The 72,089-nt window shown below is 37.7% G+C and overlaps 1 long non-coding RNA gene across 1 annotated transcript; it reads right to left on the reverse strand.

The window, feature by feature from the left end:
- Nucleotides 1-21,984: 21,984 nt before the first annotated feature.
- Nucleotides 21,985-31,966, reverse strand: LOC111096134. The gene is made up of 3 exons (XR_005358961.1): nucleotides 31,874-31,966; nucleotides 24,468-24,553; nucleotides 21,985-22,231 (listed from the first exon to the last, which is right to left on the reverse strand). It is a non-coding gene; the product is annotated as an uncharacterized LOC111096134 (long non-coding RNA).
- Between the last annotated feature and the right edge of the window lie 40,123 nt (nucleotides 31,967-72,089).

A 72,089-nucleotide genomic window follows, 5' to 3' on the forward strand; every position in this document is an offset into this window, starting at 1 on the left:
ATATTAATGTTCACCATCACCTCATAAGAAAGGCAGTATATCCCCCCATTTTATGGTTGAGTAAAAACCATGGTCATAAACATAGTAAGTGGTGGTTCTGAGCTCCAAAATCACATACTCCAGGACGCTCCAGAGCTTATGTTCTTAAGAACTAAACTCTATTATCTGAGTAAGAATGTTTTTAAGGGAAAAAGAAACAATAGGGATTGACAAGACTGAAGAGAGGTTTAAAGAATGGCAGAGCAGGAATTGTAGTTTTGTAATGAAAACTTACGAAAGAGATAACAGAGAACTAACCAGGGGCTTTGAGAATTATGAGATGTAGCAGCTGAGAAGTTGAGACAATGGCTATTTAATTCCATTAGAATATTGTCATCTATCATGTGAACTAATTTATGAATTTCTCCAATATTTACTTAACAACTGTTACATTAGAGATGGTGAAAAACAGAGTTATTGCCCCTTGGAAGTTAAACACTGGTAGGAAAAGGAAAGGAATTAAAAAATATATACACAGAGACATGCATATATAGGCATGAAGATGGATTAAAGACACAGATTTAGATGCAGAGACAGACAGCTGTACACACACAGGACGACGCCTCATATTGATAAGTGCCTTGAAGAAAGTAAAACGATGATAGAGTGGGGCTTGAGAGGGAAGGGTTTCTAAAGGAGAAAAGTGCCCCTCCCCAGCCTCACTGAGCTTGTGCTTCGAATGACCCTCACCTGTGACCCTCTTCAGACACCTGATTTGGAACTAATGGAACTGCTTTGCCTGCATTCTAAGAAAGCAGAGCTGCCTGGAAATATATTTCTCCTCCTTTCATCCCCAGACCTATCAGCCATTCATGGACAGGTACGTGATTATGAAAGCCCAAATCCCTTGATTCTATTGGAAAAAAAATGGGAACCTAATTGAAATTCCATGTTCCCATGTGGGATTTGTTTTAAGCTTTCTCCAACCGACTTTGCTTAACATCTCCTTTACTCTCTTGCTTCTCCCACACCCTTCCCAGAAACTCTTGGGGAGCATTGCCCTTATATATCTATGGTAACTCACTATCCTACGTTGCCCAGTTCTGTGGGGGTTCCCTGGGCCTGGAATGTTTTCAGCGGGTAGAACTGTAAGTACAAGCGTTGAGATAGTTGTGGGCCAACCAAGATGGTTGGTTAACCTACAAGGTGGCTTCTGAGAAGCCTGACCTAAGACATCAAGGAAGCCTTCTCTGAAAAGATGATGTTTATGCTGAGAAGGAGTCAGCCATTCGTAGAGGTAGCAGCAGTACAGAAAAGAAACAGCAAAGAAAACAGCAAGTGCTAAGGGCAGAAAAGATCCCATATTCAGGAAAATAGAGGGTGGCTGGAGCAAGCTGAGTAGGAACACATGTGTGAACAGCTGAAGCTATAGAGGTTAAAGAGGTAAACAACTTGAGGGAATTTGGAAGAAAAGGTAAGGAGAAATTCATTATTATATTGCATTATCACATGAGCTTTGGACACACTGTGTGGAATATTTAAGTATGGGCCTGTTTGTGTGCTTTATTCCTGTTGAAATTATACTCTTCAGAAGGACAACAATTTTGAGAGGGTAGTCTTTCAATCTAAATGCAAGCCTGGAGGGGTCCCTGGGTGGTTCAGTTGGTTACGTATCTGACTCTTGATCTCAACTCAGGTCTTGATCTCAGGATCCTGGCTTCAGGCCCCACTTTGGGATCCACACTGGGCATGGAGCCTACTTAAAAAAAAAAAAAAAATTGCAAGCCTAGATATTTGGAAGCTTCCTTCTAGATACATTTGTAGTTTTGAGAGTGTGAACTCAACTGAGAACCGCAATCACAAAGACATACAGGACCCTGGTGCTTGAATTAACAGACGCAAAAGAGAACAGAAAGTGTTTATAGCTTCTAGAATGAAACTGTGATTCTGGGTGTTTAGATTTTTTTGTTCATATATTCCGATACCTCTGCATCAAAACTTCAGCTTTAGCTTCCCGGAGACACATCGTGATTGAATTCTGAAGGGCTTTGAAAATTTAATAATTTTGGTTAGAATTTTGGCTGTGCCATTTCTTCAACCTTGTTTTTTTTTTTTCTCTTGAAGTCATAGAACCCCAGTTTCTTCATGTGTCCAGAAATACATGTGAGTGTTGGTCTGAGGGATAGATTGTTCGGTGCAAACCACGTAGTCCCAGGGAAGCAGTCACTGATAGGTAGTTATGATTTTGATAAAGCCTTTCTTTAGAACACTAATCCCTTTCAGGCACAGGGTGTTGTAAAATGGGTGCCAGGAGATAAAACAGAAGAGTTGTGTGGAGGGCAAAAATCTAAAACAGACTGAGTTTCAAGAAAGAAAAAGAATGCCTGAAGGATCCTCTGAGCTTCAGAATATTTTCCCAAGGGCACTTTTCCCAGTATTTGTAAGTTTTAAATAAAAAGGTTTACTTGAGAAAGCCCCTAGGGCTGAGAGGAAGGGAGGGGAACAGAAATCACTCTCCATTGTTCAAAGAGCAAGTCAGGGAATCTAATAGGTATTCTCTGTTTGCCAGCTTTAATGCTTTTATTGTAATTGGAATACACAAAATGGAGTCTTACACTTGAGGAAAGATGGAGTCAAATTATATTATTGATGCATTCATGTAGCCTCCATTATCGTGACTAATCGTATATTCATGGGAAATTAACCCCTTGCATGCTCATAAAGAATAATCTTCCTATAATTTTCCGAAAACTTGCATCTTATATCACCTACTCATCTTCCTGAGGGCAAATAAACTTTTTGAGAGCAAATAAACTTAATTTAAATGTTCCTTTGCTAAACAAAAACAAACCCTCTATGTTAAAATATCCAAAAACACATGTATAATGCCTGTATATTATACATATAGATATTAAAATAACTAAGTACATATTATTTGAAGAATATTAACATGATTTGTGTTGTAGATGGCTTAATTGAGCTGATACCAAATCCATTTATAAAATAAGAAATGATACTATGTAGGCAGATAATTCTATTTTATATGAAGAAATTAGCCAGAATAACTTTTAAGCATGGCCAGTTGGAAAGGTCAGTAACTGCCCCGATTAGACATAGAAAACACCAACAGTGTCATTTTCTAACCTCTGTTCACTGACAAATTTATTTGGGCATTGATTGCTGGCGTAATTAGATAATTTTACTTTCAAAGTAGAGGTTAGTAAGCTAATTAACTCACTTCATAAAGAAGGGTTTTATTAGGGGAAAAGAAGTCATTATATGAAGATGGTAGGAGGGATTTTAAAATCCGGTCAACTTTTGGTTTCTTCCTTCTTTTTTTTTTTCATATGCCTAATATATGGTTGAATAAATACATACATGAATGAACAAATACCTGATAGGTGGCACCTGGCTAAATTCCCAGAGTCAGATATACAGGTCCAGGGAGACATGTACTTTAGTCCTGTGAGTTCAGAATGGGGAACATTTCACTAACAATAGAGACGTCCATTTTCCCTGAGAAGATAATGAACCTAGGATCTTGAAAGATATGCTACCGAATTATATGTCATATGGCCTCAGAAATGATGTTGTATTCTTTTCTCTTCAGACATAAGGGTTCAGGACTGAATTAATTAAAGACAATTTTAGGAAAATTATACCCACATAACCTCGACAGAATTAAAGATCATGAGTATGTGGATATTGGCTTCCATTACTGTTTGTGTTGAAAATTGTGTGTGGCAATTATTATCTGTAGAAATATTTGGTGGGATGAAGAAAAAACTTAATTCAGTGACCTTGATTTTTCAGATTTCCTTGCGAATGTAGCTTCAAGGGCAATATCCTCCATCAATCCCCACACCCCCCTTGTAACAGAATGCCATTCGGATGTTTCCTCCCACATGGATATTCTTAACACTGCCCTTGGCTGGGCAGCCTATTCTTAGATAGCTTTAGGGGCTCTCAGGCCACAGGATTTGCCGTCTCGTATGGGGTCCACCGTCCCAAGGCTTGCCACTTTTCACCTGGATGATTCAAGGATGCCGCCCTCTTTCTGCTGCCCTCTGGTAGAAATATTGGTAGAAATTTTTTTTTTTTTTTTTTTTTTTTGGTAGAAAAGTGATCCTGGAGCTGAAACCTGAATAATAAGTAGCAACTAATCAGGTGAAAAATCATATCTATCTGGTGCCTGTGTGTGTTTCATTTAGAATAACATACAGAATGTGCAATTTTGTTGTTGTTTTATATTCAGGACAAGAGCGATTTTCTTTTTTAATAAGAAAGAATAGTACCTGTTTATTAGGAGGCATCCAAGTTCATGATTAACTTGCATACGGATTTAATGGAATGGCTCTAAGATCAATACTCTTTCTATTCCACGTATATGTGTTTAGCAAGAGACACTCAAGGTTGCTGTCTACTCCAACAAGATACAGTAGTAGCTAAATCTGCAGAAGCAAAAGGAAAGCATTTTTTTAAATGCAAGATAGAAACAGAATGTGATGTATATTGATGTGTATTACCTCCCGAGATAACATTCTGACTTCTACAACGATAATAGAGTCAGAAGGCAGTATACTCCTTAATAAAAAGCAACTTCTGAACAATAGGAGCACCCCAAATGTCTGTATTTACATATAGGAGTCAGCCTCATTTTTACAAATCATTTGGAAATTTCTTAACACTTAACAAAAAGATCAAAACTCTTAGTCGCAGAGTACAGAGCCAAGTGTACAGACCCTTGCAATCAGCCATGGCGAAAGTCTTTCTTGAAATCAATACACAAATTACTTATTGGGGGGAAAACAGATCGTTGTTAAAAAGGGAGCATGTAAGACCTTACCTCTCATCAGGCTAGATAGTTAGGTGAAGAGCATATCTTTATTGTGCGCAAGGATAGGTAGCAAAGGGTCTGAGGAAACCCTGTGAGACCAGCGGGTATAAGCAAAAATGTATTCATTCATACATACTTAAGATAAACATCCTTATGAAGGGAGCATATTTCCTAAAATGCCTGAATATTAATCTTAAGAAGTCTGTAGTCTAGGTGAAGACAAAGGAAATGATTTTAAGTGGAAGCTATTGCTGTATATTTGTGTTTGAAGGGAAAATTCATATCTTAAAATACTTGTCTCCAAAATAGAGCCAATCACATAAATGACATCTGAATAAGACACTTATATTTGGTAAGCATAAATTCACACTGAAATACCATTTCCCTAATAACCACTTTAGTTGTTATCCTTGTTTGCCCTAGAAATACTAATGCTGCGATAAGAAAGCGCACTTATATTTTCCACTAAATTTAGAATTTTAGTAATTGAAACACAGATGCAGCGGCTTTGACAGGAAATTAATTTGGTGTTAAGTACCCTGCTAGTGTTAGATATGCATAGTTACTCAGCATGGACATATTGCTTGTACCAATGATAGTATAACACAGTATAATGCACACACATGCACACACACGCATACACACACACATAAACAAACCCAGAAATAAAACTGAAAACCCAAGATAACTGTGAGTGGATAAAACTGGAAGTATTTTGAATTATATAGACTATGAAATCATAAGTATATTTTACTACCTATTAGTACAGTCGCCTTTGATTTTTTCTATACTTTTCAATAATTCTGTAATATTTACCTTGGTAGCAAATATCAAATAAACATACTATACGTCTTTTTTTTTTTTTACCAATATTCCTTTACTGACTAAAATTTTCTTCTTACTATGGATGAAGGAAGAAGAAAACATGGGTTGAAATCTGTTATTCTTTATCTTAGAGAACTTTAGATGTTGCTTGCTCTCTTATCTAGCTTCCTCCTTCCCTCCCTTCCTTCTACCATCTTCCTTCAAAACATACTTAATTGGAATTTCTTATAATGTAGGCACTACACCATGTATTGGAAAGTCAAATAAATGTCTAATGAGATGGATTTGTACCCTCATAAGAGTTTATAGACTAATAGTAAAACAAATGTTAACAGATTATCTCACTGGAGTAATTGTTTTCAAGAAAAATAGAAATGACCCAGAATTGAGAGAAGTCATGGCATAGGCCGATAGGTTCAATATTTCGGAGAGGACCTTCCTCAGAAGGGCATAGATCTGAGGGGAAAGTCCATATAGAATGCATATTAATCAGGATCAGCTGACAATTACAATCAAACTCCTTAATCTCATTGGCTTAACAATTTTGTTGATTTTTTTTGTTTTGTTTTAAAATGTGCATATGTGTTTTATCTCACATACATTAGGCAGTATAGACGAGCGAAGTGCTCAGCTCCATTTAGGTTCTGAGAGAGCTAGACTGTTGATGGCTCTCCCATCTTGTAACTCGGGAGCGATTTCCGCACAAGGAGATATTGGACAGTGTCAGACTGTACATTTTGTCATAACCGGAGCGAATGATGCTGCAGCTAATAAGTATAGGCTAGGGATACTGCTAAACATCCTGAAAAGCACAGGATAGACCTCTGTCCCCCACACTCACAATTACCTGGTTCAAAATGTCCATAGTATTAAAGCTGAGAACCACCCCCCCAACACACACACACACATACACACACACACACTCTGTTTGGAGCTACATTCTTGATCTCACAGAAGTAAAAAAGACACTGCTCTTCAGTGCTTCATCCCAGAAGTAATACACATCCCTTTGTCCACAGAAGGACATAAGTATGGCAGCCATAAGGATGTCTCACGTCTCTGATTAAGCACAGGGAGGTCAGGAAATGTGGTGACGTAGATGACACATTTCATAAGCACCGCTGCTACTGCCATGGTCTTTATAAAGCAGGATCATGCTGTAAATATCTTGAGCCGGTGGCGTCGCATCTAAGTCCTAGAACAGTGGGCGATAGGGATGAGGATGGCTGACATGGGATCCCGGTGTGGGAGGATAAATGTGAGACTGCCGCCAAGTTCAGAGTGAAATCTGCTTTCGTCTTTGAGGTATTCACTGAAACCCAGCAAAAGGCAATATATTAACTTTCCAATGTAATTTTCTCAGATATGTGTGAAAATGGAATTCATTATACTTGAGAATTGAATATTAAGGGTAATTAATGAATTTGGCAGCTCTTTTATTCTCAGCATTAGTTGGGAAAATTCCAAGTATTCAACAAATGAAGCAAGTTTTCTAGCTTCCAAGCCATTTCTTCAAGTGAAACAGGTGACTGGGAAATTATCTGCCTTTTTTTTTTTTTTTAATTCCAGAAGATTCTTTTTAACTTCTAAAATAAGAAAATAAAATAATTTTGGAACACATCGGAATGGAATAAAATTCATCATTCAAGTATCTTCTTTTTCTAAGCAGACATTTCCTCTAAATTAATATCTTAATAATTACAGGGCATGTCAACTTTTCTTTTAAATACTAGTATAAGTTCTGAAGAGAACCAGTTTTAAAGCTGCTGGCCTAGAGTTCTGGCTCTGCATGTCCCTTGGCCTTACTCTCCTTATCTGTAAAATAGACTACCCATTTCAAAGGAGAAATTTAAAGATGATTTATTTCATAATGGATCTTGGCATATCCTTCACATGTAATAAACACTCACTGCAGGCTATTACCATTATTAATATAATTATTGTTATTTATTTTAATTTCAGGTTAAACTCATTCATCTCTTGGCTCATGACAGAATATGAAGGATTGCTTCATTTAAACCTTAGATATGCTGCCTGGAAATTTTTGGTCAAAGGTAAGAGATTCACGACCTATTTTTCATTTGTTGTTCTTGTTGATTATTGCATGGAGTGCGTGGATCAATCAGAGTCCAAAAAGGAGATAAAAACCACAACTGTAATTCAAGTGGTATGATGGAGCAATGAATTCACTAGGTGACTTGCTATTGAAGTTAAAGAAGGAGCTTAAATGGTCCAGAAATTACAAATGCAGAAAGCAGCGAATATTGTAGGCTGATGAAAGTGACCAAGGGCAAACCATGAGAGACACCTAACTCTGAGAAACGAGCAAGGGGTAGTGGAAAGGGAGGTGGGCGGGGAGTTGAGGTGACTGGGTGATGGGCACTGAGGGGGGGCACTTGGCAGGATGAGCATTGAGTGTTATGGTAAATGTTGGCAAATTGAACTCCAATAAAAATAAAAATAAAAATAAATAAATTAAAAAAAAAAGAAAAGAACGTGACCAAGGGAAGAACTAAGGCTGAGATGTAATTCTTGCTGAAGACAATGCGGCTGCCATGGAAACACAGACTGCCCACAGGACGAAATGCCCCCAAGTGGATGGGCCAGAGCTAGTTCACAGGAACCACTCGCCAACTGTCTGGGAAACTTTCTATCGTGGCTTTTTATCTTTTCCTTCATAATCCATTGGCTGCTTTGCTGGAGGAGAGGGCAGCAGAGCCACGGATGAAGATCTGGGCCTGCCCTGTCTTCCAGTATCTCTCCTGTGGCCTCCTAGCAGAATGCCTCACAGCGCCAACTGGTGCAGGAGAAGTGGTCATAGGATGCAGTTCCAGGCTCATGAAGAGGGAGCTGCAAGTTAGTGGCATCACCTGGCACAGCCAGCGATGTGCTGCAGGTGGCTCCAGCAGCATATGTGCAGGTGACTGCCTGCCTCTCCACCTCGGGGGCTGCAGTAGGTAGCCCGAGCCTGGCCACAGTGGGAGCATCTACAAAACCAAATACAGGGACCGGTCAGTTCAGTGCCGGCCGTTGCCATCCTTACTGGAGAGCCAGCTTATCCGTTACTACCAGACACAGCCTCTCTACAGACAACGGGCACACTATAAGAGACAGAATTCAATTTTTAAAAACTGATTGAAATGCATAAATAAACAATATAGTTCATTTTCAGAAACGATCAGCTCTGCAGTCTGGCAACATTGATTTCATTCCCTACCATTTCGTATCTGGGTGACAAGGGGTATAATCTCTCTAAACTAAGGACCCTCATTGGCAAAATGGAAAAAACAGTAAGACCTCTCAGGATTGTTCTGAAAATTGAGCAAGATAAACTGGATAGAGACAGATGCAGAGTGAGCCCTAAGTGTGAGTGATGATGAGAATTAACACCACGTAACATCCCAAGGAAATTTGCTCACTGTTTTAATATTAAAACTCAGCTAAATGTATCATGCATAGACTGACAGAGATACTAATTACAGACTTTGAAAAGTTTGCATTGCAATTCATTAAAATATGTTTAAAATAGTCTAAAAAGGCTATTAATCATTGGAAAGTTAATTTTCATAGACTAAAAATCTTTTAAAATATTTATGTTACTTAAGCCAATAGCTCAATTTCTGAAAAGTATCATTTAAAGGACCCTCCAAAACATGGAGGAAAACATTTTATGTCCAAATATATTTAGCATATTGTCTAATGGTAAAAACTCACAAAGTAGGGGATTGGATAAGTAAATCATGGAATAGTAGGAAATATTTGAATGTTCTGCGGTGCTTTGAATAATGTTTATTAAGCACTGGTATTAATATAGAAAATGTAATTAATAATACAAAGAAAGAAAAATATATATATATATCATGACTACAACTGTGGGAAATATGACTTTTAAATACTTAAGGAAATTGCTTTTTGAAATGATGGTGATAAATGCATCTTGCAGAATGAAATAAGAAAAATTATATTCATTTTATGCTAATAAAATCCTGCTTCCAAAACTAGTAGTAGGTACTAAGTAGACTCAGAAGCAAAGGTCTGGGAAAATAAGTTTGTATATGGATATCCGGACTATCTATGTTTGTTTGTTTGTTTCTCTCTCTCTGCTTCTCTCCTTCCTTCCCCTTTTTCCTTTTGCTTATTTTTTCTTCCTTTTCTTTCTTACAAGCAGCAAAAGCCTATATTTATGTTACATGGATTTCTTTCTGTTTGAAGAAACGCCATAGGGAAAATGGGAATAAAATTATCTTGAGATTCTTTCCTATGTATGTGACATTAAGTTTTCACAAAATAAACACACTGTGGGTTAAGAATTTAGTAATCTATCAGTCCCAGCTTTGAGTCATGCCCTTCATTAATATATCCAGTGACATTGAACTCATTGCTCATAGAAAATCCATCCCATTCTGCATTTTCTTTTTCGTGGAAGCTGTTTGTAGAAGTGTTATTCTCTTCTCCAATCTAGACCAAGTACCTCCATTCTTTGAAAAATCCCACACTCGGCATGGATTTCATATCTATTATATATTTTGATAGTTTCCTCTAATTTACACTTCAAGTTGCCAGTGTTTGTTGTACAATTTGTTAGCAAGCACTAAACTCAGAACTCTAGCAGTGAAGTGTAGGCATGGTTACCTATCTAGTGTTGGCAAGGAGAAACACATTCTAGCTCAGCTGTTTCAACTATGTGAATGTTCACATCCAACTCCATTCATATTTCTCCCCGATACTACAAGCTTTCAAGGCATGAGATAAGGTAAGAAAAAATTGATACAGGTAGGAAGATTTCTCTTGGACCTTGGATGGTGTTGACAAGATGCTTCCCCAGAACATATTAAGATATGTGCTTATTGATAATTAAATAATGGGATACATTTAGTAATATCTCAAAATGACCCTGGTAAATCTTTTAACTATTTGCTTTTATGTAATGTTCATTGTCATTTTTATATCTCTAGGAGATAAGGCCAATGGACTAAACTGTTTGTGTTTTTGTTTATTTTAGTGTTTAACATTTATACCTATTAGGAGCACTGCCCTCTTATGATTTCAGAACCTTTTCTATCCCAGTACCCAAGTGCAAGGGAAATATGTACACTCAAAAAGCATTGATTAAATGCAAGATGAATTAATTCTGACATTTTAATATAGTCACAGAAATAAGGATGTGGATTTGCTTAATATATGCTAGTCTCTTCTCAACCTTTAGTGCCTCTTTACCATGACTTCTGCATGATCTAAATACTAGCTACCCTTAGAAAATATTCTTTCTACAATTTTTCTTTGTTCATTTTGATTAGCTGTACTGGATTTCCACTGTTCTTTGACTACACCATGCATACCCCTTCTTGGTTCTCAATGTCACCTGTTCAATGACCTCTCCAACCATGAACATCACTTCTGATTTCCTTGCTCTCTTTGCTATTTCATAATGCTCTTACTAATATTTTAGTATATGTCTATAAGTCTGTTTTACTCATCAGAATGGTATGCAAATATGTATATATTTAATCACCATACCCACAGTGCCTGGAACATAATAGGTTCTGGGTAAACTTTAAATGAGTAAGTGAATAAATAAATGAATAGACAATGCAGGGAGGTGGGTATTAACACCAACATTTCAGAATTACAGACCTTGGCCTAAAATGGTTAAATATTTTCTAAACTTAACAGAACTAGAAAGTGGATGATCTAATTTATTAGGATTGTTAGTTGTTCAAGATGCACCACTGTGACCCATTCTTGATGTACCTTAAAGGTTGACTTTTAGGACAAAATCACGAGGTTCAAGTTGGGGGAATGTTTGAAATTTTCTGGAGTGAAAACCAGAGTCCAAATTCCTCTAATGTTGATAATTTGAAAATCTCTCTGTCATTTCTTAGATTGCTTCCCACCTAAATCAGGTAGAAATTTCAATCTCCTTATACAAAGTCACAGTAAATGTGATGACCTCAAGGAGAATTGGTTTGGTTTTGCCTGGGTTTCTTTTCTTTTGTTTTACCTCATTCACAAACATTCAGATTCCATTTGAATTGCATCAAGACTGATCACCTTTTTTTTTTTTTTTTCAGAATTCTTATTAACATTTTAAGTTCATTAATAGTTTCTGATAAGTATAAGTCCCTGTTCTTCCTTTCTAGGCCTACATTTATTTTAATTTTTTCTGGTCAAATGATTTTTTTATAAATTATTTTCCCTCTCACATGTTCTGGATAATGGTACTTCAATTTATTTATAAAACTGTACAATCTATCAAATTGATCCTTTTCTGCACCAAAATAATCCTTTATTGTAGTGTGCTAATAGGAAGGAGAATTCTTCTACCATTCCTTCCACTTGTGCCCTCAATTGCTCAAGATGAGTAGTTTCTTTGTAGAAAGGAAATGGTGGCAGGATAGGAGGATCCTAGGTTCCTCTTATCCCATTAATACAACTGGATAACTATCAAATCATCCTAATATCCCCAGAAATTGACCTGAAGACTGACAGAACAAACTCCACCACTAAAGGGATAAAAGAAGCTAAATCAAAGAAGGTAGGAAGTGTGGAAATGTGATTTAGGAATAAATAGATCACAAGTGCTATGGGAGGGAGGTAGCTGTGGTCATGGAGAAGAAGAAAGAGAGTGAGAGAGGGAGAGAAAGGGAGGAACATAGAGAAAAACACAGGGGAATGTGAAAGGAGAATATTTCCTCAAAGCTATTGGCTTGGACAGTGAGAGGGGCTGGATTTCGTGAGTTCTTAATACCAGGGGAGCTTAAAACCTTGAATTTTAAAGGTCAGTGCGCTTAGTTGGAATAAAGACTGGAGGGCACTGCACTGCTTCTGGAGGGAATACAGACAAAAACAGGGTACAGAGAGTGTGGAAACAGCAATCTGAAGAACATCTAGTACACACAGGTGGAAGATTATTCACTGTTGTCAGAGCTCATCCCTGAGAGGCAGCATTTATGGATATGCCTAAGAACAAAGAAGGTGGCTATTGCCACTTCCCTCCCCTGCCCCTCAGCATAAACACAGAGCCAACTGCAAGAATCAGTGCAGAACTGACACTGGCTGCCTAACTTGCTTATACCAAGCCCTACTCACTCCCTAATGCTCTGACTACCCTCTCAATCAAGCTTGTCTCAGTTCCAGTATGGAAGGCCCCTCCCCAGAAAACCAGCAGAAACCCCTGCCCACAACATGTCTCCCAGCCAGAAGGTTCTGTGAGGCCTCAGTTCTGGTGGAAGTGGTATTAGGTCTTATTTCACAAGCAAACCAGACCACATCTAGTTCAAACCTGCCACACTCAGACTATGTCAAAACACTCCCATGGCAGGGAAGTAGAATCTCTGCAGATGACTGGCTTCAAGGATAGAGCAACCAAAATGCAACAGTACACACTGGAAAGACTCCCCAAAATGCAGACCTTAGGCACTATATGACCTCTCCTTCATAAGGCCATTACATTCAGTGGCAGGAGACATAGCTGGCTTTTCTAACACAGAGAAGAAGGCAGAGATGTAACCAAAATACCAAGAGAGAGGAAATTATCTCAAATGAAAGAAAAAAATAAGACTATGTACACAGATCTAAGCAAAATGGTTATAAATAACAAGGCTGATAGAGAATTTAAGACAATAATCATAAGGATACTTACTGACTTGAGAAAAAAATAAATGACACCAGTGAAACCCTTACCACAGAGATAAAAGAGTTAAAAAAGAATCAGAGATGAAGAATGTAACAAAGTAGATTGAAAACAGGCTTCATGCAATGAACAGCAAGCTGGAAGAAGCCAAGGGAAGAATTAGTGACCTAGAAGACAAAATAATAGAAAATAATGGAAAGAAAGAAAGAAAGAAAGAAAGAAAGAAAGAAAGAAAGAAAGAAAGAAAGAAAGAAAGAGAAAAGAAAGAAGGAAGGGGAAGGAGGAGAAGGAGAAGGAAAGAAGAAAATTATGCAACATGAGAATAGGCTTAGGAAACTCAGTGACTCTCTCAAACATAATAATATTTGTATTAAGAGAGTGCCAGAAGAAGGGGGGGTGGCAGAGAAAATTTATATGAAGAAATAACAGCTGAAACTTTCCCTAATCTGGGGAAGGAAACGGACATCCAGATCCAAGAGACACAGAGAGCTCTCATCAAAATCAACAAAATCAGGTCGATATCAAGACATATTGTAGTTATATTTGTAAAATATAGTGATAAATATAAAATCTTGGGATCCCTGGGTGGCGCAGCGGTTTAGCGCCTGCCTTTGGCCCAGGGCGTGATCCTGGCGACCCGGGATCGAATCCCACGTCAGGCTCCCGGTGCATGGAGCCTGCTTCTCCCTCTGCCTATGTCTCTGCCTCTCTCTCTCTCTCTCTATGACTCATAAATTTTAAAAAAAATTAAAAAAAATCTTAAAAGCAACCAGACAAAATCAGTCCTTAATTTAAAAGGGAAAACCTGTAAGTCTAGATAGAGATTTCTCAACAGAAACTTGACAAAGCAGAAGAAAGTGGCATGACATACTCAAAGGGAGAAATGAGAATGGGAAAAATCTACAAACAAGACCCTCTATCTAGCAAGGCTGCCATTCAGAACAGGAGAGATAGAGTTTCTTAAATAAACAAAAACTTCATGACCACTAAACCAGCCTTGCAAGAAATATTAACTCTTTCAATGCAAAGGAGAGAACAAAACTGACAAAGGTAAGGATGGATCAGAGGAAATCTCCAGAAACAATGACAAAACAAGTAATGGCAATAATACATATCTATCAATAATTACTTTGAATGTAAATGATCTAAATGATCTAATCAAAAGACATAAGATATCAGAATGGATTAAAAAACAAAACCAGGCAGCCCGGGTGGCTTAGCGGTTTAGCACCGCCTTTAGTCTGGGGTGTGATCCTGGAGACCTGGGATCGAGTCCCACGTCGGGCTGCCTGCATGGAGCCTGCTTCCCCCTTTGCCTGTGTCTCTGCCTCCCTCTCTCCCTCTCTCTCTGTCTCTCATGAATAAATAAATAAGATTTAAAAAATAATAAAAATTAAAAATTAAAAAAAAAAACAAAACCCATCTATACTCTGCACAAGAGATTAATTTCATACCTAAAGACACATGCAAGTTGAAACTGAGGGAATGGAGAAATATCATGCAAATGGATGTCCAAAGAAAGCCAGAGTAGCAGGACTTATAATGCTTTAAACTATGGCTTTATTTTTTTTTAAGATTTTATTTATTTATTCATGAGAGAGACAGAGAGAGAGAGAGAGAGAGAGGCAGAGACACAGGCAGAGGGAAAAGCAGGCTCCATGAAGGGAGCCTGATGTGGGAGTCAATCTGGGGTCTCCAGGATCACGCCTTGCGCTAAAGGTGGTGCTAAACTGCTGAGCCACCCGGGCTGCCCTAAACTAGGGCTTTAAACTATGCTTTAAAACAAATATAGCAACAGGAGAAAAAGAAGAGCAGTATATCATAAGAAAGGGAATATCCAATAAGAAGATGTAACAATTATAATTCTGCACCCAAATATAAGAGCAGTCAAATACATAAAACAATTACTAACAGACATAAAGGAACTCATTGTTAATAATCCAGTAATAATGGAGACTTTAACATCCCACTTACATCACTCTAAGCAGATCATCTAACCAGAAAATCAACAGAAACAATGGCTTTGAATGACATACTGGACCAGATGGACTTAACAGATAAATTCTTAACATTCCATCATAAAACAGCAGAATACACATTCTTTTAGGTGCTGAGAAGATATTCTTCAGGATAGATCACATATTAGATCACAAATCAGGCCTTAACAAATACAAAAGCACTGAAGTCATTCCATGCATCTTTTCTGACCACAGAGCTATGCAACGAGAAAGAAGTCAGACACAAGAAAACATTTGGTCTTTGGAGGTTAAACAACATGCCACTAAACAATTAATAAGTCAACCAGGAACTCAAAGAAGGAATTTAAAAAGTACACAGAAACAAATGAAAATGAAAACACAGTAGTCCAAAACCTTGGTGATGCAGCAAAAGTGGCCCTAAGAGGAATGTTTATAATAATACAGGCCTACCTTAAGAAGCAAGAACAATCTCAAATAAGCAACCTGATCTTATACCTAAAGGAGTTAGAAAAGAACAAAGCCAGCAGAATGAAGGGAATAAAGATAAAAACAGAAATAAGTGATATTGAAATTTAAAAAAAAAAAAAAAAACAATAGAAGAGATCAATGAAACCAGGAGCTGGTTCTTTGAAAAAAAAATTAATAAAATTGATACACCTCTAGCTAGACATCAAAAATAAAAGAGAAATGACTCAAATAAAATCATAAATGAAAGGGGAAGTAACAACAAGCAATGCAAAAATACAAATAATTACAAGAGACCATTATGAAAAACTACATGCCAATGAATTGGACAACCTGAAAGAAATAGATAAATTCCTAGAAACATATAAATTACCAAAACTGAAACAGGAAGAAAAAAAGACAACTTGATCAGAATGATAACCAGAAAAGAAGTTAAATTAGTAATGAAGACATCTCCAACAAACAGAAATACAGGGCCAGATGGCTTCACAGGTGAATTCTACTAAACATTTAAAGAGTTAATACCCATTCTTCTCAATCTATTAAAAAAAAAATAGATTTCCTTTTGGAAAGGAAACTTCCAAAATCATTTGATGAGACCAAAACTGCCCTGACACCAAAACCAGACAAAGACTCCACTAAGAAAGAGAACTGCAGGCCAATATCCCTGATGAACACAGATATAAGAATTCTCAATAATACGCTAGCAAACCAAATCCAGCAATACATTAAAAAAATCATTCACCATGATCAAGAAGGACTTATTCCTTCTTGCTGTAAGGAAGCTGTAAGGGTGGCTCAATGTTTAAATTCAATCAGCATGATTTGTCACATTAATAAAAGAAAGGAGAAGAACTATATGATCCTTTCAATAGATGCAGAAAAAACATTTGACCAAGCACAACATCCATTCTCGATAAAAACCTTTAACAAAGTAGGTTTGGAGGGAACATACTTCAACATAATAAAGGCTATATAGGAAAAACCCACACCTATTATCATCCTAAAAGAGGAAAAACTGAGAGCTTTTAGGTCAGGAGCAAGACAGGGGTGTCCATTCTCACCACCAACATGTAACATAATATGGGAAGTCTAGCCTCAGCATTCAGACCACAAAAAGAAATAAAAGGCATCAAATTGGCAGGGAAGAAGTAAAATTTTTCACTATTTGCTGATGACATGATACACTATATGGAAAACCCAAGAGATTCCACCAAAAATCTCCTGGAACTGACACATGAATTCACTAAGGTTGCAGGATACAAAACCAATGTACAGAAATGTTTCCTTTCTATACACCAAATAATGAAGCAGTAGAAAGAGAAATTAAGGAATTGGTCTCATTTACAATTGGGCCAAAAACAATAAGCTACTTAGGAATAAACCTAGCCATGGAGATGAAATATCTGTACTCTGAAAACTTTAAAACATTGATGAAAGAAACTGAAGATGATGACCCAAAAGAAGGGAGAGACATTTCATGCACATGGATTGGAAGAACAAATACCGTTAACATGTTATGCCACCCAAAGCAATCTAGACATTTAATACGATCCCTGTCAAAACATCAGTAGCATTTTTCAGAGCTACAACAAACAATTCTAAAATTTGTATAGAACCACAAAAGATCTTGAATAAGCAACCTTGACAAAGGAAAGCAAAGCTGGAAGCATCGTAATTCTGGGCTTTAATGTTACAAAGCTGTAGTGATCAAAACAGTATGGTACTGACATAAAACTAGACATATAGGTCAATGAAAAAGAATAGAAAACCCAGAAATGAACCCACAACTATATAGGCAATTAATATAAAAAAAAACAGAAATGAATATCCAATGGGAGAAAGATGGTCTCTTTAACAAATGATGTTGGGAAAACCGAACTATTTTCTTACACCCTACACAAATTTTAAATGGATTAAAGACCTAAATCTGGGGGCACTTGGGTGGCTCAGTCAGTTAAGCGTCTGCTTTTGGCTCAGATCATGATCCCAGCCAGGGTCCTGGGATCAAACCCTGCATCAGGCTCCCTGCTCAGCAGAGAGCCTCCCTCTCCCTCTCCCTCTGCTGCTCTCCCTGCTAGTTCATTCTCTCCTCTCTCTCTCTCTCTCTCTCTCTCTCTCTCTCTCTCTAATGGATAAATAAAATCTTAAACACACACACACACACAAAAGAAAAAACCTAAATATGAGACCTGAAATCATAAAAATCCTAGAGGAGAACACAGGCAGTAACCTCTTTGACTTCAGCTGTAGCACCTTCTTTCTAGATAGATCTCCTGAGACAAGGGAAACAAAAACAAAAATAAACTATTGGGATTTCATCAAAATAAAAAGTTTCTGCACATCAAGGGAAATAATAAAAGGCAACCTAGAGAAGGGGATAAGATATTTGCAAATGATAGATCTGATAAATCCATAAAGAACCTATAAAACTAAACACTCAAAAACAATTAATGCCATTAAAAATGGGAAGAAGACATGAATAGACATTTTTCCAAGGAAGATATCCAGATGGCTGATAAACACATGAAAAAAATACTCAGCATCACTCTTCGTCAGGGAAACAGAAGTGAAAACTACAGTGAGATACTACCTCATGCCTGTCAAAATGGCTAAACTCAACAACACAAGAAACAGCAGGTATTGGCAAGGGTATGAAGAAAGGGGAGCCCTCATTAACTGCTGGTGGGCATGCAAACTTGTGCAGCCACTTGAAAACAGTATGGAGTTTCCTCAGAAAGCCAAAAATAGAGCTACTCTACAATCTAGCAATTCCACTATTAGGTATCTACCCAAAGAATACAAAAGGAATACATGCACCCCGATACTACGGCAGCATTACTTACAATAGCCAAATATGGAAAGAGCTAAGTGTCCATCGGCTGATGAATAGATGAAGAAGAAGTGGGGTGTGTGTGTGTGTGTGTGTGTGTGTGTGTGTGTGTGTGTGTAATGGGATATTACTCAGCCGGTCGTTCATTCTTTTTTGAATGAAATCCTTGCCATTTGCAGTGACATGGGCAGAGCTAGAGTATTATGCTAAGCGAAACAAGTCAGTCAGAAAAAGACAAATGCCATTTTATTTCATTCATATGTGAAATTTAAGAAACAAAATAAAGGGGCAAAGGGAAAAGAACGAGAGTGAGAGGCAACCCAAGAATCACTCCTAACTATAGAGAACAAGCAACGGTTTCCAGGGGCGATGGAGGTGATGGTATAAGTGAAATGGGTGATAGGCATTAAGGAATGTGCTTGTGATGGGCACTGGGTGTTGTATGAAAGTGTTGAATCACTATATTGTACACCTGAAACTAATATTATACTGTACGGTAACTGGAATTGTGATAAAAACTTTAAAAAAAATGAGTTTCTTAAAGTCAAATAAAAAAAGGTATGCTCAATCACTATTAAAATGAGGTAATTTCATTATTTAAAAAAAGCATCTTAAATATTTAAATTAGAAAGACTCTATTAGAATTTTCCAGATTGTTTTATTAATGCCAACTCCCTTTACAATAGGTCAAAACATGTTAAAATAGAACATTTACCTTGGAAAACTGAACTGTGGTTTTATTTCCATTCTGGGGATGAAATGCTTAAAATTTCTCATCCTCAGGCTCCATATTGTAAGAGAATAGAAATATTCATCTCAAAAATTTTTATGCAGCTTCTATGACATGAAGTAAACAACAGTGCCTGGCAGGCGTGTTTTATGAACATTAACTGAATTTTGCGTTAATGTGTCCCCATCCAGAAATCTGGCTTACTTGTTCCACTTCCAGTCTATTGCTTTATTTTTCCTCTACTTTATAACATTAGCATTGATCATAATAAAAGATTCTATGGCCTATTTCTTGCATACTTTGGAGGAGAAAGATACAACAGATAGCTATTAAATAATGGATAAATATCACCTTTCAAGTGTAAATGTATAACAATGCCACAGTCTTCTGCATGCAAGTATCAAATTGATACCAGTAAAGCACAAGTTGGCAAAATCAATATTATTAATGAGACAGTCAGAGTTGAAAGAGCGAAAGAACAAAGAGTGAATCTATAACTAAAAAAAAATAATGTCTATATATTTTATTAATAATTCCCATGAAGACTGCATTTTTTCTTATGTATTTGAAATTGTCTTAATGGAACCAGGTTTTATAGAACATTTTTGCATCAAACAGCAAAAATAAAATAAGATGAACATCCGAGATGTTAATTGCCTCTATAGTAATTGAAAGTTTTGAAATATGATCATCGTTAGGCCAAAATTTGACTTCACTTGTTTTCTAAACCTCTGACTTTTCATTAGAATGTAAGGGGCTAGAAGTCAGAGGTCCTATCCTGCTCATTATTGTATCAAATGCACTTAACACACATACTGACATATTTTAAGTGTCAACCGTGCGGCTAAGCAATTCTTGGCTGTACTAAGGATCACTTCAGACACCATTGCTCTGCGATTCTAAACCACTGTTTTGTGTTATTTATTCACCAACTTTGAAATAGATTTGCAAATAAATGGTTATGCAATATTCACAATATTTTACGCTATATTAAGTGCCTTAACTACAAATTAAGTACATCTGATGTTTCTTCTAAGGGTTCTGGAAAAATTTTCAAATATTAATTAACCAACAAAGAAGGACGCTGTTTTATAAGGTGTGCAGGAAAGGGGCAATCCATGAACCATGTGGAAATGGATTCATTTTCTTGTGACAGAATTTGTTCAGACATAAAAAGGCCAGAGGAATATGTACTTGGGTTATTCAGTTACTGAAAACCATTATTGGCTGACTATTACAGAAATGATCATTTATCACCTTTTGCAAATTACAAATCTGTCTCACATCTATTGCCTATTCAGTCCTTACTGCTATCCAGAATTGTTTGGAGGGTGGACATATTTTACTGATTTTAAAATTGCTCAGAGTGGATATTAAATGTTTGCTTGTTCAGTATCTTCACTTAGACAAGAGCCAAAATGATGTCTCCCCTCACTTCTTTGTGACTTCCTCTGTACTAAGCCCCTATTACTGGAACAACCTGATAGAATCGTGGCATCTTTGATTTTAGCAGTAGATGGATTGGGAATATTTCACAAATAAATTCCACAATAGTTGGCTTTTCCTTCAAAGCTATAGCAAATGAGAGCATTTTTTAAAAGATCTTATTTATTTACTTGACAGAAAAAGAGCGAGACAGCACTAGCAGGGGGAAGGGGTAGAGGAAGAAGCAGGCTCCCCACTGAGCAGGGAGCCCCACGTGGGGCTCTATTCCAGGATCCTAGGTTCATGACCCAAGCCAAAGTCCGATGTCTAACCAACTGAGCCACCCAGGAGCCCCAAATTAGAGCATTTTAAATGTGATTTCTGGTTTTATCATAAAACTCTAATCAGCACAATTGGAAAACCATCACAGTAGGAACACATTAAGTGTAGGAGGAAAATTGCAGTAACTGACATGGGGCTGTGGATCCAACTAATCAACTATGTCTACTGGATCCTGCAAATTCCCCCAAATGTTTGCTTTATTTTGTGCTACATTAAAGGAACTCCGAATCATTTGGAAGAAAGGAAAATGCATATTTATTCACAAAGTGTGCTACAGTCTGGGCCTACTAGAAACCATCCTATTTATGATGGCAATTATGACATTGATGAAAATAATAAGGAAACATACATCCCAATAATAACACACATTTGCATCCATGTGAGGAGTCCATCAGTGTTCAAATCATGCATATATATTGACAGGGTTTGGTGGGAGGAAACTAACTGTAGAATGCTTACATTTGTTAGAGTGATGAGATTAGCAGCCTGTGCTCTCCCAGTAAGATCATTTGACAGACTTTCTTGGTTTCGAAGTATATACTTTGTGAATAAATATGCATTGTCCCTTCTTCCAAATGATTCAGAGTTCCTTTAATGGTTTTCCAATTTTGCTGATTAGAGTTTTATGATAAAACCAGAAATCACATTTAAGATGCTCCAATTTGTGGCTCCTAGGTGGCTCAGTTGGTTAGGCGTCGGCCTTTGGCTTGGGTTGTGAACCTAGGATCCTGGAATAGAGCCCCACGTGGGGCTCCCTGCTCAGTGGGAGCCTGCTTCTCCCTTTCCCTCTGCTACTCCTCCTGCTTATCCTCTCTCTGTCAAATAAATAAAAAAATCTTAAAAAAAAGAAAGTGGGACAGTGAAGGGAAAACATTCCACTTACAAATGACATAAAAAAAGTTTTTGACATATTTGTAAGGTTTATTGTTTGCTTTTGTTTCTTTTGTTTGTCTTCTTTTTTCATCAAAAGTGGCTAGATAATCCTGACAAATGTTCATCCATGCAATGCATGCAGAGTCAATACTTTCATTGCTGAGTTTGGCCATTGCCAATTCACTGTTCCCCAGCTAACCCTCCCTGACCTTCAATAACAGATAGAACCAGGGCTCAGTCACACCTTGGAAGAAACAGGTACCGGTGCCATCATCAAGTAGCTCATTGTCAGTAGATAGGAGAATGAACTCTGTAATGCAAGAATGATACTATTTTTCTTGTTTCAGGTTTTGGAACACATTTTCTATCAATTTTACAGTTTATTTGAAATCAAAGCTTTCCATCACAACCCTACTCCTTTGGGCTCATCCTACCCATTTACATTAATTGTGCACACTTGCGAGAAAGAAAAAAAAACATTAAAAATAACAAGCTCCATTTTGACAATAGCTTAAAACTCTTGTACTACCATCAACCACATTCTGCAAATTCCTGCTCCTTGGATCTGTTCCCTGTTTTGAATCCTACTTCTGTCTCCTTACACTTGTCATCTGATGTCATTTCCTTGAGACCCCTCACCTTTTTTAAAGGACTTTGTTTGATTCATCTCTAGATTCTCTCCTCTGTGGATGCCTGCTCAGGCTTTTCAAGCTAACTCCAGCCTTGTAAGTCTTATCCTGATTTACTTCCATAGTTGGGTTTCACATGACTGAATTAGTTCCTAGGTACAAGTTGGTACTCTCCCAGAAGTGAAATGTTAAGCAGATTTCAGTGGTGTTTGCACACATCTTAAGGTGTGATAAAATGCCATACACACATATACAGACACTCAATAATACATATAAAAATGGCTGATATCCAAGTAAGTTCTATAGTCTAGTTAGTATTTTCATGCCAGTGTTAATCTCTTGGTTTTGATGACATGTTAGTTATATAAGACATTAGCCTTGAGGAAATTTGGAAAGTTTAAGCAAACATCAGCATGATCATTAATAAAAAGGGACCATATGACACCTGGCTGGCTCAGCAGTTGAGCGTCTGCTTTCAGCTCAGGACGTGGTCCCAAGGTCCAGGATCGAGTCCCACATCGGGCTCCTTGCAGGGAGCCTGCTTCTCCCTCTGCCTGTGTCCTTGCCTGCCTCTCTCTCTTTCTCTCTCTCTCTCTCTCTCCCCCCCCACCCTCTCTGTGTCTCTCATGAACAAATACGTAAAATCTTAAAAACAAACTATAATTTCATATTACCAACATTACTCAAACCCAGCTCCACAATTTAATAGCTATATAAACTTGAACAAGTTCTAATATGTTTCTAAATCTGAGGTTCTTGAGTCTAAAACTGGAGTGAAAATAATGCCTACCTCTTAGAAAACTTATGAGAATTGAATGAAACACTGAATGCAGACAATAGAGTAGCCCTTGGCATACAGCAAGAGCCCCAACTAGTCTTCTTTCAGGTTGTGTAGTATAATGATAGTGGAAATAAGAGTCAACTAGCATACTCTCTGCAGAATAGGTCTTGACAAAATCAGCCAATACACAACTTGTCAATTGAATTTCCGTATTATTTAATAGAAAACACTACACAGACTCTGTGCTCTTTGAAATGACTTATGAATGTTCGGTATCATGATGCAGTAGTGAGAATGCAGTTACAATAATGGCAAAAGGCCATCTGCTTGATTTACAGAGAAAAGTGTATCAGTGTCTCTAAATAGTTCTTATTGGACTATTCCTTTTAAAAGAAAAATACTCATGAGAGACATAGAGAGAGAGGAGGAGATACAGGCAGAGGGAGAAGCAGGCTCCCCACAAAGAGCCTGATGCGGGACTCGATCCCAGGACCACAAGATCACGCCCTGAGCCAAAGGCAGACGTTCAACCACTGAGCGACCCAGGCGTCCCTTATTGGACTATTCCTATTTTTTTTTAATTCCACATTTGAGCCCTAATTTCCTACTGTACCCAAAGATAAGTTTAATCTGACCTGAGAATGTTGAATTTGGTCTAGGGCCCAAACCTTAAATCAAAAGGATCCACTTCTCAAAAAATTCCTTGGACTTTGACTGACATTCTATTCCTTAAAACAAAAAGTGACTTCATTTGGTAATGGCCAGCATGTGAGCTGTTACAAAGGCTATACGATGAAGCTGTAGTGCACTTAATGTATTTCACAGTGAATAGGCAGTTGTCATACTAGTTTTATTTATAATCGTGCCCCTGTCCTCTGACAGCCTTGGAGGAAAACAAATTCAGGTCTCCAAAAAACATGACAAAATAGTTGCTAAAGCAATTTCCTAAATGATTCTGTTGAAAGTGCGTTTGAGATTCACATGAAACTATGGAGACCTGGTCTAGGAATGCTACTTAGAGAAGCACAGATATCAATGTCCTTTTAAAAACAATCAAATAATGTTACAAATACCTAGTGAAAAGTAGGTCATGCTACTTCATGAATATTTCATTATACACATAGGGAAAAATGTACCTTAATTCTTTGGGAAATCCAATTTTCAATATTCTTTCTTGTTATTTATTCTAAGTCTCACATGCTTCCAAAGGCAGGTTTAATGACTGGGGTAGAAAAATAACAGTTAAATCAAATGAATATTGAAACATTATGATTGCGAAAGTTAAATAATATTATGTCCATATGGTTGGATTATCATTTAGCCATTTAAGCATAATGTTGTGAAAGTAATTATGGTATAAGACTAAGGAAAAAAGAAAAGTGTGTATGTGGGAGGGTGTGTTTGAGAATCATTTTAACTTTTTAGAGAAAAGTACATAGAAAGTGGACATGATGAGTATATTAAAAAAATTTTAATATCAGCTCATAAGTGTTGAAGTTCTGGGAATTTGGGGGCTTTTTATATGTTTCTCAAGTCTTAATAATTTCATAGAAGGAGTAGACATTGCTTTAAAGGTACACATGTCCATATACATATATATGATATTTTGAAATCTTAAAGCTATTGAAGAATTGCTGAAGATAAGAGTGGAATCAATTCTCCAACACCCTACAAAACCTTTGGGCCGGCTACATAATTTATAAAGCTCAGTAAAAACTGAAACTGTGGGGATTCTTGTTCAAAACGTATTAAGAAATTCAAGGTAGTGTCAACAGATCATTAAGCCAAGCATGGAGCCCTGTGTGGCTATCTAAGTCGCATGCCCATGAACAATGTTTTCTTCTTACTCATAATATTCATGTTTCCATCTTTCCAGCCGTCTGGTCTTTTTTGGCTAAAGATTCCTTTATTTTCAAACCAACCACTATAACTCTCTAAGCCTTTGATCCTTTTGTGCCTTTGGTTACTCACCACCTTTCATTTGGAAATGACTTTCATATCTGGCTTTTAGTAAACTTCTTTTCAAAATACCCTTAGCTGTTGCAATATAATACAGAGCTCTGTTTTTCTTGAGTTGTTTTGTTTTTTTGGGGGGGGAAGACAAGGGAAGGGCTTGTGTATGGCACAATATAGTGTGTCCAGTGTACCAAGTGCTGAATCCTATGTATTAGGTGGAGGACTCTGAATAAATTATGGCCTTTGCCTCAAAAAGCCTATAAAACTAGGAGGAGACAGAAAGCAAACAGAAAATTTCAGTAGCAAGACTTTCTATTTTTTAGAACAAAGGAGGGCTAGAGGAAAAATAATGGATCCAGGCAGGAAGAAAGGAGATCATCATATACTGTTACTGAGTACCCACTTTTAATCAAAAGCAAACTTTTGCCTATCAGAAATCTTGCAGTCCATCTCCACTTGCAAGAATTCTGTAAGAATTCAATAATCTAGAATGCTTCTAGATTATACAGAGCTATTCATGTTTCTCACATACTTGATTACCACCTCTTTCCCTAAGTGACTGGAGACCAAAGTTATCTATAATGCAGCCCTAACATGAGGAGCAGTCGGCAAGTAGGGGCATGTCAGATGGAGGATAGATCATGTCGTAAGTGTTACCTTTTGGATTTTATATTTTATTGTGCAGTGCTTCTGGCAAAATCAAACCTGGAGATCACTTGAAATTATTTAAGAATTAACGTTTTCCTTTATAGTAAACTTGCATAGGCAATAAGAACGATAAAATTCCTCATAACAGGAGACTGAAGTTAAACACCAAACCTTCAACTAGAGTCCGTGGAAATAAACTGCCCATCTTAAAATAAGTGAGCTTTTGGAAGTACTCATATGTGTAGACAACCCAAAGAGAATATCTGGATTCTTTGTTGTTGTTATTAGTATGTTGGCCTCAACATAACTCTTCCTTCAAGATGTGCTAAAATACATGCCTGTATCATCCTGCATATATTAATACTATATCGATTTATTAATGGAGTAATTGATGCTTCCATTATCCTAGATAAATAAGTTTTTCATATTTTAGTTTTTAAGTAAAATTTTCCAAACCTTTATCATATTTTAACTTTTTTTTTTTTTTAAGATTTTTTATTTATTTATTCATGATAGTCACAGAGGAGAGAGAGAGAGAGAGGCAGAGACACAGGCAGAGGGAGAAGCAGGCTCCATGCACCGGGAGCCTGACGTGGGATTCGATCCCGGGTCTCCAGGATTGCGCCCTGGGCCAAAGGCAGGCGCCAAACCGCTGCGCCACCCAGGGATCCCCATATTTTAACTTATATGGAGCTGTTATACTATTTGATATATAAAGTTTTAAAATATTATTTTTTTTAATCATGAACTGCTTATTGATATCAAATAGCATAATGGTGAGAGAGAGTAAGACTGTAACAGAGAATGATGTTGTTGGGAATGTTCTAAATATTAGTTTAAGTGGTGATTATGTGGAAGTATTCATTTGCCAACACTCATTAAATTATACTTAGAATCTGTACATTTTATTGTGTACAGGTTATGCCTCAATAAAAAAAAATCTTTAAACTAGGGACTAAAGGAGTACTTGGATGGCTCAATCAGTTAAGGGTCTGACTATTTCAGCTCAGGTCTTGTCCTCAAGGTTGTAAGTTCAAGCGTTGCATTGGGTTCCACACCAAACATGGAGACTATGTAGAAAGAAAGAAAAAGAAAAGAAAAAAGAAAAAAGAAAAGAAAAGAAAAGACAGGACTAAAGTAGACTCTTAATTAAAAAAAAAAAAATCCAGTCAAGAAATGGGCAGAAGACATGAACAGAAATCTCACAGAGGAAGACCTAGACATGGCCAACACGCACATGAGGAAATGCTCCGCATCACTGGCCATTGGGGAAATACAAATCAAAACCACAATGAGATCCCACCTCACACCAGTGAGAATGGGGAAAATTAACAAGACGGGAAACAACAGATGTTGGAGAGGATGCAGAGAAAAGGGAACCCTCTTGCACTGTTGGTGGGAATGTGAGCTGGTGCAGCCACTCTGGAAAACTGTGTGGAGGTTCCTCAAAGAGTTAAAAATAGACCTGCCCTACGACCCAGCAATTGCACTGTTGGGGATTTACCCAAAGATACAGATGCAGTGAAACGCCGGGACACCTGCACTCCGATGTTTCTAGCAGCAATGGCCACGATAGCCAAACTGTGGAAGGAGCTGATGCTGAATGAATGAAGACAGATGATGGATAAAGAAGATATGAGATGTGTGTGTGTGTGTGTGTGTGTGTGTGTGTGTGTGTGTGTGTATTTCTTAGCCATCAACATGGATGGATGGAACTGGAGGGTATTATGCTGGGTGAAATAAGTCAGTCAGAGAAAGACAAATATATACTATTACTCACATGTGGGATATAAGAAATAGTGAAAGGGAGCATAAAGGAAAGGAGGGGAACTGAGTGGGAAAAAATAGAGAGGAAGACAAACCATGAGAGACTCCTGACTCTGGGAAACAAACAAAGGGTTGCAGAAGGGGAGGTGGGTGGGAGGGATGGGGTGACTGGGTGACAGGCACTGAGGGGGGCACTTGACGGGATGAGCACTGGGTGTTATACTAGATGTTGGCAAATTGAATTTAAATTTTAAAAAATGTTAATTAAAAGCAACAATTTAAAAATTTAAAACCATTTAAAACAATTTCAAAATTGCTTACCAAAATAAAAATAATAAAAAGACTAATCAATGGATGGATGTCTATTGCCAAATATTAAGAGTATTTTATACTTAAATATTAAGGATATTCTGTATTCAGAATAGCCTTTTCAGGACACGATGACTTGTTGGCTGTTTACAGCCTGATTCTTGAAAGTCATGTGAATTTTCTCATAGCCTGCAGCAAACTAAATGAATCATCTTTTTTTAAAGATTTATCTATTTTGCGAGAGAGTGCGTGTACACACGAGGAAGAGGAAGAACGAGAATCCCACGCTGACCCCCTGCCGAGGATGGAGCCCAACACAGGGCTCTATCCCAGGACCCTGAGGTCATGACCTCAGCCTAAGCCAAGAGTCAGACACTCCACAACTGCGCTACCCAGGCGCCCGCCAAATGAACTGTCTCAAGCAAAAAAATCTATTGACATAAATTGGAGGGTCCAAAGATTTTCCAAAGTAAGTCTCAGCCCTAACTGTGCTTCACTTAGGACAAGGTTATTTAATTTGATCACTAAATCATTAAAGAAACACTCACCTTGGCCTATCCGACAGCGTTTAGATACTTAATTGTTGTCAACAAAACCACAGCGCGGAAAGGCCATCGTGGCATCCATCACAGAATTAAACCATATGCCTCAACTTCTCCAGTGGCCGAGACATTTGCAGTCCGTCTTTCACATTCAGTCAGTTATAAAACCTCACTGAATATCTTCCATTTCTACAGAAGCTTCGCCATTTATTCCTCAGCTGCTCCCATGTGCACGGAGGTAATGACCTCCTGACTGCTGCTTTGCTTCGAGCTCATCACCTCCTCACAAGTGGGGAATCCATCCCTCTCACACGTTGGTAACCTTCCCTCCCAAGCACACGTCTGATTACACCATTACCCATTTTCTGAGCCGACACAGCAGCCTTGGATAAAAGTGCAATGTCTACCTGTAGACTGATTTGGCTACCACACATTTTCTGATTCAAAAATCAGCTGGTGTGGGGTTATACACAAATCAAGAGAGCCAGGCTCCGCTTCCTTCATCTCTCATTAGATAACTGGGTAGACAGGTAGATAGGCATATATAATCGATTTTTTTGAATTGAAAACCCCTTTTCTCTTCCCTGATTTTCTAACCGCAGAACTGTATTTTTGGCAAGAATTCCCCAAGGAGTTGCATAGTCGCTATAGGGACAATTGGTAAGGATTACTTTTTTAAATAAAGGATTAAAATATCTGGTGAATTTCTTTTGCACTGGAAAATACAGACCATGTTATATCTTTGGCAGTCTTTCGTGTGTGTGTGCGTGTGCACGCGCTTGTGTATACACATACGCACACACAGCCTGCTTGTGCTTCGTACGATCCGTATGTATCTTACACCTATAATTCTGTACTTTTGAATGCGGTACCCTTGTTTTAAAACAGCAGTTCTCAGCCTTTCTTACAGATTTGAATATCCTAGAGAATTCTAAAAACTGACACCCTCAAAGAGTTTCACGTAATTGTTTCGAGCGGTGGCTTTGATGCTAGGAGTTTCAGAGTCTTTTCAGGTGATAGGATTGTTTGGCTCAGTTTGAGAACCACTATTTTAGGGACTTGCTTTTTGAAATACTTGAAAATAAAGCACGTAACTTTCCTGCAGCGATTTGCATTGGCCTGAACTTCCTTATTCATTATTCATTAAGAGTAAAAGTCATGACCAAGATGCCTCTGGATCCCAAAGTCAACTCTGGTGGATTGCATAAAGCAGATGAAGGTGCTACCCACAGGCTCTCTCCACAGTCTGTTTACTTAATGACATGCTCAGTTTTGCAGTGAAGCCAACAGCAATTATAGAAAGAAGAGGGAAACACTTGGGTGTCCTCAGGCATCCGAGAGACTAAGTGAGGAAACCTACATAAAATACCTTACAGAATAAATGCACAACAAATGTCAGCTCCTATCTGATCTTTGGCTTCCCCAGCAGTGAATTCTTCAAATTGTATACATTAAGTATGTGCATTTCATGTATATCAATTATACTTCAATAAAGCAGTTTAAAAAATTAAAAAGCATATGCAATGCATCTCCTCTAGGAAATATCCTTTTGGGTCTCATAAAAGGATTTTCCCCTAAGCCCAGGATCAGCAAACTATAGCCAGGGGCCAAACCTGACACACTGCTTGTTGTGTGTATGGTGTAGCCTGTGAGCTCAGAACGGTTTTTACAATTTTTCAATTTTTGTGAAGGAAAGAGGGTTAATTATATGAAGTTCAAATTCCAGAGTTCATAAATAAATGTAATGGGAACAAAATCATTCCCACTTTTGACCATGTTGTCCGTGGCTCCTTAAGTACTACGGTGACAGTGCCGAGTATTGCGGTGTGACTAGGCCCTATGGCCCTCAGGGCCTAAAATATTTACCATGTGGTCTTTTACAGGATAACTGGGGCAGCCCCTGGTCTAAAAGCAGTTGGGAAATAACAGGTTTATACCCTGGAAGTCAGTATCTAAAACATTTAGCCCATCCTGCCCTCCCTGTACCAAGAAGAGATCAAGCAATTAGAGTCGCAAGTGCCACTCTCAATTTGTGCAAAATAAAGCTGATGAGGTAATAAGGACATTTCAAAGAGAAAAAAAAAATGATGTAACTTGACTTTGAAAATGACACAAAACAGATCAGGCAAAGAAACTTAAAACCTTGGAGCAATTAACATCCCTATTCAGATACAAGCAGCAGAGTTTGGGTATTAAGAGTTTCTTTCTGCTAGGAAACAACGCTGTTGCTCAACAGGCAGAGAAACTATCGGGAGAAACGAGCTGGAATATGAGGTAGCTGAGGTAGCTATCATCTGTCATACCAATAAAGAAAATAACATCCTTAAAAAGAAAAAAAAAAAAAAAAAAAAAACCTTTATGGGCCATCAGGGTGGCTCAGTAGGTTAAGCATCTGCCTTCAGCTCAGGTCAGGATCTCAGCTCCCTGCTCAGGGGGGAGTCGCCTTCTCCCACCCCCTCTGTCCCTTCCTCCACCGCCCTCCCCATCCCCGCTTGTGCTCTCAATCTCAAATAAATAAAAACTTTTTTTAAAAAATCACTGTAGGGGGACACCTGGGGGGCTTAGTGGTTGAACATCTGTCTTCAGCTCAGGGCGTGACCCCAGGGTCCAGGGATTGAGTTCCGCGTTGTGCTCCCCACAGGGACCCTGCTTCCCCCTCTGCCTGTGTCTCTGCCTCTCTCTCTCTCTCTCTCTCTCTGTGTGTCTCTCATGAATAAATAAATAAAATCTTAAAAAAATAAAATAAAATAAAAATCTTAAAGATCACTTTCAAGATATTTGTTATTTGTTATCACTGGTCACCCGTGAGTCCCACTTTATTGTAGAGAAACATAATGGACTGTCTAAAATCTGATGTCTAAAACTATTTCACATTTGCCTCTCGGATAAATCCATTAATAAGAAAGAGGTTTGGGTAGTCCGGTTGGTTAAATTCTCTGTATCTGTATGGCTAGGCCCAGTTGTTTGCTCCAACCTCACTCTATTGTTGTGAAGGTATTTTGTAGATATGATTTGCATGTATATCACTTGACTTCTGATCCCTTCAGATTGACTTCCATAATGGAGGTAGGCCTCATCCAGTCAGTTGAAGACCTTTAGAGCAAAAACAGGGTTTTTTTAGAGAAGAAAGATTTCTATCTCAGGACTAATGTAGAAATTGTGCCTGAGATTCCTGCCTGCCAGTCTGCCCTAACCATTTGGGACTTTCCAACTCTCATAATCACATGAACTGATTTAAAAAATAACAGAGATAGATAGATAGATGATAGATAGATAGATAGATAGATAGATAGATAGATAGATAGATCGATCGATCTTACTGTTTTTTGTTTCCTTTTGTTTTTCTGGCACTCTCGCTGATATAGTGTTTCTTCCACTGGCTCTGGTTCTCTTGCAAGGTCAAGGCATTGGCATGGCTCCATTGTGATCTCAGCTCCCATAACATGGCCTCCTGCACCCTCCCCTGTCTATGTGCTGGTATAATTACCACTTCCTCTCTTTGCCCTTTCAGTGCTACTGGTAGCAACAGAGCCCCTTTTGTTCTACCCCAGGGATACCGCGTGCATCTTTTGGCTTCCCTGTTTCTAAAGCACACATTTGAAACAGTCCCTTGATTGATCTCTCCTTGGATTGCCCTAAGTAAGCATCCTACGTGTTTTCTCCCTGGACCCTGAGCATCCTAGGTCCAGGTCCATTTCTCCCTGGACCCTGATAGAATACTTACAGAATTATCAAAATAAAATAAAGTCTTCGTAAAGTACCGAAAATGATCCCTGTCCTGTATTAAAGTCTTCAGTAAAATGTTAGCCATCAATTAACCTGAATGCTCCAATTTAATCTTCATTGCAGCGGCTTCTAAACATTCAGTTTCTGCACTGATAAATATTTCTGAACATATTAAAAATCCCTCCTCATCCTTCCAAGGTTCTGCTGAGTCTCTCTCTAGGGGACCCCGGCCGCATCTTGACAGTGATTCAAAGGCTGCAGCAGTCTCAAGGTCAAAGATCCTGCTTCTCCAGAGGCCCAGGGTCACTTTGCCTGCTCAAGAAGGGCCAGTTCCCTCCAGGCCATAGGGAAAAGAAACATCTTTCCAGAAGCAGAAACAAGGAAAGAGATCTTCTAATTTAATTGGGATGGGAGTGGAGGTGGTGTGCAATGATCCACTCCATTTGGTTTAACAAACAAATTGGGTTGCACCATTTGGGGGAAGATAATCAAATTGTATTTTTAATTGCCCCCCCACACACACACACATTATTTTTCACTTAAATGTGACAATAAAAAAGTACACATTTTCAGAGTATCTCTAGGAGGAACATCCTTTTATCCTTCTTCCTCATCCCTGATCCCATCACAATTGCCACCATTTTCCCACCTGCCTTCACAGCCCCTAATAACTATTTTCCAGATGAGCCTAAGTCATCTTCCTAAAACAAATATATGATCAGGTTTCTCCTCAGATTGACCTATGTTTCTTGGTCTCCACTGTTCACAGAATAAAATAGAGGTTCCTCAGTATGACCTCCAAATACATTTATAGCCTTATGTTCCATTCATCTCAACACCTTGGGGTTCTTCGGGCATCTGGATATGCTTTAGAGGTTTACTTTGTGGGATTTCTGTTTGTTTGTATTTGCTTCTCCTTTCCCTTGGTACATTGTCTCTGTACCCATCCTCTGTTTATATATCCACCTTCTGCTGCTCTTTCAAGCTTCTGCTCAGTCAGAAAATAGTCTCGTCTGTGCCCCAAATCTAAGTAGGTGCCTCTTTGTGTGTGTGTCTGTCACCATAGCTTTCTGCAAAGACCCATACCACTACCCTTGTCACTACAGTGGCACCCTCAGCTTATTTTCTTGCACTGTCCCATTCATCCCTCTGAGTCACAGTTGTTTTGATATAAAGCAAGAATGGATAAAGCCTCAAGCAAGTTAATGGACAAATGGATGAACATACTCATGAGTCATGCAATACCCACATTGACTCTATTATTATTATGACACTTATAATTAAATTTAGATTTTTCTCTCAAAAGCTGTTCATCAGTAACATTTTTCTGAAAGCCTTTGTCTCAGCCCAACTTAGATCTTTCAACTAACGTTTTACTCCCTGGCCAGAGTCCTCAGGATTCAGCCAACATGAAAAGCCCCCATTTTTGTATCTTTGTTCATGATCTTTAACCTATACTTCCTTAACATTGAACTGCATCTTTCAAAGTTGGGATAAAATCAATTGATCATGAGTCTTTACCATATTCTCTGGTCACTCTGAACTTTCTTATCTTGTCATATTTAGTTACTTTTTGAAAGAGGGAATATATAACCTAAAGATAACTCAATTTGAGTGATGGCTCAACCAACCCTGTAACTTTAACCTTGGAAAGTAGTCTGTAATCGCTGAACCTTTGTTTTTTATCTGGAATGCCGTTGGTTACAGTCTACTTATTTTGCCTCTTGGTTTTTAGAACTACAAGGAATTAGGTGTGTAAGAGCAATCAGTACAACCTTGGCATTTGACAGGGGGTATTTATTAAGTATATATACATCTTGATATCAAATTATTCTGGAAATTCATTGGTCAATCTACTGTGACTTAAATTTTCAAAAATCTGCTTTTCATTTAAAAGAGCTACTGGGATGCCTGGGTGGCTTAATGAGTTGAATGTCTGACTCTTGTTTTTGTCTCAGGTCATGACCTCAGGGTCCTGAGATTGAGCCACACATTGGGCCTCCATGTTTAGTGTGGAGCCTGCTTGGGATTCTTTCCTCCGCTCTCCCTCTGTACCTCCCCTGCTCTGTAAATAAATAAGTAAATAAATAAGTAAAGTCTTCCAAATAAAAATAAAATAAAGGCTGCTTAAAGAGCTTTATGTTTTATTTTTTTAAGTGCTTTACATTTTAAATGAGCTTTACATTCATAATCTTTATAAATGTATTTTCTTTAAATACAATATAGTAATTATGTTGGCAGCTCTGTATTTTGGAAGTACTAGTCTCTTTGAAATGCAATCACCATCTGCTTGCTGTTCACACTTGATTCCCACTTGCTGCTTGACCTCTTTTAAATTGGCACATCCATTTTTATCTTCGGATTTATTCAGTTTATGAGGTCATTGGCTGCATTAGCAATGTGTCTGACCAGTGGGAAGTGCTCATGACCGAGATAAGCCAAACCAGGAAATAGTGGTTCAGCAACTTCAGGACCCTGATGGTAGGAAAAGGAAACAAAGAAAGGAGGCAGAAGGATAGAAAAAACAGTAGTTACAGGAAACAGGCCCTCAGCCAAGTCCACAAAGAAGAGATTGGACCAATTTGTCTGGAAGCTGATCAAGTTGCAAAACCTTTAACTTTGAGCACATGGAGGGCAGAGTTTGATGCAAAAGGACAATTATTTTGCAAGCAAAAGCAACAGCTGATGATAGGGGTTTTCAATGGTATTTTAATTAATGCAATACAAAGTGATTGGAATTTCAACTGCATTTCTTTATTTTTTAACTTAATTTATAGTTTATTTGAATTCTAGTCAATAAGAACATCAGAAATCAAGCTTCCTTTCCATCTTTTGACCTACTACCAAAAATAGTTCAATAGGCCCAGCAATAACAACTTGCTTTTGCAGTTTTGGTAACAGAGTAAGGAAGAGGTGCTCTTCTTGGGAAAAACAAAGGAAATCTGTTTGAAAATAAATCTATTGTTCTGTATTTCTATGTGTAAAAAGCTAAAAATGTTGATTTGGCAGTTATTTGATAAATAGAATTTGTCTTTTTTTTTAGTTTTTATTTATTTATGATAGACACACACAGAGAGAAAGATTGGCAGAGACACAGGCAGAGGGAGAAGCAGGCTCCATGCACCGGGAGCCCGACGTGGGATTCGATCCCGGGTCTCCAGGATCGTGCCCTGGGCCAAAGGCAGGCGCTAAACCTCAGCGCCACCCAGGGATCCCAATAAATAGAATTTGTAAAGAAAGTTTACTAATGGTGCTCCAACAGATTTTATTTTGGTCTAGGGTAGTTGCGTTAATCAAATTAGTCATTCATGTAATTTCTGAAACTTAGCTGTTGTTGTGTTTGAAACTTACATATTCCTAAAATCGTCATAGTTGTTTTGTTTTTGCAATTCAGGTCATTAGTGTCATATTATGTTCAACAGCAGGAAAATTTTTTTGAAAAAAAAAAACTTATGGAAAACCCAAAGGTTAAAAAGAGGGGTGGAGGCAAGACCCTATTGCAGTCAGAGCTATTTTAAATGAAATTCGGTGGGGACTTTAGATTGCATCTATTTTGAAAATGATTGAAATTCTATTTTATTTCTTTCTGAGAAGAGAACCGTAACCAGGGAATTCTATATGATTCTACAAAGTTGTTCAGCAATAGAGCAAATTTAAAGCCTTTAACTTAGAATTTAATATTCTCCCCAAATATGTTGAAAGGGAAGTTCCTAGATCAAATCCATCAGACTCCTCCTTAACACATGATAAACATATGCTAAAGGATCCTGAGGCATATCTTAGATTTACGAAGTCAAAATCATTTGGAGAAGGGCCCAGGATTTGGCATTTTATTAACTCCCTATATTATTTTTAATATACGTTAAAAATTAATAAGTCTTGATTTTTTTTTTATCCCACAGAGTCTTCTTTAACTCTGTTTTGTAGGCATTGCCTCAAATTTGCTCTCATCCATTTACTCATTTGTTTCATAATTTTTAAAGTGCTTATAGTGTATTGTGTATTATACCAGGTGCTGGCCCTACAATGTTAATCAGAGCATTCAAGGTCTCTTCCCTCATGGAACATAAAATAAAGTGAACATTAATGAAGCTACTCAAACAATTTGACAGATAGCCAGTAGGGTTCTTTGCAATATTTCTTTCCTCATAAAGGGACACTTGGGACCCGTGGGCTGAAATGAAGGATTTCCTTGATGGTGTTACCCCTTCCCTAGATTTTCCCGAGACAATTTGCAGCCTTCTCATGGTGGTTCATAAAAGCGGCTTTGCATTTAAAGTAATTTTCATTGATTATTTTTTCTTTGTTTCTTCCTCTTTTTAATTTTTTTTCCTTTATAGCCACCAAGAACTTCTGTCTCTTGGTAGCAGCGGCACTACATGAGTTACCATGGCAACAGTGCATTTGGGGGGATAACAAAAGTAAATATGCATGTACTATGTCAGCACATCAGTTGCTAATTCCTGGTGGAGGTCTGAAATTGTGTACGGCAGGCTTTTGCTTTGAAAATGGTCCAAGATTTGTTTTTAAATATATTTTGTTAATTGAATAGTTGTAGCTTATTCATTAGAGTCAAGGAAGACACTTTTTTAACAGTCATTTAAGAAGGGTCAGATAGAGAAGAAAAATGTATCCTTTAAAGACGACAACTGTTTAATGAATCTAATAGAAGGAGCTAAATTAGGCATGGTAAAAAGATCAAAATGACATATAATTTTGAGTCATGGACTCAAAAGTCATATACTCAAGGCTTTTGCATTAATCTTTTAAATTCAGGGAGCCAAGAAGAAATACAGTAAATATTTGTTAAATAATAGCATTCTCTGTCAGAAAAATAAAGAATATGGGACCAAAGAGGATCACAGAGCACCATCTAGTCCCAATTAACACAGTGAGTCAGAGACAAAGCCCCAGCTAATCTGTCTCTTCTCACTGTAAATCTACAATTTCCCTCCCTGAGTGTTGGAATGGTACCGTTTAGCAAATAGGGCATGATGATCACTGGTCTCATTCTCTTTCTGTTCCTTATCCTGCTGCCATGGCCACCACCTCATAGCCTATTACCTCTAATATTTCAGTAGACCCCAAATTCTTTGTCCAGACAGCCCTCTTTCTTTACCTCCTTGATCTATCTTCACACTTCCAGGGTAAAATGTCACGTTTTCAAAGCACGTGACACACGCCAGGATGCTTTTGCTATTTAAGGTCTTTCCTGGGGTGGACTCAGCCTCGCTCTGTAGGATGGTCTCCCATAGTAACTCCCCAAAGCCTGTTGCTCCACAGCTACCATATTACTGGCTGCCCCATGAACATTCCAATTCTTTTTCATGTTTCTGCAGTTTTGTGTAGTGGAGCCATCTTTTGATGCCTGCCACTTTTGCCTTGCTAGAAAAACTATGCATAATTTAGCACACTGTCCAGAAAACACCATCCTTTTGGTATCTCTCCTGAATTAATCCCAAGTGCCAGCATGGATAGCTGTTTTTGTTTTTCAGATCACATGGCACTTTGTGCTCATCTCTCTTAAGTTTTCACCATGTTGCAATTATGGGTTTACAGCTCTATCTGTGTTCAGGAAGAAGTCCCATGTCTTGTCTGACCCACCTTTTAGTATCCAGGGACAAGGACGGAACGTGGAACAAAAGAAAGTGAATAACTAAATGAATAGTCAAACCTTCTGAGTTGTAGAATGATTGTTTTTTATACCTATCAAGCAGGAATTGTACATAGAGACAAAAATTCTTTTATTCTCTCCCTTGCTATAGACCTCAAGAGAGTCTGCTGATGGGGAGAAAATAAATATTGCTTCATCTCTCTCCCTATCAACTGCTTGTCTGTAATAGATCCATTTTCCGAGGGTCAAAGCTACTCTAGACCCAAATGAAATGCACAAAGGAATGACTAACTGTCCCTTGTATAATTTGCATCACTAGACAACTGTACTGGTAAAGCTCTTTTCAAACCCAGAACTGATATTCTACTCTTTAGAATTGTCGGTCCAAATTCCGCCATTTGGAATCATAGAGCTTAAATTTCCCGTCTTTTTCTACATGTGGACCTTTCAGTGCTTGCTTGCATTAATTATATCTAGTGTCCAGACTGTACACTCTTCGTCCCATCAGCTTTTTATCATTGGGCAACAGTTCCTTGTTCATCCTGCCTGCATCACCTGTAAGCAGTAACCTTGCCAGGGTCTTGAGTGATCAGTTTTAGCTGGAATGATGAATCCTGAAAATATCTAGTTTTAAGAAAGAGAGGTTGAAAAGTATTATTATAATTTTTGATGGTAACAACATAATTAAACAATAACAGCCAGTTATTGGTTTTTCCCTCATGGGCCAGGAACTGTGATCATCACTTCACATATATTGTCTCATTCAGACTTTAAAAACAGACAAACAAAAATCTGAAGGAGATATGAATACCCCAATTTAAGCAGTGAGAAAACCGGGCCTAATGTTGAAATATCTTGCCCAAGGCATTACATCTTGACATCAGTAACTCTAAATATTATGTTGTTTTCACAGAAAATCAAAATCAACTCCTAGACCTTCCTTACTCTATTTGCTCTACTTTTTAAAATCTATGAAAATAAATTCAAATGCTGTATGAAAATAATTAAATTATTACACTAGAATTCCATTGCATATATTTGGGTGCCCATTGGAATCCATGAAGGGCATGGATATATAGGAATACGAGGAGAACAAATATAAAATACCCAGAAGAAGGAATGCTGTTTCTCAATAGAATCTTGACCAGCAGCAGTTTGCACAATGCGGTTTGTATATGCTCTTGTCTTCTGTGACAAAGGCTACTTCAAAAGGCACGTTGGGGAAAAAAATTATCATTTTGATTGTGCTGCAAAATACATTTTTCATCTGAAATATACTATGTTGCAATGAAGACCAACCTATGAAACTTATTCTTGGAAGGCTGATTATTGTTTCAGGTGAAAAAGCTCAAGGATAATTTTGCAAACTGTAACTGCTGTGGAATGTTAGAAGTTTTGAATCAACTTCGCCTTCCTAGGATATTTCACACTGAAAGGCAAGGAAGTGATATCTCCAAAACATTCATCCTTCACTCAGACCCCACGACGGCCTTCATCTCCTAAAAATAAAGCACAGTTACGATTCTTTTGCACACTGAAAATTTATCATTTTCTTTTGAAACTCCAACCTTTCTCCTGGCAAGAGTTGTGACTGAAGGAAAAATAATAATTAAGTAAATGAAATTAAATAAACCAAAACCAAAAACATTAAAAAAAAAAAGGATAGGAAATAAGATGGAATATGCAGAAAATTCTATGGTAAGGAAAAACAAGAGAGAGATTTGAAGTTGCTGCCTTCCAGCGGAAACCTTTTGAGCAAAGAAGTCATAGAAAAATGGGTGAATTGGGGAAGGAAGAAAAAAGAGATAGAAGGTAGAGTAATAAAATAAACCGAGTGTTCTCTGTTAATCTCATCAAAACTGAGGCCTAGGAAAAATTTCATATATGTAGTTGGACACTGGTGTACATACAAATCTTAAATTCCATTTCAAGGTGTTCACAGAGTTTCCAAAGCTTTCCTGGGTACTTTCTGGAGCCCAGAAAGCGTGCACACAGAAGTGACTCTGTGCTCCACGCTATTTTTTTTTTTTTTTTTTTTGCAGTAAAATATAAGTTTTATCTGGGATCCCTGGGTGGCGCAGCGGTTTGGCGCCTGCCTTTGGCCCAGGGCGTGATCCTGGAGTCCCGGGATCGAATCCCACGTCGGGCTCCCGGTGCATGGAGCCTGCTTCTCCCTCTGCCTGTGTCTCTGCCTCTCTCTCTCTCTGTGACTATCATAAATAAATAAAAAGTTAAAAAAAAAAGTTTTATCTATTGTTTTACATATAAGGAAATTGAAGGTCAGAAATGTTTCTTATATCCGAGGTCATCTAGTCAACAGAATAGGAGATTTTAAATATCAGATTGTCAGGGCACCTGTTGGTTCAGCTGGTTAAGCCTCTAAATCTTGATCTCAACCCGGGTCTGATCTCAGTATTGTGGCTTCAGGCCCCATGTCAGGCCCCACATTGGGCATGGAACCTACTTTGTTTAATTAATTGATTAGTTAATTAATTTCAAATGGTCTGATGTGACTACATGCCCCTCCATATATAATACTTTTATTTTGATGTTTGTAGACGTGTGTAATGTTTATGTGGTGTATGTGCATACATGTGTGTGTATGAAATGAGAAAAAAGTGATAGATTGTTGGCAATGTTTTTGCATTTTACTCTTTTCAAAAAACAAGTGAAAAGCCAGATTACTACCAAAAAGATGGAAAGGCATTAATTTTAACAGTGTTATTTAAATTGAATAATGATAGATATCCATTAACACATTATAGTAGACACCTATCGCACACCAATTCGTATTTCCATGGTCCCACCTCTCCAGCCACCGCTGTGGCAACCACTGTGCAGCAGCACTTCCCTGGGTCTTTGTCACTATCTCTTGTGTCCTGCCTCAGGATGTCCCTGACACCAAGGCACAGGGAAGAAGTATGAACTCACTCAGCACTCAGGGCTGCACAACCCAGAGTCTTATTGATTTTGAGTAAGGCCTGGAGCAAGAAAGCTTTTTAGTAGATCCAGATGGTGGTGCCAGCTGTGCTGCCACATGACCCAGCACATTCAATAATATACTGTTGTCTAGGCCAGATGAGAGTGGTGTACAGAAAACCCCAAGAGGGGAATCCCAGTTGAGATTCCTGGGACCTAGAGAAAGCCGTGCATCTAGGGCAGAAAACTCCTTGGAATATAAAAGGAAGCTCTTGATGAGCTCTTGGGCCTTGTAAGACTGAAAGCCTGTAAATGGAGGATAGCAAGGATCCATCTGTTCAGAGCTTCCCTTCAAGACTTATTATGAGGTCACAATGGTGCAGCAGCAATCCTCCATGGCAGGCAATGGAAACACCCCGAGCATGAGGCCAGGCTGCTTCCGGGGGTGTATATAAATCACATGTACATGTAGCACAGTCTCCACATCACCTACCTGTGTCACATAATTGCCTGTCCCACAACCCAAACACTCCCTTAACAAACACGTCTTTGTTTGTTTTGACGATCAACTGATGTGGAGGAAAACACGTGGGCCTTGTTCATAAACAGGACAGTGTGATAAATTGCTATAAGGCCGGAATGGACTCCTGCCTTACCAGAAAGCACCCAGGGGTTCCCAAAGAGGAGTGGTGGAAATACTCCCAGTGAGTCGAGCTTTGAATGGTATGGTTGGTCATCAACTTTGTGTGAAGAAATAAGAAGCCTCGGGTGTGGACATATGAGGACCCCCCGCCCCCTTGGAGAAAGCTTGGCCTGTTAAAAGAAGACTCAGAAGGACCAAGACTGAAAGATTAGGACAAGGAAATCTGGGAAAGAGGCATCCCACTGGATTCAGAGGAGACACTCTGCTAACAAATGGATCTGATACATGGATATCAGCTGGCATTTTCCCTCAGCCAAACCAGCGTTAGTGCAATGGCCCATCAGTGGAACGGCCGTTGTGGCAAGGATCAAGATGAAAATGGGCCAGACATCATGGCCTTCTCTCCAGAATGCACAACCTAACTACTGTGAACACTCAATGCCTAACTAACCCACAGCAGCAGAACCCAAGACTGTGTCCTCAAAAAGGATCCTTTTCTTAAATGGACCAGCAGTCACTCGATGGCAGATTAGCTCCATTGGAAATCTTCTATATTGAAGTCGCAGTGATTTTTCACATAAAAGTTTGCCTTTTCTGCTTGCGGTGCCTTTGGAAGCACCACCCTCCAAATACTCGTAAAATTCCTGAGCTGTTTCCATGATTCCCTGCACAAGAATTCCTCAGACCAAGAGACCGATTTTTTTGGCAGTAAATGTATGACAATAGACCTGTGACCAATGACCTGTTGGTCTCACCATACTCTCCATGATGTAAAAGTACACAAAGAATAATAGAGTTGTCCACTAAAGGTTCATCCAAAGCACCAATTCCGAGATGAGTCTCTGCAGGATTTAGATGCCATACACTCATATGTGAGAAAAGCCACAGGTAGTACCAAGTCCTATGTATACTATGTTTTTTCCTATGCGTATGTACCTATTTAATTTATAAATTAAGCACAGTGAGAGATTAACAAATGAGAAGATAGAACAATTATAGCAATGTCTTGTAATAAAATTTATGTGAATGTGGTTTCCTTTTCAAAATATCTGGTTGTACCACATGCATCCTTCCTGTGATGATGGAGATGATGAGATAAAGTGAGTTGAACGACGGAGACGCTGTGGCGTGGCGTTAGGCTGCTACTGACCCTCTGATGATTTGGTCTGTCAGTGTCAATTGTGTCCAAGCTGCCGCTGGCTGTGGGTAACTAACCGTGGAACGCAAAGCCACAGATAAGGAGTGATTACTGTATGCAAGTGATGGATGTAAGCTACTGTTTTTGCACCAACCAGAGCAGTGGAGTTTCTACGTTGTCCTACTAACGTCTATAATCAATCTTTAGACTCAACGTCTATACTCAACTGCCAGTTCTGAAGGATCCTCTCCGAGAGGCTGAGCTAAATGATGCGAGCTACACTGAGTATTGAAGAGAAAGCTGTACTGCACCCTTCCTACTCCAGCCACTGCTGAAGCAACGGCTTCCATGCACGCTCCTTGAGTTTTACCCAAGTGTCACTTTGCTTTAGACAGACAAATTCTCTCTTCCCGCCCAAGAATTTCTTTGGACCACATGACATGCCCAGGGGAACTCTAGTGGGATCCATGTAGGTGCAAGCAAGAAGTGTTTAGGACGTAAAGCCTTGGGACTCCCTTGAGCAGCCCAGCATAGGTGGACACCCATGGATAATTGTCTTTCCTTTTGGTGCCACACGGTCAGTCTTGTGAGCAGTTGCACCAGGCTCCTCAGAAGGCAAGAAGCAGTAATGACATAGGGTAGCAACCAGTAATGCACTTTATTGGGTTTTTTTCTTCCTTCTTAAATGTATGCCTTGGTTGCTCACTCCTCTACTCTGGAATAAATTCCCAAATAAACTGCCAGTGTGCAAGGTTTTTGTATCAAGCTGTGGTTTCAGGGAACTTAGGTTAGAGCGATTTAATTTTGTTTCTTTTCTTAAAACATAAGCTGTACTGCACATTTATATGTGTTATTTTTATTTTCCTCCAATCAGTGGAAACTAGACCATGGATTCCATCCTATTGTACTCCTAGGCTAGATCAGGGTATTTCTGCTGAAGACTCAGCATTTGATATGGTTTCTGGGATGTGTTGGCTTTCAGGAAGGTTTTGGAATGCTGCCCTCTTTACGGGCTGTCACATCATTTTCTGAATGATAACTTTCTCTGTCTTGCCTTAGATGGTGCAAAAAAATATGTGGTTAATGAATATTAAGCTTTGAGAAGAAGCTGTTATTCTGGATTCAAGAAGGATTGTGGGGGCCCAGGCACTGAACGAATTTTATCAGAATCCGTTTCATCAACTAATACTTGTTATGATCCTACCTTGTACTTCGAGATGTGCATTGTCTCTCTTCAGCTTTGCAGTACTTTGAGTTGCACGTTATAATGAACATATCCAAAGCTGCACATTCAATTGCAAAATTGGGATTTGAACCCAGCCCTTTGGACTCCAAGGAGTACATTTGCCTGAATATAATACACTCTATTACTAGAGTACTTTCTATTATGAGGGCAGAGTCTACCTATGAGGTGTACTCAGGGATGTAGAGAAGGTCGCAGTCTTGCCTGAAGGATATAAAAAAGGCTCGTGAATCAGAAAAATTACATCACATTTCATTTGAATACCTTGCAGGTCGATATTTTATAGAGTATATAAAATGACAATAAAAGATAATGGAGAAAATAAAGATAATTCATTTTCTCAGAGGCATTGATCATCAGGAGAGGTCTATTTTCTTTCTCTCTTTTGTACCAAATGGGGAATTTGTTCAATATTCTTAATTTACATAAAATATACAATGCAGTTCGACACTTTAAGTGCTCCTCGCATTTAGTTCATGACTATAAAATCGTTTTCCAGAAAAGAGAAAGTTTTCGGTGTGTTTTATTTACATTTTTCCAAGTCCAACTTTGAAGCCATTAAATGAATAATTCATCAGGCTTGATGTTTAACGACTTCGTACAGCGCTTTTTATTTCAACTTCTCACTTGGTGCACACATTTGCCATACACTTGTCAACAGTCACTTGAGGATTCACCTCCTTTTTTTCCATAAAGCAAGAGTTGAAGCTCAGAAGAGTTTCCCCTCATTACACACAGGCATTAGCCACCTCATGTCATACTGAATGGACAACTAGTCACATTTGCCACCTTCCTTTAATATTTACCAGGGAAGTCAATTAGGTTTGAGTCACAATGATACTGCGCCTGTAATCCACACAGAAGCAGCTCAGTGGAGGGGAAGTGCACACGCAGAAAAGCAAGAATGCTTAAATAATGGATTTAATAGAGAAGTGAGTGAGAAGGTACAGGGATGTTTCACAAAGGGATGGCTCCGCGCTGTATACAGGTGTTTAAACTGGGTGCAGCTCTTGAGTTCCCAAACAAAAGACCAGCCATTCAGGGACTTCAGGGGCCATTCAAGTAGATGTTACCTAAGGGTTTTTCACCCGATGTACCAGACACAGTCTGTCTGTGTGTCTGGCCCCACAGATAGAGTATAATATAAAATGTCTTTAGGTTTGGGATATAATCACAATCATTTAGAACACCCAAAGGCAGCATGGCATGGTGGGAAAAAGCCTGTACCCACCTCTACTCTATACTTTATACTCAATATCTGTGTGACTTGCGAAAAGGACGATGACATCTCTGATTATTTTCCTCAACCACAACAAAGAGGCCATGAAGTAGGGTATTGACTTGACTTGTATTGACTTGTTTTGTAAATAGAATGGTATCTCCATGCAAAGCACATAGGTAGTGCTTAAAAATAATAGCTATAAATCTATAACTTATCTAATTTTTTCAGTAAGTTGTAAGAAACAAATAATTAGGCAAGGAGTTTTAGAAACACTGAATAAGCCTTCCTTCTTTATTATTTCTAGCAACTGCAGAAAGTATGTCTACTTGCCGGCCACAGACTCTTTCAGAGCTACTGTGTGATGGAGTCTTAAGAGGTCATTTTTATATTCCAACAGTAACCTAGTTCTATACAGAAATTGTCTAAAGTACTTTTTTTACCCCCTGGTTGACTTTTTTTTTTTTTTTTTACATTTTTAAAATTTAAATTCAACTTGCCAACACCCAGTGATCATCCTGTCAAGTGCCCCCCTCAGTGCCTTTCATCCAGCCACCCCATCCCCCCACCTACCTTCCCTTTCTCAACCCTTTGTTTGTTTCCCAGAATTAGGAATCTCTCATGGTTTGTCTCCCTCTCTAATTTTTCCCCACTCAGTTCCCTTCTTTTCCCTTATAATCCCTTTCACTATTTCTTATATTCCCCGTATGAGTGAGACCATGTGATGTTTGTCCTTCTCTGATTGACTTACTTCATTCAGCATAATACCCTCCAGCTCCATCCACGTTGAGGCAAATGTGGGTATCCGTCTCTTCTGATGGCTGGAATACTCCATTGTATATATAGACCACATCTTCTTTATCCATTCATCTGTTGAAGGACATTGTAGAGTACTTTTTAAATCATAGATGTCCAAATTCCTCCTGCAGATACTGTGATCAAGTGGATTCTAGGAAAAGACATCTGAATTTCTACAAATGCACTCCAGTAGCTTTGACATGTACCCAGGTTGGAGAACAGCACAAATAGTCCATAACAATTATTAGTAGTGTAGTAATACATATTATTTATTGGATATAGTGTACTAGAACTTACGCAAAGTATTTTACATGTTTTCCCACTGAAACTTTAAATGGTGCTGGTCAGCTTCTAATCATCACTTTGTAAGTGGGGAACCTGACGCTCAGAGGTTCAATAACTTGCTCAAGCTCTCACAACCAGTGAATGACACAGATGATATTCCAACCCAGGCCTCCCCAGTCCGTAGATGGTAGCCATTCCCCATTCCCAGTAAAAACATCATACCCCTTGCTGAGATTTTCCCTGATGTTAGAATTTGTTTTCAGGCTGTCCAGCCTTAAGTAGTAGGAATTAACACTATAATCTTGTGCTTGAACTCCGGCAGGCCAAATACACCTTTTCATATCAAATATGCACCCATATTCAAGTCTGTGGCTTGGGAAAACCAACCAACCAACCAACAAACAAATGAACAACTGGAACCACTCTGCAGAAAACCCTGTCCAGGACATCTCCTTAGTCCTTGAATCTGGAGCTCTGGAGTGAAACTGATTTTTAAATAACATTTTTTTAAAAAGCTTTTAAACAGGAACACCTGGATGGCTCAGTCGGTTAGACCTCCAACTCTTGGTTTTGGTTTGGGTCATGATCTCATGGGTCCTAGGATGGAGCCTGTGTGGGGCTTTGAGCTCAGCAGGGAGTCTTCTTGAGATTCTCTCCCTCTGTCCCCCTCCCCCCACTCTCTCTCTCTAAAATAAATAAATAAATCTTTTTTAAAAAGCTTTACGACATGTTAGTCTCTATAATGGAATGTTACTCAGCCATCAGAAGAGATGAATACCCACCATTTGCTTCAACATGGATGGAACTGGAGGGTATGATGCTGAGTGAAGTAAGTAAATCAGAGAAGGACAATGATCATGTGGTTTCACTCATACAGGGAATATAAGAAATAGTGAAAGGGATTATAAGGGAAAGGAGGGGAACTGAGTGGGAAAAATTAGAGAGGGAGACAAACCATGGGAGACTCCTGACTCTGGGAAACGAACAAAGGGTTGCAGAAGGGGAGGTGGGCAGGGGGATGGGGTGACTGGGTGATGGGCACTGAGGAGGGCACTTGATGGGATAAGCACTGGGTGTTAAACTATATGTTGGCAAATTGAATCAAAACAAATGAAGAAAAAGTTAGCCTCTCTTTTCTCAAAACAAGAAATGAATATTCTATTAGCTCCTGCCTTATTATTTCCTATATTTCAAAACCCAGTTCACTAATTATCTCCTCTAAGTAGTCGTTCTTGATTCCCCCAAACAGCAGGAGTCTCCTGTGTTCTCAGGCTATCCTACACACACCTTTGCCTTTGTACTCATCATACTGTCACATAATTGCCTATTTCTCGTGAGAATTTTGAATAGTTGACTGCTAAGTACTTGGATACGAAAGTTTTTGGAAGGAAGGAAAGTAAGAGGGAAGGAAGGGAGGATATAATGGAGGGAGGGAAGAGAAGCACAAGTTTGTGGGAAAACATTATTTGGAAGAGCAATCTTTAAGTCATAAGGATGGTAGTTTCTAGTCAACGTTAGAAAATGGAGTATATCATAAATTCATATAACAATGGACAATGATGGGCTTCTTTGTACCCTTCTGATTTTATTTTGATGTGATTCCTTGGAAACATGTATGGCCACTCATTCCACGTAGTTGTGACCAAGTACTAGACACTACTAGAGCAAGATGTGGATGTATATAAGTCAAAGTTCCTTCGCATACCAGTGATCTTTGCAGAGCTGTCACATAAGCAACTAGGCAGGATCTCTAATGGAATTAATGGCAACACTGCATAAATTATATAATCCTATTTAGCAGATCACAGATGCTTAGGCATGGAAGGGAACTGAAAGGGAAGATTGCAATGTTCTCTAGGGGCAAGAAGTAAGGGAGATTATCCGTATGGAGAGGGTAAAGACTTTGGAATAAGACCAACATGAAGTTAAATCTCAACTCTGCTTTCGAAGCTGTGTAACTTCTAGAAAGTCCTCTAATCTCTTATAGCTATGGTTTGTTCTGCTGAAAACCAAGGGCAATAAAACAACTCAACAACTCAAAAAACTTCTGCGAGGACTTGAAATAATATTTGTGAAGTGCCAGGCACATAGTAGACCATTAGTAAATGATGTCATTCTCTGTAGATGATGCATTAAATATTATCAATCAACCTCAGATGCTATATACACTGTTCCCTCTCCTAATTACGTATATGTGGAGAGAGAGAAGGAATGTGAATGAGCTGGTCTAGTGTCTTGTAAACTGCATTCATATTTAATGATAATTTCACTTCATTTCTCTGCCTAACTGCTACACATTTTAAAAGTGTGTGTGTGTGTGTGTGTGTGTGTGTGTGTAAGCTAAATGAGATTGATAGAGAAGATGGATTCCTGAATTGTTGCTAATGGTCTAGACATTTCACTGTTTTGTCAACAAAGCCCTATTGTTGAGAGCAATGTTTTCTCACTATGTCAATATTTCTGCCATGTTGTGTTGATATTAATGGAACTGCCAGGAAAGAGATTTAATTAATCACTTCCCAGAATAACTACTGTCAGCATTCATTTCCTAGCTGAAGGCATTCATACCGGCAGGGAGGTCCTCCCAGCACACATCTAGGCACCTTAGTTACGTGGTGAGAACGCATTTGCATACATCTTGCTTATCAATGAATAGGTTATGGTTTGTTCCCAAACCAGCTCTTCAGGGTAATTCATTGTGTTCTATTCACAGGAAAAGTATCTTGTAGCACCAATTCTACTCTGTAGTGAGCCAGAGAATAATTACTTGAATCTAGTGCAAGGACAGAGTTTAATAAATACCCTGTTTCACAGACGCCTGGATGTCTCAGTTGGTTAAGCTCCCAACTCTTGGTTTCAGCACGGGCCAGAACTTCAAGGTCCTGAGATGGAGCCCTGGGTTAGGTTCCTCACTCAGCAAGGAATCATCTTCCCCGCTCCTCCCTCTGCTCTCCCTCCATCTGTGTACACTCTCTGTATATATAAAATTAATAAATCTTTAAAAAAAATAATACCCTTTTTCTCTGCATAAAATGAAACAAGACAAAAAACAGAAACAACAAAAAATGGTACTTGACTCTTTGGTATATTTTACATTTGGAGAATTCAAAGAAAGGGGCTTCAAGAGAAGTGTGGCATTAGAGTCTATTTCCTCTCCCTTTATTATTTTATTTTTCTAAGGACAATTGACTCCCTTTCTAGAGTCCTAGTTGGCCCACATTTATTACTGGGTCTTACTCTATCCTACAGTGAGGATAGAGATTAACTAATAACCAGAATTTGCCTTGTTTGGGTCACGGCCCTTATATCCATTTCCTGGCTTTCTCACCTCATTTGTCTTCTGTTCCTGGTACAAACCAGAAGCTGCTAACATCCAAATTTTTTAAATGCAGCTTAGGGAGACAAGATGTTCTTTAGGGCTGAGATTTGCCTAACACGTCACATTCTCCAGCTCAGTCTACAAGAGATCTCCATGAGGGCTTTGGGCAGAAGCCCAAGCAATATTATAGTATGTCGATTTGATATTTTCCTTCTGTGTCTCTTCCCCAAGATGTCATGAGGAGGATGACTGGGCTAAGACTGAGTTAGAGATGCCTAAAATGAGTACATGCCATTGACTCTCATCCCCAAATTTATCTTCCTGCACAAAAAGAGCCAAAAGAAGTAATTCTAAATGAAGCGATTCCTCCCTCCCCCCATGTCAGGAGCTATTTCTTATTAAAAGTTATTTTGTCTTGTTGTGAACCTCTTTATAAGTTAAACACTTCACAAAACCAAACGTATTTCCCAAAAGGAGACAATCTGTTATGTGCAAAGAGATTTATTAATTTTTGAAGGAACATTGAGAACTCCACTTTTATTGTTTTTCATTTAAATCATTAAATATAGTCACATTTTAGTCATCCAGTGACTAGCACCAGGATGTAACGGAAAATTTTCCTATGCCATCTGTGAAAATAAATGCAAACCCTGGTCCCACAATAAATATATGAATCTTTGACTATAACTAAAATATACCCTATAAAAATAGATAAATGAGAGCAGCAATTGTTTCTGTGGTGACTTCTTCACCAAAGCTGTGTTTATTTTTCTGTCTGTTTTCAAATATTCTCAAATAATAAAAAAACTGATTCTCTGAGGACCCAAATTCCATATGTTCCTGCTATAGCTAAACTCTGCATAGAGATGATAGGAAAGAAATCATGCCATTTTACATTACAATTCACTTGGTAGAGGAGGAAAAGAAAGAAGGAAGAGTCAGTTTAGTGTTGCTAATTGTTTGTGGAGCCACAGGTTGAAATTTGTAGGAAAAAATAGGGATCAGAGACTAGAAGACAATGACAGTGGATGAGAGAAATTAGAAGTAAATCATCTATCAAAGCTAGTACGGAGCCCTTTCTCCAGGAATCGTCTTGTACGTGATCTCATTGTAGGAGAAGCATTGACCAAGCTCACTGAAGGAAATATCCTTGAACTGTTGTGATTCTATGAAGGCAAAATCCTTTGGTGAGAAACAGGAGACATCACTGGTGGGATAGTGTTGGCACACCCAACCATCTTATTGGGTAGCCATACCTGTAGTCAAGCCACAAAAAGAGGAGAATCAAGGCAATGATATGATCATACCAGCCAAATAAATACTTATTCTTTATTTCTTTGTAAGTCGTGAAGAATGTTTGTTCATTTTACCTTTAGTATCTCTTCATGCAGTACTTCTTAAAAGTCAAAAGTCACTCAAATTTTAATCTGAAGTTATCTATACAGACGTGGACAACTCAACTTTTGCAGCCCCCTTCTAACTCTATTTTTGTTGAATCTGAATCCAGTCGTAAGAATCAGCATTAGAGAACATCCTTCATGAGTCTAGTAGGCATTATCCCAGATACTGAGAATACCTTAATGACTGAAGCAATGTCCCTACCCTCTCACAGCTGCCAATCTAATATAAGAAGCAAACAATGAACGAGTAGCCCCCTAAATGCACATAGAATTACAATTTAGGTGACATGCTGCAAAGGAAATAGATAGGGCACAGTGAAGGAGAAAAATGGTGAAGGACAAAAGGAGTATATGGTTACAGTGACGAGAATGATTCCCTGAAGTACTTTCCTTTAGACAGAAGGTCTGTTGGAGAGTGAATGAGAGGTCAATAGGTGCCCAGGCTATGAAAGAACTAAAAGAAAGCCCACATAGAGAATGACATGAAGTAAACTTGACATCAGGGTCCGGATCTTGCAGGACATGAGAGACCCTCATAGACAGTCTCTATTTTGTGTTGTGAATGCAATGTGTAGTGAAGGGAGTAGCATGATCGAACAGATGTTTTAGAACAAAGGAAGAGAAGAAAAGGGAGGTGGGGTGTAAGGATGGAAGGAGAGAGGGAGAAGGGGGTGGAAGCAGGGAGGAAACAGTATTTCCCAACTGTTTTTGCGGGAAATAGTTTGAACAGTATTAAAATAGAATCAGAATATATTGAAAACTTTCCTATAAGTTCTGATGCTAGGTTAGATGAGGGCAGGATTAATAGATGGAGAGTGGAATGGGTGCCTCTGAGATATATTTTGGAGATGAAAATGGATGGACTTGTGATTAGATTAGTCGTGGATAGGGATGCCTGGGTGGCTCAGTGGTTGAGCATCTATCTGCCTTTGGCTCAGAGTGTGACCCTGGGGTCCCGGGATCTAGTCCCACATTGGGCTCCCTACAGGGAGCCTGGTTCTCCCTCTGTCTGTGTCTCCGCCTCTCTCTGTGTGTCTTTCATGAATAAATAAAATCCTAAAAAAAAAAAAAAAAAGATTAGTCACGGATATGAACGGAATCTTGCAAGAAAATAATTATTTGTTCCAAAGCAGGTAATTGAGGTTCTCAAGCATTTCTGATGAACTTTTAAGTACCTTTCTATGCCAACCACTGCCAAACCAATTCACTAACTAGTAAAACCAAAACTCATCTAGGATTATATAGGATTATTATATTATCAATATAACTGACTTACAAGTTAGATGGTGGCCAGACTCACCTACGACTTCATAGTTAGTGAGCAGGAGACACAGATTGGATTCCAGGTTGACCTATCAGCAAATTCAGTGGTTTTGCTCCTGCTCCATTTACTCTGGAACTGAATCTTTATTCCTAAATGTCTCTCTCATGCCTTCCATTTATTCTTCTCATTCCATGCCAGAGATTATCATTGATGTAGTTTTCTCAGTAATTGACAATGGGCAGATATGTTTTATCTCTGTTATGTCTCTTATTATAGCCTGGTCACCCGACACAACCAACAGCAGGTACAAATGTATGTATGGCTATGGGAAACGTTTGGTAACATAGGATAAATACGACAAACACTCATTGCTTTGGAATTCAGAGTTATTACTGGCAAAATGGATAGGTTGAACTTAAGATACCTTTCCATGTACCTTGAGGCTTTAGGATTATATATGTGTGTGTGTGTGTGCGTGTGTGTGTGTGTGTGTGTATACACATCTCCATAGTGTCAGGGTCAATATCTGCTGAGAATAACTGAAAAGGGATTTCTAGAGTATTATAAACGTACACTGGACCTTGAATCATGGAAATGATTGGAAAGGACAAAGCCAAGAGAAAGGAAACTTTCCGTCCTTGAAATGTTCCATGTAAAAGGCAGAATTAAAATGTATATGTTTATTTAAGACACAACTCTAAAAACTTACTTCTTATAATTCTTTCATAATTATATGATTTACTACTTAGAAAACACTTTGCGATTGATCTCATTTCATGTTTGTTACAATCGGAAGAAGTGGTTATTAGATTGCCCACTCAATAATTGCAGATCAGAGGATTATGTCACTTGCAAAGTTCTATGGCTTAAACATCCCAGAAATATGACCCAAAGCTGAGCTTCTTGGTTGCAAATGTAGGCTCTGTTGTTTTAAACATAGCACTTTGCAGCTGGAAGCATCTTTTGACATACAATTCTTCTTCTCTTTAAGGTACTCTTAAAATCAGTCCAATACATACACATACTCATTCTACATGAGTAATTTCATGGAAGGAAATATAAAAATCTTGGTGAATAACAGGTGTACCCTATACTCTATAGCCAACCTTGTATTCCTATAATATATTCTCATCAGGAAATGCAACACCTGCAATGTTATATTTGCATATATAATTTTATTCTTGCTCACTATGTATCAAATTCATCTACAGAGCTCATCAATATGCCAATTTAAATTATAGACTACTCTTGTCTTTGTTTTTATAGATGCATTTCCCTGCATATAACTATCAGTCAAAAGTTAATTTAGGGCCCAAATTCATTTTTAAATGTGGAGCCAGTGTATGATTTTACTGAATATTTTTTATTATGAGTCTGGATATACCATATATGAGTGATTTATAAATAAAAATAATGAATTACCCAGATACATGTCAACGTGTAAACCAAATTGCAGTTAGTATATACATTTTTATTATTGGTACTTGAAGAATCTTTCATTTCTTTTTTATGGAACTTATTCTCAAAGCTAGAGGCCAAAAATCACTGGTGTTTTTTAAGTATGGTGAACTTATTCACTACTTTAGAGAAATTTTATAGAAGAGGGCAATTTATCAGCTACAGTTTTTGATGATCAATGCTTTCTTAATCCTTTTAATATTGTAATCATGAGAAACATATCTCTGAGTGCTAAAATATTTGGGGAGTTTGAAATTAAGTGTGAAGCAAAGTAGAGACCAAAAACTAAAAATGACATAGTAGCCTTTACTCACAATATTTATGTTCACAGGCCAACATAGGTACACATACACATAAGTTTTTCTTCTTTCTTGTAGTTTGCTATTTCATGTACCTGTTATTCTTGTAGCTAAAAAAAAAAAAAAAAAAAAAGAAAAAGAAAAATAAGGGGGATAAAAAAGAAAAAGAAAAGCCTTTCCAACATAGAATCTTGTCCTCACCTTATTTTACCTACACTGTAGTATAACCCTACACTGCCAATAACCCTACAAATGTTGTTGGGACAGCACTCTGAGACAGATTATATACTTCTTGAGGATAAAGATCAAACTTGTCCATCCTTTTATCATCAACACTGTTAAACTGCCTGACATACAGTTAATGTTTAATCAGTAAATTTGTGTTGAATGAAAAAAAAAGATAAAAACAAACAGTCTGCAGAATGATATGAGGGCAATTTATGCATGGACAAAAATTTACTACTGTCAGATAGACCTAGTTTTGGTAGGGAACTCTTATTTAGCATGTGTTAAGACATAAGGAAAGTGACCTCTCTTTTGTTTGTAAACTATGGTTAATCAAAAATGTATAAATAAGTAACTTAATAATCAAAGCATATAGCTTTAAGCACACATCACTCCACAGAAATATTGAAAAACAGAACCAAATTTGTATGAATTCTGAAAAGCAGTCAGATGTTTACAACAACCAAGAGAATGCTGAATTTTAAAAATGCAAATTAGAAATGGTAGAAAAGTTTTGAGGCATTTTTCCTTGCCTTGCTCCATTCCCTCCTCTCAGCATCAGTCTTACAGACTACAGCCTATGTAGTCCCTCAGTGTGGGACTCTGGTCCATGTTTCCAGAGAATGCGGAGCAGAATTATATGCAAAATATTATCTGTGTCAATTATAATCTATCTGGAGTTTACCTGAAAGAGTCAAGTTCTGGTGTCTCTTTGTCTTACTCAGAACTCGGAGTGGAAAACAGCAAGCATTGCTCAAAAAATACTGTAAGGTGCATGAAAAACCCACAACTTCCTGTGGCAAAAGATGATGGTTGAGGCATATGATAGACCTCATAAAGCATGGAGGAGAATTTGGAGAGAGAATTTCTTTAAGTTTTAGGACACTCCAAAGTGTCTGTAGAGGGACGCCTGGGTGGCTCAGCTGTCGAGCCATTGAGCGTCTGCCTTCAGGTCAGTGTGTGATCCTGGGGTCCTGGGATCGAGTTCGACATCAGGCTTCCTGAGAGGAGCCTGCTTCTCCCTCTGCCTGTGTCTCTGCCTCTCTCTCTGTGTCTCTCATGAATAATTTTTTTTAAGTGTATATAATGAGGAATTTAGAAAGCCACACACATACCCAGGACAAAACACACCCTCAGTAAGGATCTGAGGAGATAGGAAGCTTTCACTCTGGCTAGTTTCTGATTCACTACAAGCAGGGAGTAAAGGCTGACACAGATTTGTAAATGGCCTGGCTAAATGTTTAAGGACTGTCCCGGCGTAATGCGCCTCTGTGCACTGTGGAAGAGTGGCTTTTGTCATTGTTGTTTTATTTCATGTTTATATCCCCTAACATTGCAGGAGGTCTATATGAAAACACTAATTGAACATAAGCTAAAGGGAAAGATATTTCAGCCACCACCCATGACAAAATACAGCTTTTGCAAAAGTATTAGAAAATCACTAAGCACGTGTACACCAGTAGCCTTCAACAATCAAAAAAACCCAGCAGAACCTAGAGAAGAGAAAGAATCTGATTTCCAGAGTAACCACTTTCTAATATTCGAACATCCTGTTTTCAATCAAAACCTGCCCAGTATACAATGAAACAAGAAACTATGGCCCCTCTAGAAGAAAGAATGAATTGATGGAAAACTTGCTGGAGAAAGTTGAAACATTGGATTTAAGACAAAGCTGAATCAATTGTCTTAAATGTATTGAAAGAGCCAAAACCAAATGAAGCAAGAGCAACTATGTGTGAATAAAATGAGAATATCAAAGAGAACAAAATCATAACAAGGAATCAAAGAGAATTTCCAGAGTGGAAAAGGACAGGGGATGGAATAAAAAATCACTAAAAGGATTCCACAGTTGGTTAGAACAGGCATAAGAAAGGATCGGTGAACTTTAGGATGGGGCAGTTTGAATTGTTCATTTTGGGAGTCAGAAATTTGAAAGAATGAAGAAAAATGAACAGAGCTTATAGGAAACATCAGATGCCATAAAGCAGAACAACACATGAATGATGAGATTCCCAGAAAAGGGAAAAGGGAGAAGAAATAATATCGGAAGAAATGATAGCCAAAGAAAACCTTCAGAGCTTCAAAACACATTATCAAGAAAGTGAAAGGACAGTTCCTAAAATAGGAGAACATATTTACAAATCCTATATCTAGTAAGACTCTCCCATGAAGAATTTATAGAGAATAACTCAACAACAACAAATACACATGTCAATTAAAAACAGGCAAAGAACTTAAAGAGACACTTAGCTGGAGGAGATAGACGAATGGCTAGCAAGTAGCAAGCACGTGAAATATCTCGGATATCATTTGTCATTAGGAAAATGTAAATCAAAACTAAAATGGTGGCTAAGATAGAAAAAAGTCAGTTAATGAGAATGCTTTTTGTTTATTCTCTGGCTAGAACAGTGTGAAAGAGACCCACAACCATCTAACACTCCCATATACAGGATCAGCTGGCTTCCTAATGCCATGTTGCCCTCTTCACTTTCCTATTCAGCAGCCAAAAATATGAACAAAGTATAAGAAGCATCGTTTTATTGCCTTTATTACTTCCGCAAGCCACACTAATATTTTCTTTCTAGACAACACTTCTTCATATAAGGATTTCTGATTCCCACATACCCTAACAGGAAGAGACCGTAGAGCTATCATGGGGTGATTTCTTGTAGGCACTTTGGGGCTCTCCCAGGCACAAGCAAACATGGTACAGTCAAACACACAGTCGGTCTAGGGCGTGTAACAGCACTGTGCATTTCCCAGTCATGTGTGCCAGACACTCACTGTTCACTGGGGAATAGTGTTGGCCGTGGTACTTGTACTACTGAAGGAGAGTATCTCCAATTCCTGCATTTGCCTTAGGAGACAGTTTTTGTGAATCTACCAAGTGTACTTTCAGAAGGTTCTATTTGGATCTTGGGTAACATTTGCTATTGCACATTTAAAATGAACTATGCCATCAGAACGCTTTGCTTCGTACTTTCATCCTAAAAGAACTTTGAGACATCTGGGTGGCTCGGTGGTGGGGCATCTGCCTTCAGCCAAGGGCGTGACCCTGGGGTCCTGGGATCGAGTCCCACGTCGGGCTCCCTGCAGGGAACCTGCTTCTCCCTCTGCCTGTGTCTCTGCCTCTCTCTCCCTCTGTGTGTCTCTCAGGAATAAATAAAATCTTTTAAAAAATAAAAATAAAAGAATTTTGTACACTATAAATGCTTTTATGTCAGCTTAAAATACTTTTATTTTACATGTACATGCATGTTTAATGTATTAATACATTTATATGTAGATGCATATGTATGGTTGCATTTATATATATATATATATATATATAAATGGATACACATCCTTTTTTAAGTAGACTATTTTAAATATCCAGGAATGCAAATAATAATATAACATATGCCCATTGTACAAATGATTTAACAATCATATTTCGTGTATTTGTCTCCCTTTTTTAAAAAAAGTAATTATATGCTACAAACAGAATTTAACACCCCTCCATGTACACCTCATTTTCCTTTCTCTCTAATTGTATTTAATATCAAGAAATTGCTGTGTATACTCCCATTCATATCTTAATGCTTTTAATACCTGTTTCTGATATTTACTATACATTTCCATAAACAATATATATTTCATTGTATGTTTTTTGCAATTTATATAAATGCTATCTTATAGAGTTTATCTTTATAGTACTTTTGTGTTTCACTCAATGTTATCTTTTAAAGACCCAGTAGTGTTTATGCATACTTGGAGCTAATTCATGCATCTTCATTGCTGTATTACACTGTATTGTATGAATATGTTTCAATTTATGTATTCTCCTATTTATGAATTATATGTTCATTATTGTAAGCTACCAATAATACTTTGGAAGGAGACAGGTTTTACCCTAACAACCACTTGATGACTTATTGATTCAATATCCTGGGAATGGAATCTGTCTCCATTGTACATAAATAAGAATATTATCTCATTGCTCTCTAGTTGAAATTCAGATTAATATCTTCTGTATTTTGGAAGCTACAAAAACCAGCAGCCGAAATAACTACTTATCTAGAAAATCAAGTATATGGTTACTGTAAGATAGCAAATCAATCAGCATTTTCTGCATCCAATCAAGTGCCCAGCAGTGTATTAGGAACTCGGGACATGGGATGAAAAGGGAGGAAAAAAAAAAAAGAAGATACATCTCCATTTTCTAGGAACTTATTATCTGCTTGAGATAGCTAATACAAAGAACAATGAAAACAGGAGAGAAATGTAAGTGCAAAAAATGTGTAACTGGTAGAAATTAGCATATGATAGATTGGTTCCAAGAAGGTTTTATAGAAATAGCCTTTGTAGGCATCAGGAACCTGATCAGCACTCCCTCAGTGAGAGGCACTGGAAAACAAAATTGAAGGATAAGAGGGATAGAAGTAAGAAATTCCCATTTTTAAGAACCATTCGATTTTATATATTTTCGCCCATGTGGTGCATATTGAACTGTAAGGACCTTGAATAGAACAGCTAAATCATTTACTCACCTTGTTCCACAGCCACCAGTAGAGGGCCTGAAAAGTTGTAGGTCTTCTTTAGATAGCTGATGAGTAAATAAAGGATGAAACATCATCATCATCACAAAACTGAAATAAACTAGAAGAAAAATAAGGAAGTTAATGGAAAAAAGTCTTGAGGGCATTATTTTTCCAAAAGCCATTTGCCATCTACTCCTATTGAGTTCATAGAACAGGAGACATAGGTGGGTTTGCAAAAGATTGATTAATCCTGATGAACCAAAAATAATGCTTTCTTGAGGATGATGTTTAAGATGATCATACATATATTCAACAACAACAACAACAAAATGGAAGGTAGAGAAAAACACCTCGGAAAAAGTTGGTAAAGGTACATTTTTAAATGGCCACAAACTATCAGAAACAGTATAATTCCCTAAAAGACCATCAAAATTGTAAGGTCCTTCCAAATTTGGCCTCAATGCTCTATTTGAACATGAGATTGAAAGGAATTGGTGAAAAAAATGCCCACCCACTTATAAACCATGAATATAAAATCAATTGATACACACAATTGTCCCAAAAGAAACAAACAAAAACTAGAGACGATAATTGCATTTTGACTGACATGTTTTAAAAGCATAGAGATTATCTGCAACTTTCAGCAAATAAAAGCAGCATTCGTGGATGTGTACTTATTACTATAATTGCTTGGTACTTTCTACTACCTAAATAATCTCAAATGACTACCTTTACTATACCTCAAGTCCCAGCCTGTATTCTAGGGTTTTGACATTGTTCATGATTTGATCCCAATCATCTTTCCTGACTTTGTGTATGAATCCTCTATACACTTCATTTCACAGAAATACTCAATTTCTCATTGATTCATGTGCCTTCAGATCTTGAAGTATATGCCAATGCTATTTTCAACCCTCCCTTTTTTCTCTATCCAGTGAGAACCTACCTACTTTCCAGTTCTCAAAGTCACCTCCTGCATAGGACCTTCCTTAATGCCATTCTCAGATGCTCATTGCAACCCAGATTAACTTTCCTCTTCTTTCTGTGCTTCTGCAGCATTTGACATACAACTTTAATGATGAATTGTGTGCATTATTCTCAGATCTATGAAATAAAATAATTTCCTGAGGATGGAGCAGTACTGAAATATATAAGCCTAAGCCATTACATTAGAAAAGAAAAAAAATAACAGAAAAATGGAGAAAGATTTAGACTTAGGAAAGAGTTGCAAAAATAGTACAACTTTCATCTAAGCTTCCTCTAATGTTAACTCTTTATATATAACCACAGAACAATTGTCAAAACTAAGAAAGGAACCTTGGCATGATACTATTAATTGAAATAAATGTGTTTGGATTTTACTAATTTTTTTACTCATGTTCTTTTTTTCTCTTCCAGTATCTGATTTAGGAACCTATGTTGCATTTGATCATGTCTCTTTTGTCCTCTCCGATCTGTGATGTTTTCTCACTCTTTCCCTGTCTCCTATGATCTTGGCACTTGTGAAGAATACTAGTCAGTTACTGTATACATGTCCCTGAAATTCAGTTTGTCTGATGTTTTCTTATAATTAGATTGAGTTTATGTATTTGTCTCAAAAGCACCAAAGAGGCAATGATGTATTTTTATATGGGGGCACTTAATACTGATATTTATACAGATTCCTAATGATGTTAAGCTTGATTTTTTTGATTAAGGTGGAATCTGCCAGAAAGGTTGATGTACAATGACTTTCTTCTTCTCTAATTACTAAATACTTTGTGAGAGAAATTTGAGACTATGAAGATACACCACTTTTGCTTATAACCCTGCCTCGTCACTTTAGCATTCGTCACTGGATCTCACCTATAGAATTTATAGCAGTAGTGTAGTTTTATGAAATTACTTTTTAAATAAAATTATCAAATTTTGTTACGTTATATTGCTATGATTTTATATTTCTTCATTTAAGAAAATATATCAGTTGTAATTTTTTGGCAAGAAGGATTATTTTTCTTCTCCATTTATTTTAGTTACTTAGTTGTTTCATTAGTTATGTCATTATGGACTCATAGATATGTATTTTATTCCCTGGCTAATAATGCAATACTAGTATCGCTTATTTCCTAGGCTTCTTTTTTTTTATTTTTTTTTATTTTTTTTTTATTTATTTTTTTTTTTTCTAGGCTTCTTTTTTAATCCCAACTCGGCCACTGGGGACACTTTCAGATAGGCTTTTGTGCTCTTTAGGCTTGTCTTGCCTATTCCATTTTGTTTTTTTTTTTTTTTTTTTTGCACTTATTTTAAGCATGCACCACAAAATGCTCTAGCTTTCACAGCATTTTGAACAATGGCAAGAACACAATTTGGAGACAGATACATCAAAGTTCAAGTATGGCTCCTTCTACCTCACTATTCTTACATATATTGTCTTCCTTTTCTTCTTAGTTCAAATTTCTTATTTGTAAAATGAGCCTAACTGCACTGAGAAAATTGACAGTTGTCAATAAACTATCCACAGTATGTACTTGATAATTTGCATATTGCTAAAAGCTCAATATTGGAAAGCTGACCTCTGAGATCATGAAATATGAAGAACTCCACCAACCTACTGCCAATGAAACAACCATAACCAGTGAAAATTATTTTTACAAAGAAATAAAGAATCTGGGAATTGTTTTGAGAGCATATAGTAAATGAAGAAACTTCTTTTCAAGGATATCTATTAGCATCTAATTCATCTGGTAAGAATAGTGAGAATCTGTGGTAGCTTACTCCCCAGCTCAGCTTGATTGTAGCTCTACCCTGGGTAGAGGCAGCCAAGAAGACAGGGGTCCCTCTTTCCTAAACCCTTAGTCAAGGCTTACAAGATCTTACTTGGAGGAACAGGCTATAGCACTTCTTCCCCCCACACAACTCTAGGTTGAAGAGGCTAAGTTCCTGGCAGGTGCAGCCAAGTCACGCATCCCTTTCTCTACCTCGTCCTTACCTGTAAGTGCAGCAAACGGGCACCCCCGTCATCCTTTTCTCATGTTACTATTAGGTCAAAGGTTCTAAAATGACCCTACCAAGTGTGTGTGTGTGTATATATATATATGCTACCATCTTACCCAGTGCCTAGAGTAGTGGCTTAGGGTTTGTTCATGGTTCGAAATAGTACATAAGAAAAAGGAGCTCTGAGCTCTCCTCCAAAATACTGACATTATTTGAAGCAAACTGTGAGCAAATTTCGAGCCTATGAGTGCTCTTAAAAACAATACCTCCTCTTAATTAAGAGCAGCAAGTTAAACCATAGTCCAATTAATTCACCTGAGAAAACAAGGAAAATAGAGATCCAGGAAGTACACTACTGAGGTCAGAACTAAGCTCAAAGACTGACCCCAAAATTTATTCCTGCCTGAATTTAATTGGATCAGACAGCTCAAAAAATCAGATAGTCCCAAGTCACTGTAACCAACAGTAGAGCAGTCAGTCCATAATTAGGGGAGCCTAACAGGTGGTGTACTATCAAATCAAGTAAAAGGCTTAACAGATAAATCAGGGTAAGAGAGCAAAACAAAGACTACCATCCCAGCGTGACTGTGCATATGTCTAAGATAGCAACTATGAAAAGTGACACAGAGATTTGAGGCTACAGGCTACAGAGCAAACACACATCACTAAACAATCTACATGAGTCACATACACATACAAAAACCACTAAGCAAACAATGACAACAAGCTCTGGAAATGGGAAGGGTGAAGGTGTCAGTATCCAGAGTTGCTAAAATATAATACTTAAAATATACACCTTTTGACGACAAAAAATTATGAGGTGTATAAGAAAACTGAACGTGTAAACAATGCACAGGATAAAAGCAGTCAACAGGAACTGCCAATGAGAGAAACCAGATGTCAGATTTAGTAGACAGTGACACCACAGTAAACATTATGTGTTCAAAGAGCTACAGGAATTCAAGATATAAAGAAAGCATGGAAACAATGTGAAGTCAAATAGAGAATATCAACAGAGAGATAGAAATTATGCAAAAGAAACCTGGAAATTATGGGAATGAAATGACCAGTAACCAAAATGAGGGGGATTCACGTAATACTTGCACTGACAGAAGAACAAACTGGCAAATTAAAAGGTAGGTCAATAGACATTATGCACTCTGAAAAACAGAGATTTTTGAATAAAGGGAAACCATTAGAGCCTGAACAATATTGTACACTTTTAAGCACACTAACATATGCATAATGGGAGTATTAGAAGAAGAGAAAAAAAATATCAGAAAAAAAATTTGATGGGGGATCCCTGGGTGGCGCAGCGGTTTAGCGCCTGCCTTTGGCCCAGGGCGCGATCCTGGAGACCCGGGATCGAATCCCACGTCGGGCTCCCGGTGCATGGAGCCTGCTTCTCCCTCTGCCTGTGTCTCTGCCTCTCTCTCTCTCTCTCTCTCTCTCTCTCTGTGACTATCATAAATAAATAAAATTTAAAAAAAAATTTGATGAAATAATGACTGAAAACTTCCCTAAATTGCTAAAAGAGTGAATCTACACACCCAAGCTCAGCTAACTCTAATTTAAAAGCAAAGAGATCCTTTCTGAGACGCATCATAGTAAAAATGCTGAAATACCAAAAAAAAGAGAGAATCCTCAAGAGAAAAAAGACTAATCACATATAAAGGAGATTAACAGTTGACTTCTCTTTAGAAACAATGGAGTCTAGAGGTAGTGAGATAGATATTCAAGGGGCTGAGAAGGATGGGAAGACTGTCAACCAAGAATTCTGTATCCAGCAAAGCTATCTTTCAAAATGAAGGTGAATTAAGTACATTCTCAGATTCAAACAATTAAAAGAACTTATTGCAAGCCAACTCACCTTACAAGAAAGGGAGCTCTTCAATACCTACATCAAGTAATTTATATAATTATGTAATTTTAAAATACAGTATAATTGTGGAGTTTTTTTCCCATAAATGATTTAAAATGGAATTGTACAAAATAATATGTATATAATTGTATTTTGGGGCTTATAATATATAGAGATATAATTTATTTGACTGTAATGATACAAAGGAGGGGAGGGAGAACAGAATTGTACTGGAGGAAAGAAAAGACTCCCCAGGATAACGTGAGCCCAAAGAACAAATGAAGAGGACCAGAAATAGTAAGAATATAAATAAAACCAACTCTATGAATATATTTTGGCTCTACTGTCTTTTCTCAGCTTGTTTAATAGACATAAAATGTATAAACACTACTTATAACAGAGCTGTTGGGTTTCTAACATATGTAGATGTAATATGTATAACAATAATAGCATAAAAAAGGGAGAAGTAGACTCTGAATGGAGTAATATTTGTATATCTCTGGGATTATACATTTGAAGCACATTCTGGTATGCTAGGTATACATAGTAAATTTCAGAGCAACAATTAAGAAAATAACCAAAAAAGTGAAAAAAGTAATTAAAGGAATTTAAATGAGAAACTAGAAGAAAAATCACAATGCAGAGGAAAGAATTTAAGGGAAAATTAGAAACAAAAAGAGCATTAGACATATAAGAAACAAAAATTAAAATGGCCAAAGTAAATTCAACCAAACAATAAAAATTCAATATGAATGAATTAAAAAACCAAATGAAAACTGATGGGACTAAAAAAAGAAAGTAGAGGGACAAAAAATGATGTGACCAACTTTGGAAAATTGTGCAACAGTTTGTTAAATGGTTAAACAGTTACCATATGATTTAGCTCTTTCACACCTGCAAATACACCCAAAAGAAATGAAAAATATATATATCTACACAAAAATTTGTTCATAGATATTCAAAGGAGCATATTAATAATGGCCAAAACTGGAAGCAAGTCAAATATCCATCAACTGATGGAAGGACAAATAAAGTTTGATAAATGCATACCATGTAATATCCTTTGTAATAAGAAGAAATAAAGTAGTGATACACGTTACATCGTGGATGAAATTTGAAAATGTTATGTTAAGTGAAAGAAATCAGCAACAAAGGACCACATATCGTAAGAGCCCATTACATGAAATGTTCACACTGCACAAATATGTAGAGACAGAAGGTACATCAGTGATTGCTATGGGCTGGGGAGGGCGCCAGAAAGGGGCTTGGGAACTAAGTACTAAATGGTACAGATTTCTTTTTTGGGATAATTAAAATATAAAAATTATTGTGATGATAGATGCAGGCTCTGTGAATATAATATCATACACATTAAATTGTACATTATAGGGATTATATCTTAATAAAAAATTATATTCAAAATAACTTTAAACATATGAGTGTATTTTTTACTATAAAAGATTATTTATAAAAGTGATTTGTTCTGAATCATACTTCTTCCTGATGTAAGACACTGAAAGGCTCAGATAATTAACTATTGATAGAGCTAACTGAAGAAAGGATTGCTGCAAGACAGTAAATGTTAATTCCCTGATGACTTAAAAAAAAAAAAAAGGCCACATAACACTGGGAAAGGATTCCAGAATTTTTTTTTAAATATGGATTCAATGTATTTTTAGAAAGATTTGAAGGCTCCAAGGAAATTCCAAGTCCTCCATTTTTTTTCTTTCTTTAGACAAGTTATTTGATTATTTAAGTGATATTTTTCAGGAAAAACAATGTTTAAACCATTTCTATAAATGATACTGTGAAATTGGAGGGGAAAAAAAAACCCTTGCAACAATAACAAATATTGAAAAGATGAATGTCGACATATGTTATAGGGAACTAGACAGACTAGAACTTACACGAGGTCTCTGAATGACCTTTAAAGAATTTTAAGTCTTTCCATGACCTTATATTTATATATCACTTTTAGGGACAAAATATACAGCTGATGCAACTTAAAACACATCTAAAAATAATTACAAAAATTTCTGACAACTTTTATGAATGATTAAGCATATTTAAAGAATATAGAGGATAAGTACATGGAGTATTGGATCACGACACTGAGGTTTGAATCTCGACTCTATGTCTGATTGTTGGCAAAATCTAACCTGTCAGAGTTTCAGTTTTCCACCTATATAGTGGAAAATAATGGGGAAAATAACCTTCCACAGTGGCATACTATGGCATTAGATGAGATAATCCATATGAAACATTTAACAGTGTTAATAATAATAGCTATTATTCCTTTGATAGATATTTAAAGTGTGGACTAATTTCATAGCCTCTTTAACATGTTTTGATCCAGTTCATTCAAGAGGAACATCTTGGTTAATCTTGTCTATTCTTTAAACATACCTGTTGTTTAATTTAAAAACTTTTAAAAATAAGTCTGTGTGTGTGTGTGTGTATGATGTGTGTGTTGGGGAGGCTGTATATGTGTGCACTGTGTGATGTTTGTGTGTGCATGGGTGGGTGGATGAGCATGTATGTGTATGTGAAGTAAATATTATTCAGCTAACCATGAGTCAGTCAAGAATTTACAGACTTCGAAAATATCATGGAACCAGTGTTCTGGTGTTGTTTTACCCATCACAAAATTTGAATTATTTGATCTTTTAGATAGGAAAGAATAACAGACAGCTCTGCAATGTATTTTATATAGGAAAGTTCACGAAAAATGGCGACTCTTTTTTAAAAGCCATTCATAGCCATTTCATATCTCTCCTTGAGTTCCTGCTCTGCTCCTTATGAGCTGAATTATATCATAAAAAATATAATCATTGAAACTATCTACACTCACTTTCCACATATTTGATTTTAGGGTAATAGTTTATGCAGTGATTTAGTACAAGAATTGAATGAGACAATATAAATGGGCGTAGTGCTTTGCCTGGTATATATGTGACATTAAACAAAAGTCCCACTTGCCATTCCCCATTCCCTCTAAGTTCGTGATGAAATAACAGGTATAAAAGGAAAGGAAGCTAGTCTGCCATTATTTGTTCTTGGTTGATCTAATGCTTCCTGGAAACCACTGATTCCTTTTCTTGGTAATTGTATGTTATACTCTAAATAACCACCGTTCATATTTTCTCTGGATGATTTGATGTATGTGGACGTTGAAATTTACCTTCTCTTCAACCTAAAAGAAACTGCAAAGGTATCTCTGGGATCCTCAAAACTGTTTGATGGGTGAATTGTCCCAGTACTTTGAGTTGTGGTTTCCAAGATCCGAGAAATCTAAAGTATATCCTGATTCCTCCTTACCCATCCACGGCTTAAGATAATACGCCAATGCTTTACCACTCTGGGTACCACTTAGGGCAGAAGTAATGCAAATCCAGTGAAGTTACATAGGTAAGGTTATTATGCCTTTTTCTCTTCTTAACATTTGAATTTCAGAGCAGTAACAGCTCCCATTGTGTATAATGACGTAATACGTATTGATTCCTGACTTCATGGAATTCACTCATGTAGTGGGAATAAGCAAGTATCAGCAATTACAATAGAACATAGTAAGAAGAGTGCTGTTGATGAGCTCTTGATCCAGCTGTGGCACAAGGGCTGTGTGGTTGGGAAACTTTAGAAACCTTATCTTTGAGACATGTAATGAAGAAATAATTTTAAAATTTTCAGATGGACAAAAATAGGAGGGTCCTTCTGGCAGAACAATGGGCTTGTACAAGGAAAGACAATGAGGAGAAGTGGAGTCTGGCATATTAAAAGAACCACAGATAGTTCAGTATGAATTTGAAAAGTTAGGACCAATCCCTAGGGGACCTGCAAATCTTGACAGTCATCCATGTATACGGGCTAGCAATATATGTTTAGTTTGGACAACAGAACTCAGAATTACTCTGAAACACAGAAAAAGGAGGAAATCACAGAATATAGGGAGGCGCAGACAGTACATTCTCCCTTCATCAACCGTGATTAGTCAGGGAATAGTCAATCAGTGATATCAAGCAGATGGTCCTCGTAGTCAATACAGTATGCACAATACATGCTTGGTGCCAAAAATGCTGTAATTTCTCGTTCCTGTAAAGTGAAAGGCTGCCCTCAACATCTGTGATCTGTCACTTGAAAGGTGCAGTGTATCCAAAGGTTTGACTCATTTTTTTTTTTTTTTTCTCTGCCACGACTTCTTTAGCAACCAGCATAGGATCTACTTCTGCTAAGCAGCTTTCTCTATTGTTTGGCCCATGACTCAGCAAATGAACAACTTACATGGGGTGGAGTAAGGATTGCTATTAAGAAATGAAAGTCCTAAAAAAAGAAAAAAGAAATGAAAGTCCTTTAAAAAAGCTATGTAAAAAAACAAACAAACAAACAAACATATATTTTCCATGATTATAAAACTTGAGGATGAGCTATATTCGAACAAGAGAAAGTGTGGTTGGCTTCTGAGAAATACAAAACAAATGACTCCATCCAATCTCCTACACTAAAAAATTGACCAAGCTCTCGCATTGTCTTCTATCAGACCAGTACCGTGTCCCTGGGATGATCCTATTCCTTCTTAAAATACCTGATAAAGCTCAATCCCGCCAAAAGAATTTACTGTTTATTCCAGCCAAAACCTGACTGTAGGATCCTGACCTCTCTTTTCTTAGGTCATTTTCTTTAGAAAGCTTATAATTATAAATCTTTTCTTTGCCCGCTTAAGATCTAAATCTCCTACCACCCTGAAATGTCCCCCCAAGGACCTGGGAGCTATCTCTTAGAAATGCAGTCAAGCAGGGCCATAGCTCTCTTATCTACTGGTTCTGGTCAAAAGGAAGAGCTTACTTTTGATGGACATCTTGCTCCAATTTGGAAAACCACCTCTTGTCCTAAAGATAGGAAAACTTTATTCCTCCTCCGTATAAGGGCATTAACAAACTTAGTTGGCCTAATCACATTGACCACTCTTAACCCCTTTTGACACTTTTCCTTTAACACTCCCCAGGATTTAAACAAACAAACAAAAACAAAAACAAAACAAAACAAAACAAAAAACAAGGTTTGGCGGGGTGAATTGAGTTGTATGCTGAAGTCTCTCCCCTTACTGCAGGAGTCTGAATACAAACTATCTTACAGTTTTATCAAGTATCCGGCTTTGTTTCTGTCTTTGACATTTTCAGACAAATCAAAAAAGAATCTATACTGTCTCTTTTCTATTTTTTTTCTTTAAATTCGCCAATTTCCTCCAACTATCAGCTAGGGTTTAAAAGAAGCATCTCTTAAAATAGGAGTTAGGGCTCATAACTGCCTCAACAAGTCTTTATAGATTTTAGTACCAAACGTACCAGATTTCTGGTCAGTTGGTGGCAACGATAGCATTCCTGTGTCTTCAGGCTCAGGGACTCCCTGTGTAGCATCGTGTCTCCTTGATGTCTTTCTGTCTCCTGCAGAGAGAAGCAAAGAAAGGAACTTGGGTTTGGAGTAAGACTGAAATTGAATCTTTGTTGTGTGACCTTTGGCAAGTCACTCAACCTGTCTCAGACATCACTTGCTTTTATGTAAAATAAGAGCAATAATACTTTCCTCAGAGAATAAAATAGCTTTGTAAATGCTTATCCTGGTACCCGCAGAAGTGAGGATACACAGTAAATAAATCTTATCCCCTCCAAATACCAAAAAGGTTTTGTTATGAAAAGAAAGTTGTAAGTGAAGAAGCTCAGAAAAGACAAAAAGAGAGGAAGGGGGGTGGTGTCCATGTTTAAGAAACCCTTGGCTATAAAATGCAAGAGTAAATGAAATGCCCAGTAAGCACCAAGAAAAATTTATTTGCTCTGGGCTGCATTCCTCAATGATCCAGGGCACGGAGAGTGGGGCCTTCAGGTTTAACTTCCAGCCGTTAAGAGATGACCTGATTTGTTTCCCAGTCAAACAAAGACTTGTAAAATTCTAAGAGTATTCATGGGACGGCAGAGGATCCAATGCCCTCAAGTCCCATGTACACTTTTCACATGCTTTTCTGCTGAAGATAACTTTACAGTAAACTGAAGAGGACATTAAAGAACCCAAGCTTTCTCTTCCCATCCCTGCAGCTGCAAAGCTCAGCCTACACAGGCACTCCAAAAGGAGCTGATGTACCCAGAAGCTGAACACAGTAGAAATCTTAAGGAGATTGTGAAATGATATCTGCTGGTTCCGTATAATCTTGGTTTCTCCATACACAAAATGGTGCAATCATTCCTGCCCTGATTTGAGTATAAAATGCAATACTATTGCAGTGTAAGGTACAACATGATTCATAAAACAGAAGTCCATATTTTATTAATAATTTTTCTACTAAACCAGAGAAGATGATCAGTAAAAAATATTATCTGTGAACAGATGTGTTTGTGCAAGAAGGGGATTCTCCTAACCCATGCACAATCAGAACAAAATAGCTTGATAACATTCACCATGTCTCATGACGGTAATATTCAAAAAAGACAAAATTAAAAAAAAAAAGCAGATGACTTAAATATATCATTTGTGGGTTTCAAAGGAATGTTAATCTGAGTTCTGAAGTGTCTTGGAGATATTTTAGAATGAAAACCTGGCTACATTTTGCATAATCCTAATTATGCAGGATAATAATGGCCTATTGTTGTTAGTCCCTAAATGAGAAGATACACAGTTATTTAGTATAATAGATGTGGTTTCCAATGTTTTTCTACAAAAACTTAATCTCTAGAGATACACTAGGGGAAAACATATCAGTAACCTTGTGATCCAATGTATCATAATCTATTGCCTGTTAATGAGATCTGATGGCATAGCACAAGTTCTACAAGTTTTAAAATAAAGTACCTCTATAAATTTGTTTAACCCAGATTGTCCCTAACACACTAGTTTAGAATTTTTTAAATAAGAATAATAAAAGAGACCCTCAAAAAATGATTTGAAGATTAGTTTTCTGGAAATCTTCCCTATTCTATTTGATTATTACACTCTACTGATCACTTTATACCACCACAAGTTTAGTCACTAAGTGATTATACTCATTTTATTTCTCTAATGTGCTAAAATATATTATACAGGGACAGTAACTAAATTGGTAATGATGCAAGCATGTACAAATGCACGAATCATTACAGAAAGCCCTGGCAATTGATTTTTAAATAAATTGATAATCCAAATTGGGCATGCCATAGAAAACAAAACAAAAGATGGGGGAAAAAATTCTATATATCATTATAGGATAATTAATTAATTACTTGTTAAAAATAATCAGTTTCATGTTTATCTCATACCACTATGCCAAATACATGTCCAAGTAACTTGATAATTAAATTCAATCATATGGGGCTGGCTCAGTTGGTTAAGGGTACATCTTCAGCTCAGGTCATGACCTCAGGGTCCTGGGATAGATCCCACATCAGGCTCCCTGCTTTGCGGGGAGTCTACTTGTCCCTCTCCCTCTGCCTGCAGCTCTGCCTACTTGTGCTCCTCTCTCTCTTTCTTTTTTTTTTTTTTTTAATTTTTATTTATTTATGATAGTCACAGAGAGAGAAAGAGAGAGAGGCAGAGACATAGGCAGAGGGAGAAGCAGGCTCCATGCACCAGAAGCCCGATGTGGGATTCGATCCCGGGTCTCCAGAATCGCGCCCTGGGCCAAAGGCAGGCGCCAAACCGCTGCGCCACCCAGGGATCCCTCCTCTCTTTCTGTCAAATAAATAAATATTAAAAAAAATAACAATACGTTCGATCCTACAAAATAGGAAAAAAGATATATTTAATTATTTCTCTTTTGGGGAAATTATTGATGGTTCTGAATCTATTTATAAATATTATCTTCTCTGGAAATTTTCTAGTAGCAGAATTATTAGTTTGAAGTTTCTAACAGTCTTTTATATTTCAAACATCATTTATCATGTATATGAGAATGTTTATTTTATTCCATACTTTGGCATCCTTTTTGTCACCAAGAAAATGATCCAAATATTTGCTATCTTGTAAATCCGAGTACCGTGCATTTTTTTCTTACATTCACTCATTCATGCATGCATTCATCCACTGAACACAATATTGCCATAATTATTCTGATGCTGCTGCTTCATGATAGTCATATTCGTGGACTTTGGAAACAAATTATCTGGGGTCAGGTTTACTCTACCACATGATTTATCTGTGGGCAAGTAACTTATGTTCTCTAAGATCATATTAAGTGAAGGAATGAAGATGGTACTTGCATGGAATTTGAGAGGATATATACCTTAACCCATTAAAGGACTAAAGGCAAAATATGTTACAGAGTAAGCACTCAGTTAATCCCATGTTTGATAATAATTATAAGGGTTAATGTTCGTTGAGCTTTTAGCATGTGTCAAATTCTATATTAAAAAGTTTGGGGGCAGCCCGGGTGGCTCAGCAGTTTAGCGCTACCTTCAGCCCAAGGCGTGACTCTGAGGACCCTGGATGGAGTCCCACATCAGACTCCCTGCATGGAGCCTGCTTCTCCCTCTGCCTGTGTCTCTGCCTCTCTCTCTCTCATGAATAAATAAATACAATCCTTAAAAAAAAAAAAAAGTTTGCATGACTTAACTCATTAACATATATATAAGGCAAACATATATATATATGTAATGTTTTATATATAAATACACAA

This window comes from Canis lupus, chromosome 5 (genome assembly GCF_011100685.1).
Source record: "Canis lupus familiaris isolate Mischka breed German Shepherd chromosome 5, alternate assembly UU_Cfam_GSD_1.0, whole genome shotgun sequence".
Classification (NCBI taxonomy): domain Eukaryota; kingdom Metazoa; phylum Chordata; class Mammalia; order Carnivora; family Canidae; genus Canis; species Canis lupus.